This window comes from Magnolia sinica, chromosome 10, assembly GCF_029962835.1.
Source record: "Magnolia sinica isolate HGM2019 chromosome 10, MsV1, whole genome shotgun sequence".
NCBI lineage: Eukaryota > Viridiplantae > Streptophyta > Magnoliopsida > Magnoliales > Magnoliaceae > Magnolia > Magnolia sinica.
In genome coordinates, this window is record NC_080582.1 from 2,104,434 (window position 1) to 2,176,522 (window position 72,089).

General features: G+C 41.3%; 2 protein-coding genes and 1 long non-coding RNA gene across 3 annotated transcripts; 2 read left to right on the forward strand and 1 right to left on the reverse strand.

Moving 5' to 3' along the window:
- The first annotated feature begins 23,257 nt into the window (after positions 1-23,257).
- Positions 23,258-23,914, forward strand: LOC131257738 (putative disease resistance RPP13-like protein 3). The gene has a single exon (XM_058258560.1). The coding sequence runs from the start codon at positions 23,258-23,260 to the stop codon at positions 23,912-23,914; it is 657 nt and encodes a 218-aa protein (XP_058114543.1).
- Positions 23,915-24,930: 1,016 nt separating this feature from the next.
- Positions 24,931-28,645, forward strand: LOC131257739 (uncharacterized). Its single transcript, XR_009177611.1, has 3 exons — positions 24,931-25,271; positions 26,052-26,489; positions 28,297-28,645. It is a non-coding gene; the product is annotated as an uncharacterized LOC131257739 (long non-coding RNA).
- Positions 28,646-34,729: 6,084 nt separating this feature from the next.
- On the reverse strand, positions 34,730-39,446 carry LOC131257604 (putative disease resistance protein At1g50180). The gene is made up of 3 exons (XM_058258386.1): positions 37,850-39,446; positions 36,744-37,194; positions 34,730-34,808 (listed from the first exon to the last, which is right to left on the reverse strand). The coding sequence occupies exons 1-3, from the start codon at positions 39,444-39,446 to the stop codon at positions 34,730-34,732; spliced, it is 2,127 nt and encodes a 708-aa protein (XP_058114369.1).
- Positions 39,447-72,089: the final 32,643 nt, after the last annotated feature.

Below are 72,089 nucleotides of genomic sequence, written 5' to 3' on the forward strand. Positions count from 1 at the left end.
CGGCACTTCCCAAATGCAACCCACTCAAGGCCAAAATTGAAATCTGGCACTTGTAAATAAAACTAAGATTCCAGGCTTTCTAGCCGTTGGATCTCTTCTACATTTACGGTGAAGGTCTAATTTATTTTTCTACGCCTGTCCATAAACTCTGGGACTCGATCGTGGAACGGTGACCATTGATTGCAAATCAGACCCTTACGATCCAACCCCACATCCGATCGTCTCCAAATTTTGCATGACCCTTCATCGGGCCATGGAGCACCTATCCTATAAGTTTCATGGCTAGAGGGCCACCAGAACCACCTTAACAATCAGAATTGGCCTCATAGGGTCATTTAAAGATCGGAGCCGTGTGATAAAACCCCGCATCCGATTGCCTTTAAATTTTATATAGCCCCTCATCGGGCCATGAGACACCGAAACACCAAATTTGGTAGCCAAGGGGGTGATAGGGCCACCACAAAACCAATAGGTAGTCCTAAAGGGCTATTGTGAGCATTTGAGGAAACTTAAGGCCAAAGGACCCAAGTCTAGGAAATAAAGCCCTAACTCTCTCATAACTCCCTTCTTTACTACAACCACCAAAGAAAGAAAAGGGAGAGTAAGAGAGTAAAGAGAGAAGAAAGAGAGAGTGAAGGAGAACATTGGTGGACCATAGATCGAGGTGGGGCCCAAGGGAGTCCGGTTCTCGCAACCTCTCACCCCTTCCTCAACAAATCTTTCACCCACAACCGGGAGGACCCCTCTCCACCGATTGAGTAAGTAAATCCCTCACCCCTTTCTTGAAACCCTTGTGTTGAAGAGGGATTGGCTTGGAGTTCTAACATACAAGTGTTTGCTTTAGGGATTTCGGCTGATCGACCCCAAATTTCAAATTTTTAATCCCATTCCACATTCATTGCAGACATGTCATTCCCAATCTTGAGCTAGGATTTGCATTGTAATCCCATTTAGTACAGCTAAATGTCACTGGCCAAACAGGCCTAGGTCTAAGTTCCTCTTCCCAAACTATCCCCTTAAATTCTTCACCTACCTTCACCTTGTTTTTTAATTTTCCCAGTACATTGATAGGAACGAGTCGGGATTTGAGTGATTAGGTGGTCGAAGCCATTGTCCAAGTCCAAATGACCTAATACTCGGTTGAACATGATAGATCCGAATCCTTTGGGGACAATTAGTTGGGGGTGAATGAAAATTTGCTGAAAATAGTGAAACAGAAGAAAAATAGGATTTTGACCCCTAACCAGGAAGAATCTCGTGAAAAGAATAAGCCCACTGCGTAGACCGGCTTCTCCTGCCACAAAATCATATATGGCACCTTCCAGGGGGCCGTACCAACGCCCCGGAAACAGCGTTCAAAGTGGACCATGCCTGGGAACACACAGGCCGACAGGGACCCCGCTCGCCGACCTCGCCCGCCCGTGCGCACCCCGCCCGACTGCCAGACCCCACCCAGCCCACTTGCGTACACACGGGACACCACTCGCTCGGTGTGGCCCCCGCCCACCTCTCCAGAGCGCCTGCGAGACCCCGCCTACTTAGTGTGACCCCTGCCTAGATGTCCAGCAGGCCGGCGGGACCCCGTCCGACCGGCGTGGCCCCGCCCAGCCCCAAATGTTAGTCATCCCTTCTCTCTTCTATGTACACACTTGTGGGGCCATTTCTTTTGCTATTATAGGAATGTTTAGAGCTCATTTCCTCTATTCCCACTTCATCACTCTCCCTCTCCCATCCTCAAAACCAACTTCCAAAAACCATCTCCTCTCCCTCCTCTCCAAACCATTTTCCCACAATCCTTTCTTAAGCATTTCTCAACCCCAATCTCAACCCATCTCCTTCTCCTTCACATTTTCCATCCCCTCTCATCACCCATATTTCTCTCAAGGCTCATTCACAAAACCCCACTCCATACACTTATTCACCTTCAAAACCCATTTTTCTTTCCCCAAGAACCCATTCCTCAATTCATTTCTTAAACATTTCTCAACACCCCTTCCTCAAATCCATTTTTCCTAAACCCATCCAAACCCTTCTCAAATCTCATATCTTCAACTCATCTTTTAGTCCATCTCACTCAACATCCATTTCCAAAATCCACTCTTATACCCATTCTCAAAACCCTCCTTAGGAGCCTTCCTCCATCTTCTCCATTCCGGCAATTCCTTCCCTTATGGGGAAGAAGAGACCGACTTCTGCCGAGCTGGGACCGAGCCAAGAAAGGCGAAGCAAGCCAAAGGCCGATCCAAAGGAAAAGGCAGTCTCGGAAGTCCGATCCAAGCACAAAAACGATGCTCAAAGGGCTCTCGCGATTCAAGCGTCCCAACCATCTGTCGAGGATGTAGGAAATTTTTACGTATGCAATGTCGCCTTTGAAGCCTCCGTGGAGGAGCATCTACTCGAGATTTTCGCTCTACTCAATCGGCTCATGGAAAAGGAATGGGGTCCCATATTCTATGGTGGTTCCCAGGCAGATGAAGGACAAGCCAAGGCTTTCTATACCCGATCAGAAACCCTCAATTCAAGCCCTTAGGCTTTAATCTTGTAGTGGGAAGCAAGAGGTTCCCGTTCAGGATGGCGGACATTTCAGACGTGCTCGGGGTGCTGCTAGGGGAGGTGTAGATTGAGGAGGAAAACTTGGATACGAGTCGAGCTCGCAACGAGTCTTGTGTGGATAGGTTGCCCAGTGGAGGCGAGAAGTCGGCCTGAACTCATCTAACTTGACCCAGGAGTACCGATTACTTCATCGCATTTGCACCCATAATGTGTACCCGAGGCTGAAGAACCTCACCGAGTGCTCCCACTATATTGTGAAGTTTTTATATTAAGTAGGACAGGGAGCAGATGTGTGCCTCCCCAGCATGGTACTCTACCAGATTGTGAGGGCCGCAAGGGCAACATGAAAGAATGTATGCCTCCCATTTGGACGCCTGGTCTGTTGGTTGGCCCAGCAATACGGTGTGGACAGATCGGATGGAAATTTTATACCGACACAGATATTGGGCGATGATATGTTGAATAATATGGAAATATGCCACAAGCAGTGATAGGCCCACATCGACCAGTACGGGGATGCCAACGCAGAGGAAGAGGAAGACGATGGAAGTGACAAAGACGAGGATGAGAATGAGGATGAAGCTGAAGGAGCGGAAGCAGCTGAGGAAATTGAATAGGTTGGCAGGGAGCCCCTTACCATCCCAAACATACGTGAGCGCTTGGATGCGCTCAAGGCTGTGGTAGCAGAGATCAAGGAGAACCAAGCCAGTCACCAAGCTACTTCGGCCTCTTCACTGTTCTGAAGCTGAGAGTGTCGAGCTCCTCTCATACCTCTTTGAGAAAGAGGCGGACCTATGGTGGGAGAGTGTGCTTAGGTCCGTTCCCAAGAACCACGTATGGACGTGGGAAGTGTTTGAGGGCCACTTCAATCAGAAGTACCTCCCTCAAACGTACCAGCACGAGAGGAAAAATGAATTCCTCTACCTCCAACAAGGAGAAATGACCGTAGCGCAATACGAGAACCGCTTCATCGAGTTGTCTCGCTACGCTTCCCAGACAGTCACCAATGAGGCTATTCACTGAGGGGTTGAAGAGCGGCATCCGCTCGAAGATATGTTGTGCAAGCATCAGAACCTACGCCGAGCTCGTTGAGATGTCGATACGGGCAGAACAAGATGAGGAACGAGTCTCACGGATCCGTTCACAGCTGGGGCCACGAAACATGATGGAGGACCGTCCTCTTCTTTTACCGAGAAAAGGCCGCGCCCAAATTTCCCGCCTAGGCTAGCTGTCAAACCGGCCTCTTCTGCATGACCTACTCAGATATGTAACTACTGTAGGAGGACGGGTCACACGGAGTCATATTATTTTACGAGGATGAGGGACCTCGGCTTCACGCCGCCTCAGCGCAACAACCGACCCCCACAGTAGGCATTACAGATTCCGCCTCTATGGATGATGGGGCCTAGTCAGTAGTTCCGTCGTCCTCAGCTACCTCAAGTTAGGCCACCACAACAGCCTATGCAGTGACCAAACCTCACGCAACAAGCTCGGGTCCATGCTTTAGCGGCAGAGGGCCAAGATGCAGTCACCCCCACTCCTGTGACCTTCGAGGTGACGGCCCACGTACAAGGTACCCCCATATTTCTGTTGGTGGATACTGGATCCACTGCTTCTCTCATATCATATGTAACTGTTAAGCGCTTAGGGCTACGCCTCACTCATATTGTAGGAGTGAAAATCATTGCCACCGCCGGAACTTTTTCTTAAGCAACAAGGATGTATATGGCTGCCCCATAGACTTGGGGGGCAAGGTGGTACTCGTCAATCTAATCGCAACTAAGATTTTCCATTACGACGTCATCCTGAGCATGGACTAGTTGACCTCGATGAAAGCAGAAATCGACTGTGACACTTTATCAGTGAAGATATACGAGGACGACGACGCTCCCTTCATATTTTCAGTCCAGGTCAGTCACGATCGTAGAATTTTGTGTTATGCGTCATTGAAAGAGGGTTATGATGGACCTTCGATAACGTGCACCCTCGTGATTCAGGATTTTTGGGACGTGTTTAAAGCCATACCTGGACTTCCTCCTCGACGAGAGATAGACTTCATGATCGATCTGAATCCAGGTGCCAAGCCCATCTCCTTGCCTACTTACCGCATGCTCCCATGTGAGATGGAAGAACTAAGGTCTCAAATTGACAAATTACTAGAGTCAGGCTTCATCCGATCCAGCGTCTCGCCTTGGGGAGCACCGGTCTTATTTGTGAAGAAGAAGAACGGCTTGTTACGATTGTGTGTAGATTACTGAAGATTGAACCAAGTGACGGTTCGGAACAAGTATCCGTTGCCTAGAATTGATGACTTGTTCGACCAGCTGAGGGGTGCTCAATACTTCTCAAAGATAGATCTACAATCAGGGTACCATCAACTGCGAGTGAGGGACGAGGATATACAGAAAACGGCCTTCAGAACCTACTTTGGCCATTATGAGTTCCTAGTTATGTCATTCGGGCTCAACAATGCTCCAGTAGTATTCATGGATCTCATGAACAGAGTCTTCAGGTCGTTCTTATACAGATTCGTCATCGTATTCATCGACGACATTTTAATATATTCAAAGAGTCGTGAAGAACATAAAGAGCATCTAAATGCGGTCCTTGAAACCCTTAAGAAAAATCAGTTGTTTGCACAATTTAGGAAATGTGACTTCTGGAAGGAGGATGTCAAATTTCTGGGACATATAGTGTCCAAGGAAGGAATATCTGTGGATCTCGCTAAGGTGGCGGCTGTGCAAGATTGGAAGCAGCCGAACTCAATTACAGAAGTGAGAAGCTTTCTCGATCTCGTCGGCTATTATCAAAGATTCATTAGAGACCTTTCAAAAATAGCTCAGCCGCTATCCCAGCTTACACGGAAGCACCTCGAATTCGCCTGGAACGAGAAGGCGGAGGCGGCCTTCCAAGAGTTGAAAGCTAAACTGACGTCGGCACTTGTGCTTATGCTACCTGAGCAGGGGGTCAAGTACACCGTGTATACTGACGCCTCTCATGTGGGCTTGGGTTGTGTACTCATGCAAAAGGATAGGGCAATTGCTTATGCATCTTGACAGCTAAGGAAGCATGAGGAGAACTATCCCACTCATGACCTCAAACTAGCGATGGTGGTATTTGCGTTAAAAATATGGAGACACTATCTCTATGGTGAAGAATTTGAGCTCTTCTGTGACCATAAGAGCCTCAAATACATCTTCACTCAAAAGAACCTGAACATGAGACAACGTCACTGGATGGAGATGTTGAAGGACTTCAAGTTCGATGTCTCGTATCACCCTGGCAAGGCCAATTTGGTGGCAGACTCCTTGAGCCACAAAAGGGCGCTCGAATTCGTAGCCCCATTGATGATGAGAGAATGGGACATGGTGAAATTTGTTCGGGACTTCGACATGAAACTAACCGTAGAGGAGTCATACAAGGTCGTAGCCCACATTCAGGCCCACCCAATGATTAACAGTAAAATCATTAAAGCCTAGGAGGGCGATGAGTTATTGAAAAAGATGAGAGAAAGAGCGAAGGATGAGGTGGAGTCCGAGTGAAGGATTAGTACTGATGGGGGATTATGGTACCGAGGCCGCCTGTGTGTCCCAAATCTTTAAGGACTACGAAAGGAAGTCCTAAATGCTGCTCATAACTCCAAGTTGGCGATGCATCCTGGTAGTACTAAGATGTACCGGGATCTGAAGCGAAACTGTTGGTGGGACAACATGATGAAGAAAACAGCGAAGTATGTGTCCCGATGTCTCAAGTGTCAACAGGTCAAGGCAGAGCACCATCGACCGCCGGGCCTTTTGCAACCCATGCCCATAGAAGAATGGAAGTGAGACTTCATATCAATGGATTTTATTTTCAGTTTGCTTAAGACTAGGAAGGGACATGACGCAATATGGGTGATTGTGGACCGGTTAACCAAATCAGCCCACTTTTTGCCGATAAGGACTTTTAGCTCCGCTGATGATCTAGCCAAACTATATATCAAAGAGATTGTATGGCTTCATGGCGTCCCGTTGGAGATTGTGTCGCACCGGGACACACAATTCACATTGATCTTCTGGACCCGCATCTAAGAAGCTATGAGAGTGGAGCTGGAGTTTAGCACCACCTTCCACCCGCAGATAGATGGGCAAACCAAATGGGTAAATCAGATATTAGAAGACATGTTGCAGGCTTGTGTTCTGAACTTTTAAGAGAGTTGGGACGATTGTCTCCCATATGCTGAGTTTGCTTACAATAATAGCTTCCAAGCTAGCATCGGTATGACGCCTTACGAGGCTTTGTATGGGCGTCTGTGTCGAGCCCCACATCGTTGGGAGAAAATTTGCGAGAAAAGTTTGCTAGGGCCGAACTTGGTCCAAATTATGACCGAGAAAATTGGGATTATCCGGTGCCACCCATGACGACTCAAAGCAGACAGAAGAGCTATGCCGACACTAGACGGAGGGATTTGGAATTTGAAGCTGGGGACCATGTATTTCTCAAAATTTCCCCAATGAAGGGTGTTGTACGCTTTGGTAAGAAGTGAAAGCTCACACCATGATTCATTGGGCCCTTCCAGATTTTGGACCGCGTAGGTACAGTTGCTTTTCGCTTGGCCCTACCTATTCCGCTCGCCGGAGTGCACAACGTCTTTCATGTATCCATGTTGAAGAAGTACATCCCTGACCCTTCACATATCATCAAGTGGGAACATGTGGAGCTCAAGAAAAATGTCACATACATTCTCCGACCTACTAAAATACTGGATAGGAAGGAGCAGGTCCTACGCAACAAGGTCATCCCATTGGTTAAGGTACTATGGACCTATCACGATGAAGAAGAGGCCACTTGGGAGACGGAAGCAGAAGTCCGCAAGCATTACCCCAGCCTGCTTCAGCAATATGAATATGTACAAATTTTGAGGATGAAATTTATTTATAAGGGGGGTAGATTGTAACGTCCTGTCCAACTAGAACAGTGTCCTGAGGCGTCCACGTGGGATTTGCCGCAGGACTGTTCACTTAAACCGCTTATGTGTGGGGTATCACCAATTAATTAACATAGGATTAGCCCATTAGAGTAGACCATTCTGGTTACGATCGGACCAAGTACCGGCCGTCAAGCCAGATGGCCCGTTTACACTTAACAATAGCCCGTGCGGGCCATACAGCGACCAAGGAAGGTCAAAAAAATCTAAAAATTTAGGGAACCGTAGATCTCAGTGGGCTTGTGGTCCATCATGGACCACAGACTCAGTGGACACCCAAAAATTAATTATCCACGCCGTTCCAGTGACACTTGCCAAATGCAACTCACCCAAGACCAGAATTAAAATCTGACACTTGTAAAAAAACTGAGATTCTAGGCTTTCTAGCCGTTGAATCTCTTCTAGATTTACGGTGAAGGTCTAATATATTTTTCTACGCCCGTCCATAAACTATGAGACCCGATCGTGGAACGGTGATCATTGATCGTAACTCGGACCTGTACGATCGAACCCCACATCTGATCGTTTTCAAATTTTACATGGCCCTTCATCGGGCCATGGAGCACCTATCCTATAAGTTTCATGGCTAGAAGGCTACCAGAACCACCCCAACAATCAGAATGGGCCTCGTAGGGCCATTTAAAGATCGGAGCCGTGTGATAAAACCTCGTATCCGATTACCTTCAAATTTTGCATGGCCCCTCATCGGGCTATGAGACACCTACACACCAAATTTGGTGGCTAAGGGCCACCCCAACAAATCTTTCATAAAGCCCAAGGACCCAAGTCTAGGAAATAAAGCCCTAGCTCTCTCATAACTCCCTTCTTTACTACAACCACCAAAGAAAGAAAAGGGAGAGCAAGAGAGTAAGGAGAGAAGAAAGAGAGAGTGAAGGATAACAAGGGTGGACCATAGATCGAGGTGGGGCCCAAGGGAGTCTGGTTCTCGCAACCTCTCACCCATTCCTTAACAAATCTTTCACCCACAACCGGGAGGACCCCTCTCTACCGATTGAGTAAGTAAATCCCTCACCCCTTTCTTGAAACCTTTGTGTTGAAGAGGGATTGGCTTGGAGTTCTAACATACAAGTGCTTGCTTTAGGGATTCCGACCGATTGACCCTAAAATTCATGCTCCTAGGTCGTTTTCCAAGTCTTCGACGATCTATAGGTGCGAACTATTATCCTTAGGTGGCCTGACACTAATTTTAGTATGAGTTTAATGATTTTGATTGCTTGGATGATGTGTTTGGAGGATCTAGAGAGAACCTAGGAAAGACCTCACCTTGATTTTTCAAATCGACATAGAATGGTTATGGAATGTTGTTGTCTCTCACATGAATGGTATAAATTTGATGTTGCATGTGCATATCTTGTTGATTGTGTATGATGTTACCTTGTAACATGTATGATTTATTAACCCATGTGCATCTGTTCCTATGATATATATATACATGTAAAATGCTTGATTTGTGTACGATGTTACCTTGAAGCATGTATGATTTATTAACCCATGTGCATGTGTTCCTATGATATGTGTGTGTGTGTGTGTCTGTGTGTGTGAAATGCTTAGTTTCCTCACTAATCCACACAACACCCATGCACTTTGATTTCACAACAATGTTAGCTTTACTTGGTAGAAAATTTGAGTTCTATGTTGAGAAATATGAATGCGTAATATTGCATATGCTAGATGATAACTCCGAATGTTGGCATGTTACGGATTACCATCAGGACCCTTGGGTTGGTCAGGAATATGAGGCGAGTAAAGGTGGTCCTGTTAGTAGGACTATCCTGAGGCTAAACCTATGAATTTAGGCGGGTGCGTGTGGGCGACAGTAGTTAGATTACATGGGTTGCTCATACCCGGTGTCATGCTTGCCTGAACTCGTGCGGTCTAGTCTACTCACTGATCAACCTTGTCTATTAACCATGTTTTCTCACATATGCAGGGAACCTGGAACACCCTTCAATCATTGTAGCCCATTGCTAACCATTTGAAACTGGTCCATTGACTCGTGAGCCAGGCATGGTGGAATGAGACACAGTGTCCGAGCTGTCAGCCTACGTTGGGGCGACGAGCCTCCCTGTAGTGACTGCGAGCGATTCCTTTCCTTAGCACTCCCCATATGCTTGAAGTCGAGGATGGGGAACCCGATGGAATCAACGATCGCGGTGCCCTAGCCTCGCATGTTGAGGAGCCTTGGCATCGCAACTAGTTGAGGGCATTGATACGTGGGGTGTATCAGTTTCCTCAACTTGCTGGATGAATTGGACTTAATTAAGAACTTGACTAACATTATCATCGCATCGCATCGCATTAGCTAGGTTGGCGACTTGATAGTAGAGGTCGCAATGAGGGAGTGTTGTTCATACACGATCGTTAGACGGAGTGCTCAAGGGGGTGTCGTTGCGAGGGCGTGCATCATATCATTTATCATGCACCTGCATTAATAAGATTAGTTAGGTGTTTATGTATGCTTGCTTTTCATTAAGTTCATAATATAATTGATGCCTGTTACAACTTAAGACTAATAGCACCCACTGAGTTGATCACTCACTCCCACTCTGGGATGGTGTTTTAAAACACCAACCAAACTCTCTCGTAAATGCAGGTGATGTAGAGTATGAGGAGCCTGGTGGCGCGAGCCTTGAGGAGGAGGACGTGCTGTCCTATTTCCAGTTGATGGACGGTTCCCCATCAGCCTAGTAGACTGGATTTTGGATTGCTGAGTAGTGGGCTCAGCGCACCATTCTTTTGGACATATGATTCTTTTGTGATTTTGTTAGGCAATGCCTTGGGCGACCCACTATGTATTCTTTTGGACTTGTATCTGTATTTAATCTCTTTCATTTCAACAGACTAGTTGTGATTGTGCTTCATGTTCCAAGTAATTCCATGCTGCACATTTAAACCGAACTAATCATAAAACGATAAAATCAATTATAAGTAACACCCGAGAACTCGGGAGTCGAGTGTATGCACGACCCCCAATTTTCAAGGTGTTACAATTATGGTGGACCTTAAGAAGTTTTTAATGGTGGGCGATCAATGAGCACTTTTTATGTGGTGTGATTCACATGAGATTTATATCTTCTTCATTTTTGGGACCATGCCCTAAAATAAGCTGGAAAGATGGATGAACGGCATGGATATACAATTCATACATTGAGGTGGGCCTACGGTCAATGTCCCACCTAGGGGTGTACACGAAACGAGTTAGCTCGGTTAGCTCGCTCGACTTGACTTGAAAAAGCTCGATTTGACTCGGTTTGAAGTTGAGTTCGAGTCTAGTCGAGTTGATTTTTTGAGCTTGAAAATGAGTTCGAGTTGGCCCCAACTCGAATTTAACTCGGATCGAACCAGTTCGATGACTCGGTTACTTTGATATTGATGTTGCTCACCAAGTGTTTAATGAAATGACTCAATGAAGTGTGGCTGGTGGCAAGGAAGGTATGTATATGAAACAAAAAACCCTTTTTTTTCTGGATTTTTATATTGCTTGGAAGGTATTTGATAAAATACCTGAAAAACCTTTGCTGTTGTTTTACAGACAGTGGAATTTTGAAGGTGCGGTCCAGGTGTTTGTGGAAATGCTGCAGAGACAAACTCAGCTCGATCTTGGCTCGAACTTGGCCCGAACTGACTCGAGTTGCTGACCGAACCAAGCCAAGCTGGCCAGTCAGGCTCAACGACCGAGCCGAGCCGAGTTCTAGCTGAGGTCAACTAGTGGCCGAGCCAAGTCGAGTTGAGGCCAACTCGACTCAATTCTGCTCGATGTCCACCCCTAGTCCCACTCCCACCCACATTGTTGCTCACAGGTAAGTAGAGTCCCAACAGCTCATATTGCATCTTCCATCTCCACCTCATGCATCTTCTCCTTCAACACCTCCTACACGTCGCATGATGCATGTGTCTTCATCATCACGTCATGCTCTCTCACGACCACCAGGAGGAGATGATGGGGTTTCGATTACAAGGAAGTTGTGAACAAACACACCACACAAGCGCCAAGAAGAAGAAGGAGAGAGAGAGAGAGAGAGAGAGAGAGAGAGAGAGAGAGAGGAAGCTGTCATGGCTGTAGTGAGGAAAGTCGTTCATGGCAGTGAACCCAAGGTCCGTTCATGGCTGTTGCTGTGAACAGAGGAAGAAAAAACACAATATGCACGAATAACGAAGCTTAATATAATAAGATTGTAAATGATGTAGAGCGGGTCACGGACAATTTCATGGCCAAGATGGATCAGAAAAGGCCCGGTCGACAACAGAATTGATCTGGACCGTCAGACCTTAAATCAGGCGTATCTCACAATCTGGAATGAGTTGTTGGACATAAAATATATGATTTTGGGTAGGATGAGCTACTTTAGCCACCCAACCCTGCTATGTCGGGTTGCGCAAGCCGGATTTACGAAATAATCGATGATCATTTCCCTATTTTAATTCCATTTTTACTATAAACAGTAAGTTTTAGTTTGATTATAACTCTCCATCGGTGGGCTTTAGGAGTTGCGTCCAACCTGAAAAGTGCTTAGAATAATTAGGAGAGCAGCGTGGTGGGTGTGTGTGTCAGTGCGTGTGTAATTTATTTATTTTTAAATAAAAATTAGGAAAGCAGCGTAGTGAAGCCAAATAGGACACTTACTATTTTTGGCCGAAAACCTTGCAAGACATCATGACCGTTTATAAATGGTAATTTATTAATTCTAAGAGTTTTAGTTGTAGTTTGATTCTGAAATTTCTCGTAGATTTGAGTAGTCACTGAGAAACTTCATGGATTCGGAGTAGTTATCCTTGAGAAAGACAGTGATAGACCTTATTATGTTTATCCCAGCGTCAATAAATAGCCCAGGACTCCAAGCTAGTGATGAATCAAATGATTACGGAAGTTGGAATTGTTGCCCTACTGCCGGCCGATACGAGGCGGATACGACAATTGCGGAAAGATTTTCATGACATTGAAATTAAACACAATGTCCTGGTACAAAAATGTAAAGGCGGATGCACTTATCAGTTTGGCTGCGGAACTCCCTTGCCTAGCCAGGAGGCCTCTTCAGATAATAATAATAAAAAAACATAGATTATTGCCACTAAGTAAGACTATAAAAGCGTAGCAGTACATCTTGCTTAAAAGTCATGATCGATGAATGGCGGCAACCGTTTGTAAACCAACAGATATTACTATATTTTTTGGGATATTGTTTAGATTTTGAGTGTTATTTATCACCCTAGTGAAAAGACGGCATTTACCAAGTATGGTTACCTCCGGGTGATCAGTTCTCTTCCTTTAGTCCGGAAGTGCTATTCCAGCCTACGATGGGCGTTTTGGACGTTGCAGGCACTTGTTCTAGGCCGCTTGTGGATGGTACCATGCCTAGATTCCTTAGGCTAAAATTCAGGGCCGCATACATGTAATAAAAGAAATGAACGGTCCAAAAGAAATTGGCATCTGTCCACACTCATAGCACAAGTGTGGCTTACCAGGTCTGACGACTATGTTGATTTTTTGTTTTTAACAAGAATGTATATCGGTGGCCCAAGCCTCACAGATGGACGGTGTGGATGTTGTATACGTGTTCCATGTTGGCATGTGTGAGAGAGAACTGCAAAAGAATGCACTGCTCGAATCCGCTTGCAAAAATGAAGTAATTGTCAAACTTGCGGTTCAAGCCCATTACCGTTGGGCTTGAAAATCTGACTCAGCTGGATTCGGTGGATCCGCAGGAGGTGGGTGGATCCCTGACTACCTTACATCCATGCTGTCCATCTGTTTTTAAAACTCATTTTAAGGCATGATCTCAAAATGATCTCAAAAGTAGATTTGACTTTTATGTGGACCACATTATAGGAAACCATAGTGATTAAATGCCTACCATTAAAAACTTCTTGGAGGCCACCGTAGTGTTTATTTTTCATCCAACCTATTGATAAGGTCACGAGGACCTGGATTAAGGGACCACACAAATATAAGCTTCATCCAAAACTTTTGTGGCCCAAGAAGTTTTATTACTCAGTTGCCACTATTTCCTGTAGCTTGGATTAGATGAGAATTGGATCATCTTCGTTTTGGTATTATGTATTAAAATCTTAAATTAGCAGAATATGATGAATTAATCATTTTATCTCATAACTCGGGATCCATATCATATGGGTTTGGACGTAAGTCAAATCCTCTTCATGGGCCCCACTTCACATGGGCCCGCCTCCCATGAGCCACCCTCCTCACAAAGGTTGCCTGCCCTAAGTGTGTCCCCATATCTTATAGGTTACCCGACTTGAGCCCGGTGTGAAAATGTCCTTGTATTACTGATGCTATAGGATTGTCGTCCATGAAGTAGCCATAACCAGGCAATAGCCAGTTGTGCTGGTGGCAATGAAATTGAATCAAGCTTGACATAGCTCAACTCGGCCAATAGCTAACCCCAGTTTGAACTTAGCTATGGTTTGATCAGCGGTTCGGGCTACTTCAAGCTGAGTTAGAGCCTATGCAACATTTTCTCAAACATAGAACTTATTTTTAATTTTTCACATAATGCAAAACAATAATAATAAATATATGTATTTAATCAAATACTCGACGGGCAACATCAAAATCATGATTTCATCAAACACTTGATGCGCAACATAAATATCAAAATAACTGAGTCACCAAGCTAATTCGGTCCGACTCGATTGAAGTTGAGGTACGATTTGAGTTGTGTCGAGCTTGGGCAAACTCGAACTTGGCTTGAAATTTTTTCGACCTCAAATAATCAATTCAACTCGGCTCGAACTCGGTTTCAAACCTAGTTGAATCGAGCTTTTTTAAGTCAAGCCAAGTGAATTAATCAAGCTAACTCGGTTCATATATAGCTCTAATCATTATGATGTACGGTTTGGATCGGGCACACACATGAAAGGTGTTAAGTTATCCGCTGGCAGGATCATAACTTACAGTCCAACTGGTTGGACTAAGACCTTGAAAAATTGCAAGTCCAGGTCGATAGCCTCTCTACCTGGGCCCACTAAAGAATTTGTCATTGCGAAGCTCAGGACCACCTTACACGTACATTGGGTGGGCCACACTAACCTATGGTCGTTTTAATTGCCGAGTGTGACCGTTGTTGGTGAAGGGAAAGTTGAGGTTCTTTTGTAATTCGATGGAATGATGGGGGCATTTTTGCAATCGCCTTAAAAATATCCATTCCAGCGTGCTCAATATAAAAACAATGCTTGCCCAGTGAGAAACGATAAGCATCACAACCTCCCTTTTGCGGCCCATTAATTTAAGGGTTTCAATGTAGTGCAGCTGCATGCATTGTAGCTAGGATACAGGTTAAGTTACTGCTGAACACGTGGCATCTAACTCAAATCCGAACCATTCAATTAGTGGGATGCACTTTAGATTAGTCATATAGTGAAGATCATATTGATTGAACAATCCTGGCCTTTGATCATATTTGGAAGGCTTATTAAATTTTAATTTTACAGTCCGTTGGATGTCCATTCATAAACCATTTAGAATCGTACTCCAGTGTAATCTTTGGGTCGTAATCCATCTACAGTGGGTCCCACTAATCGGGTGGTATGGATTTCATGTACATGCCATGTTTAAGGTAGGGGGCCTCACCTGTATCCTACCTCCCGCGGGACGCGGTTTGGCTAGTGACGCTTACAGACGGATTGGCTACTCCCCCTGACACCAGCCCCGTTGCTGGTGGTCGGTGCTCTGTGGGGCCCACCATGATGTATGTATTTCATCCATTCCGTTCATCCATTTTTACAGAACATTTTAGGGATTGATGAAAAAAATTATAGGGATATAAATCTTAATTGCATCACACCACTGGAAAACATAATGATTTGATATCCACCATTAAAATCCTCCTAAGGCCCAATGTACTGTTTATTTGACATCCAATCTGTTGGTTGGGTCATAAAGACCAAGATGAAGGGAAAAAATAAATATCAGCTTGATCCAAAACTTTTATGGCCCCCAAAACGTTTTTAATAGTCAACGTTCATCCAACACTGTTTCCTGTAATGTGGTCCACTTGGGATTGCGATATAGCTCATTTGTTTTTTTCAAACCATAAAATGATCTATAAAAATAGATGGATGGCATGGATGAAACACACACATCATGGTGGGGCCCATAGAGCACCGACCAACAGCCATTGGCTGGTGGCAGGGGGCGCAGCCAATCCGTTTCCCGCTTACACTAGCCAGGTGGCTGGTGCTGGGTGCTCTATGGCCCCACCGTGACATATGTATTTGATCCACACCGTCTATTCACTTTTACACATCAATTTAATGGTTTTTTTTAAGAAACGAGGCATATCAAAATCTCAGGTAGACCACACCATGCGAAAGTAGTAGTTATTGAATGACTACCGTTAAAAACCTCCTGGCCCCACTGTAATGTTTACTTGACATCCAACCTATAAAAACAAATATCAGCTTGATCCAAAACTTTTGTAGCCCCGAGAATTTTTTAATGGTGAAAGTTCAATCAACACTATGTGGCCCACTTCAGATTTTGATCTACCTCAGTGTTGGGTTCATACCATGGAAAAATGGATGGACGGCATGGATGAGACACATACATCTTGTTTGGACCCACGGAGCACCGACCAGTAGCCATTTGCTACCAATCCGTTTCGGACTTTCAAGAGATCGGATTGTCATACTGAGTAAAATCTGTTAGGCCCACTATGAATGTATGTTATCTATCCATGCCGTCCATCCGTTTTTCCATATTATTTTAGCCGTTGCGTCCAAAATTTAATAATATCCAAAGATCAAGTGCACCGTACCATAGGAAACAGTTGGAATAGTGATTTCCACCGTTGAAACCTTTTTAGGGCCCACAATGATGTTTATTTCTCATCAAACCTGTTCATAGGATCACATGGACATGGATCAAAGAAAAAAAACAAATACAAGCTTGATCCAACATTTCTGTGGCCCCAAGAAATTTTCAACGGTAGATTTCAATTTACACTCTTTCCTGTGGTGTGGTCCACTTGAGGTTTATATATACTTCATTTTTATTTTCAGCACTAAAATTATCTGGTAAAATGGATGGATGGAGTGGATAAAATACATAAATCACGGTGGGCCCCACAGAATTTACTCAGTACGCAGTCCCCTTCCGACTTTCAAGACTTGGTTATCTTAATTAAAGAAAGAAAATAGCTTCTTGAGGTCTGTGTACTAGAGACCACCACCTGGCAGAGAATTCGGAAGCGGATTGGTTGGTGTACTAGAGACCACCACCTGGCTCGTGTGTTGACGTCACCAAGTTCTGTGGGTCCCAAAATGAGGTCTGTGTTATATCCAAACCGTCCGTTCATTTGAAGAGCTAGTTTTAGAGCTTGAATCTAAACATAAGATGCATCCAAAGATGAAGTGGACCACACTGCAAAAAGCAGTGGGGAATTGAACATCTACCATTGAAAGCCTTTTGGGGGTCAAATAAGCTTTGGATCAACATGATATTTGTTTTTCCTCTTCATTCAGGTCTGTGTAACCTTTTGAACGGATTGGATGGAAAATAAATGTTTTAACGATGAGAATCATTCTCCCAACTGCTATTTTTGTGTGATCGACTTTAGATCTGGATACGATTTATTTTTTGTTTTATAGTTTAAAATGATCTCGCCAAATGGATGGCCCATATAACTTTGTTCTCCTTTGGACCGTTCCTACAGCTCGAGACTTGAGGAGCGTCGGTGCTCGTCTTTGCACGACACGTACACACCAGCGAGGTCGGTGGTGTGTGGTACACCAGCCAATCCGCTTCCTTGAAAGTCTACCTTCCTACCACATGGATTTTGGATGCATATATCCGCCAATCAGATCGTCCAAAATGTGGGGTCTGTTGTCGATGGAACACAGTCCAAAAATCACGGCCATCGAAATATCCAACCATCCGATCAGTGACAACCAATGGATTGTTATTCAGTGGACAAATAGGACAGTTAAAACTGTCCAAGCGTCTTGGTTTCCTGTCTACGATCCAACGACGATTTGATTCGATGCTCCAAAACGAGTATACCACATATATGCTCCGGGCACACCTGCTTCACGCTTGCAAACAAGGCACGTGTGCAAGATCTGAGCCGATCATCATGTGTTCCCCACCGTTTAAATGCTATATCTAACAAATCAGCATGATCTAAATATCATAGGGCCCACGTGTGCATAGATGTTGGAGTTTTGACCGTAGTAAATCTCACCTGCTTCTCTGAATGCCTCTAAACTTTCCAAGAGTACGAAAATACCTTTACTCTATGAATTACATACCTTTCACTCCCTTATAACCCAAAGCATACAAACGCACGTTATTTTCATCGTTATTATTCTTAAATTTTTTATTAAATCTCTAAATATTATTATTTTACATCTACTCTTTGTATCTTGCTTGGGTTTATGTTCATTCCTTCAAATTAGTTATATTTATACACTTTAAATATTTTGGATTATCTCCATAAGAGGTTTTTGTAATCTTTCAAAAGGTTATAAATCTTGTTTTACTCTAAAGCGCCCTCTTCTACTTCTTTAAAATGGCACTCTCTGATGCGATGGCTATAAGAAGTAAAAATGTTTTAAAAAGTTTGTGAGTTAAAGGTAAAGTTTACAGTGAGAAAAATCTCATCAATATATTTTTGTTGTAATAAATGATATTTCATTGACTAGATATATAAATTCATCTAGTAATTCAACAAGAGTATTTGCTTGAAATTGACAAAGAATTCACGAAAATTTATATAGAACTTGCTAAAATACCTATAGTGCTCGGTCAATTTCATGTGAAGATCAGTGAATTTAATGTGACGCTTGGTTAATTTCATGTGATGCTCGGTGAATTTCATGTGAAGCTCGATCAATTTCATGTGAAGCTCAATCAGTTTCATATGAAGCTCAGTGAATTTCATATTAAGCTCGGTTAATTTATGTTAAACTCGATTATTTTCATGTTAGGCTTGGTCAATTTCATATAGTGCTCGATCAATTTCATATGAAGCTTGGTCAATTTCGTGTCATCGAACCTAAATGCAATATGAGACTACTTACCTTCTCTTTGGCATCTTTTACGTTTACGAGTATTATTCAATTGCTTTGGTATGCATTGGATTCTCTCTTTTAAAGTCGCCTTTCTCGCCTCTTTAAAATTTCATAGTTTTGGTATGATATATCGTCCATTGTAATTTTATTCATTTATATCCATCTAAACTCTAGTCGTATATTTGAAAATTTTAACTCCATAATTATTCTTTAATTCCTTTAGCCTTATGTCACCCTCATTGTCCCGAAATCTTTGGCCAAGATTTTGGAAACTAATACTCACGGTGGCATCGTAGATATCACGGTGCCACCATGAGAAATTTTGGCAAAATAATGACAGTTACACGGTGGCACAGTAATATTCCACGGTGCCACTGTAGACAAGACAAACTCCCATGATGAAACCGCAAATATTACGGTGCCACCTTGACAATTTATTTATTTATTTATTTTTCTAAATTGACAGTGCCACCACGGACAATACAAAGTTCCACGGTGGTACCGTGAAAAGTGAGTGTATTTTCATCAACCCACACAGCAGGGGTTTGTCTTGAAAAGTTTGCATAGTTTAAAAAAGCCAGTGAGTTAAAGGTGCCGCTTGCAGTGGAAAATTCTATCAATGTGGTAAATTTCTCTGGACTACTCATTTTTGTACACAAGCGACTAACCCATGTATCATATTGACAAGATTTCCCGGACATCATCAACATCGTAGAGACCGCCAGATGAGCGTCTCTGGTTTTCCACACATGTGCCTTGATTTCATGTACATGTGATGCATTTAGGATCACTGACTCGGCTCATTGCACATTACAATCAGGTTTTCATTTATGACAAATGCGGCCCCTAGTCCGGTAATCCAGACCATTGGTTCGCTGTACCTAGGCATGGATGGACAATACGCTAAATAACTCTAAAAACAAAGGTACAAAGCCTTGGAATTATGGCCTGCAGTCAGACGGTTAAGATGAGATATAAATCACTGATCTGAAATTGGTGGTTACTATAGTTCTATGTAGAGTTTATTTTCCATGGGCCATCCATGGAAGAATACAACAGAGCAATGGTCCAGATTATCTAATCACAAACCCCACATGCAGAAGTGAAACCCGAGGATTGAGGATCGTGTAATTCTTCTCCAATTTCGGCACTACTGCCAGCTGGCAGATTAGTCAACCCTAGCAAGGCAATGACATCTGGAAAGTGTAACTTCTCGCCTACAGCGGCCTACCAGATAGACTGACGACTCGATGGACTCGTTCGAGTGGAATCGGACTCAGTTGAATCCGATCCGTTTCAACACTCATCTGACTCAGGTGAGTCGCGACCCGACTCTAGGCAGATGGAGTCGACCAGATGAGTCGAGTTGCTACTCACCAGGTCTTAGATCCATATGTACGCTTGCAATGTAACCATGATAAGAGACGCCATTGCATGGTTAGCAGTGAGCGGCTTATGGCGCATGTCTGAGAGATCTGGGCCATTATGCCATGAACCAGTCATGATCCAATAATAACTTTATGTTGAGTTAGACCGTTGGTTTTCCATTGACCCTAACCCTATGGCCCACCTCACGAGAGGAACAGTCCAATTTTTGTGCTGGTAATTTCAAGGTGCAACATATATTACACTTTTATAGTTTTGTTGATGTCTTAAATATGTCAGCAAAGGGAGCATGTCGATATCATCGATAGATCACTTGATGCCATCGAAAAAATTTGAAAAATTCATCTTGGGGGTTAGGAATGTTTTAGCGTTGCTACATATTCTCAATGGGTGTCGATGCCATTGAAGGTCCCATCAAAAATGTTTACAAAATTGTTTAAGAGCATAAGTTGTTTTTTATTTCAGTTGTAACAATATATATATATATATATATATATATCAAGTGTAATCGTGATTTGGAAGAAAAAGAGGTATATTAGGACTTTCTAATTTGTTCCTAAGAGTTCAAGGATATACTTAGAGCTTGTGAAAAGAGATTCAAGGCTTGTTTGAATTTGTAAGCTACTATCTTTTATAATTTTTGCTTTTATAGCGCATTACTTTTTTACTTTGTGACGTAGTTTTTTTCTTACAATAATTTTTCACGTAAAATTTGGATTGTTTTTGTTTGGGATTGATTTTGCAATTGCATATACTTTACTTGATTTGTCTTTAAGTGTTTTCATGATTGCTAACAAATAGTGCCTAGTAGCCGGCCCATCTTTGGAGGCCTAACATGCATGTCCCAATCAATTTTCAGGTTAGGTTTGGGTTAGCCCAATCCGGCCTGGACAAGCCCAACCCAAGTTGACTTCACATATATGTATGCTGGTTTTGTTCCTCTAAATGTTAATCTCTTTGCGCATGTGTGGCCCACTAGCTAAATGGATGGATTAATAAGGTTCAAGTTGGAAGGAGGGATTTTATCCATTTTCAAGCTGGGACAGGTCGAAACATTTGTGTGTGTGTGTGTGTGTGTGTGTGTGTGTGTGTTGGGCTTGGGCCTCATTAAGTAGGCCGTGCGGGGCTCGGGCTGTTGATTTCGATGGTGCGCCCCGACATGATGAATGAAACTGCCTAGTTGGCAGGAATTATGGGCTGTATGTTGAGTTAGCATGCATGATCAGCTGTCACTTTTCTTTCTACATATCAAATGATGGGCTCGGGTCTGGATGGACAGCCATGGGTAGGTTGTAGCCCGATTTCAAAGTACGATTAATGTATGAACCTACGTCATGGGCCAAGCCCAGGGTTGCAACATGGCTGGGTCTAGGGTCGCACCTAATCCACCTATTGCAACTCGGTTCCAAGCCCGGCTCCACCAAGTAAATCCTGGACCCGAGCCCCGCCCCGGGTCCATGAAGGATTGTACAATGCTCAGGTGAAAAGTCTATCAAGTAGAATAACATGAGGGTTTCATCTTACAAAAGTAGGGTCTATGATTCTGTGAATCATGATATTGTAGGCCCACAGACGCAAAAATCCTAGCCTTTCATCTGGCAGCATTAGTGCCCTACTTCAACATCAAGAAATTCATGCTCTGGTATCTCCAACCATTGAAGAAATTGAGGGAATCAAGTAATGCATTTTATACTCCAAAATTTCATACGCGGGCTCATAGCACACGAAATCCTTTCCCCACCAGTAATACCACGGTGGGCCCCACACATGTAAATATTTTTGAACATGCTCTTATCATTTCTGGTAAATTCTTTAGGAGTAGTTTGCCACTATGGATTGGGGTTTGTTTGCGGAGATTTGATATCCCCTAGTAGGTGAAAGCTTGAATTACATCAAAAATCCTTTCAAGAGTAACATGTGTGTTATGGGCTATTAATCTATCGGACATATAGTCCAACTGCTGATATTCCAAAACAATCAGATTATCAACAACATCACTATAATTACTTTAATACAATGATCTGCATCGTCCACACATTGTCCATGTAAATCAACTATTAATAATCTTGTTGGTTAGTCGCTGGGATGTGATCTTATGCTTGTAGCTCATTCGAGAGTTAGAATTTCATCATTTTCAGGCAAAGTATATATTTCAACAGGCTTATTACAACCATTATGTCAAACATTACGTACTTACACTAATTAAAGATATTAAAGTTGATTTTGTAATTAAATTCAACCCTATAAATACACTACATAGCTACTTTTGGATTACAGGGGGTTTTGAATCCAGAATGCAAACACAATAAGAGGATTTCAAATCCAGGGGTACCAAAGCCACACTCCCAAACAGGCCCTTGTGAATGTAAGAACAGTAATGAATTCTTAATAGCATAGTTTCTTTGGAGGAAAAAGAAAAAGAAAAAGAAAAAAGAAAAAGAAAGAAAAGATAAAGTAAAAAGCAGTTTAAGATGCCTTTGGAAGCCTAAAAATACAAACACATTCAACCTTGTTTGTAGAAGATATCTCTAATCTGATTCTTCTTGTGAGATAAACAAGAGAAGAAAGATGGAAATTGTTGCTGAGCCTGTTGTTTCATTCATTGTTGAGAAACTCGGAGATAAACTCATTCAAGAAACTATTTCTTTGATTGGATTGCATGAGCAAGTCGAATGGATCGAAACAGAACTGGACTGGATGCAGGCCTTCTTAAAAGATGTGGATGCCGAACAACAAGGAGGTGAAAGAATCAAGAACTGGGTGCGAGACGTGCGTGGCATTGCATATGATACAGAGGATGCAATCGACACCTTTCTCTTGAAGATACAACCCTTGAGGCAGCGAGGAGGATTCATCAGCTCCATCAAGAGGTGTGTTTTCATCATTGGTGAATTGATAGCTCGACATAAGATTGCTTCAAAGATCAAACACATAAAGCTTAAAATCGATGAAATCCCCAGAAGAAGAGCAACTTATGGTGTTGGAAACATAGGCAGGGGGGAACGGATGAGCTCTGCCGGTCGAAGCCTCCATGAAGTGAGGCTCACTTCTCCTAATGTTCAAGAACCAGATTTTGTTGGTTTTGAGGAGGATTCAGAAGCATTGCTCGCGCGGTTGATTGAGGGAGAGTGGCGGCGTTCTGTTGTTTCTGTAGTCGGAATGGGTGGTCTTGGTAAGACCACTCTTACTAAGAAACTTTAGAACACTGATGTTATTAATAAGCATTTTGATTCTCATGCATGGATTTCTGTATCGCAAGAGTATGCTGCAAGAGATCTTTTGCAGACCGTCGCAAAACGATGAATGGTGCTGTCTAAAGAAGAGCGGGAATTGGTGGAGAAAATGGATGTTGATGAGCTGAGGAACAAGATCTCTGAGTATCTGAAACAGAAGAGATACCTGATAGTACTAGATGATGTATGGACAAAAGAAGCATGGGATGCTTTGAAGGATGCATTTCCGGATATGAACAATGGCAGTAGGGTCATGCTCACGACTCGAAACAAAGATGTAGCTTTATATGCAGATGCACAAAGCCAGCCCTATGAACTTCGATTTCTAAACAATGAAGAAAGCTGGGAATTGTTTTGCAAGAAAACATTCTCAGGACAAGATGGTGTTTGCCCTCAGGATTTGGAGGAGCTGGGAAGACAGATTGTAGACAAATGCCATTGTCTACCTCTTGCTATCGTAGTCGTCAGAGGGCTCTTATCAAGAAAAGAAGCAAGAGAGTGGGAGAAAGTACGCAAGAGCATCAGCTGGCAGTTTGTCGAGGGAGAATACAAAATCTCGGGCATATTATCTTTGAGCTATAAAGATCTGCCCTATAACTTGAAACCATGTTTTCTTTTTCTGGGCAATTTTCCAGAGGACTATGAATTCCACACCAAGGAATTGATTCGGATGTGGGCTGCTGAAGGGCTCCTTCAACAGAGGGGAAGAAACACTGGAGGAGGTTAGAGAAGATTGTTTAGAGGAGTTGATTCAGAGAAGTATGGTTCAAGTCGCAAGTAGTTCAAGTGGGGGTATTAAAAGTTGTCGCATCCATGATCTTTTGCGGGATCTTTCCATATTGGAAGCTAAAGAAGGTAAATTTCTCGAAGTTTATGGAGGAAATGCAAATGCTCCTGCATCCAGAGCCCGCCGACTTGCAATTCACCATAATGCCACTAGTGAGTACATTTTCTTCAACTGTTCCACTACAAACCTTCGTTCTGTGTTGATCTACACCCAAAGCCATGCACAGCTTCAAAGCAAACAAGAGAAGTTTCTCTATAGAGGCTTCAAGTTGCTTAGGGTGCTACATCTACATGGTGTAAAAATAAAGAAGTTACCAAGAGAAATAGGTGAACTAATCCATTTGAGATACCTCGGGTTCACCAACGCTCATTTTAAAAGTCTCCCATCATCCATAGGCAATCTTCTCAATCTGCAAACTCTATTTATACAATCTCTTTTTCATGATATCAAAGTACCAAACACAATCAGGAAGATGCAGCAGTTAAGACATCTTCAAGTGAAGGGCATAGATGAGTTGAATTATACCGGATCGATCGCACGTTGGGGGAGAGATAGAAGGCAATCCATGGCTGGACATGATAAGTAACCTGCAGACTCTATCACATGTAGTGGCTGGTGAATGGGTGCAGGGTTGCTTGGGAAACCTCACCAATCTTGTAAAATTAGGAATTGGTTTAGTTACAAGAGCAGATGCTGAAGTATTATATAAATCAATTTCAAATCGGGACTGCCTCCCGTCTCTACAGTCTCTGTCGGTAGCAGCACTAGGCAATGAATTCATGATCCAAAGGTTGTTGGTACCTCCTCTTTCACATCGTCTCAAGTTAAGTAAGATGCGTTTGGAAGGAAAGTTGAGAAGTTACCTGAGCCTAGTGAATTCCCAAGAAACCTCACCAAGCTCACCCTGACGTTCTCCTATCTTACGCAAGATCCACTGGTGACATTGGAGAAGCTGAAAAATCTCTGCATTCTCAGATTTCTTTCAAGTTCATATTGTGGAAAGGAAATGGCTTGTGCTGCACAAGGGTTTCCTTGACTCGAATCCTTACATCTTGAAGTGTTAGAGAAATTAGAGGAGTGGAGAGTGGAGGAAGGAGCTATGCCAAGGCTTTTACAATTAGAGATCAAGTCGTGCAATAATTTGAAGAAGCTTCCTGAAGGCCTGCAACATGTGAGCACCCTCAAGAAATTGGAGTTATGGTACATGCCCGATCAATTCATAGAAAGGCTTCGAAAAGACGAAGGAGAGGATTGGCCTAAGATTCGTCACATACCCTCCATTGACATACACAAATTGGTGAGACATCTTTCCCCTTATCATTTTCATTTCGCTGTTAATAGGTACATGAAGTTAGTATAATCATATGAAATTTTTGTAACTTATCAAGAAAAAAAGTATTTTGCTAAAGCATTTCATTGTTTCTGTATGGAAATCTGCGTGCTAATTGTTCTAGGAAATGCCTCCACCGATAACATTTTTGTATTCAAACATGCTGAGTTCTTGCGTTTCAACACTCCATAAATGAGGTGCAAGTCGCTGGATGGTTGGATGAACCCATTGTATCATCCATTTAAATGACCCTTCTTTAGTGGAACATCGTATAAATTCACATTAATTGGATAATCTTAGGCCTTTTTTTTTTTTCCTGGATTTTCCCCCTTTGATCATTTTTGTTTTCAGCCCACTGTTTGAAGGCATTTGGTTAAATAGCCAGGTAGATAATGTCAGTTAGATTATTGAACTATGATCATCCGCAATGGGACCTACGAGAAGGATGTTTTGGATCATCCAAATATGCAGCTATGCAGGTCGCATCAATGTGTAGGCCAATCAGAGGATTTCAAGGACTCTGCTTGCACAAATGTTCTTTATTTGATACGGCATGAGGATGTAGTAGCCACTGGATTTCTTTTGCTATCACACCTTCCTTTGTTTTCAATTATCTTGTTTCATCAATAAAAATAAAGAAGAATGTTAGTTTGCTAGTTCAAATGTGATTCTAATTAGGTTTGTAATTCATAGTTAATTTTGAGAAATGCAAAATTTTGAGATATTATTTGCATTATTTGGTTGCAGACATGGCAATCATCATGAGCAGCTGGAACATGATTGGATAGTCAAGTTCATCGTTTTAATAACCATCATTGAAGACCAGCTTGGCGTGATCTCAACAACGGAAGTGACTCAATTTCTCCATTTTGTTTGCATTCTTGATCTAGTAACTCTTCACCTAGCTGATCATCAGCTTCTCTGACATGGACAAGGGCATTGCCAACATCATGGCCACAACCACTTCTATGATCACAACAAAGTGTATGCTCCTTTTTCTACCTGTTCTCAAGCAATTTCTTTCAGGAGGTGTATATACAGCACACATGTATCCAGAATTCAATGCCGGGCTTTGAGAAGATTGGCATAAGATTAAGCACATACCTTCCATGAACAAACCAAAATAATAAGATGTGATGACATCAAATTTAGCACTCGCATCTCCTCTCTTTGGAGGCTACATAAGTGAGACTTCTTTCCTCTCATCAATTTCATTTCCCTGTTACATAAAGTTAATATATGCATATGAATTTTAATTCTATTTATATTCATCAAAGAATTTACTCTCTTTCACAATCTTTAGAATCTTGATATGGCAACTGTTGCTAACTTCTTCATTCCTTTTACTGTCAGTATCCATACATTGTCAGGAATTCTATAATTTTGCTGAAGTGGTTTCTGATTATTTTTAAATGGAAATCTCATTCCATATATATATATGGAAATCTTCATGCTGATTCTTTGAGAAAATTCCTTAACCATGCTAGCGGTCCTCAGCTTTGATGCTCCATAAATGGGGCAATGTATGGTTGGACGAAACCATTGTATGATCTATCTGCATCGATTTACATTCAGACACAAAACACACACACACGCACACCTCAATTTCACACATACCCTTCCCCTGCCCACCAACACACTAATACATAAACACACCCTCAACTCACCTCTGAAGCTTCTGCATCTTTTACACAGAAACACACACACACAGACCCTACCACCTGCTCTCAAACACACACATGCACAGGCACCCACGTGTGAGCGTGCACACACTCCTTTTCAACAGCACAAAATATGCATTTGGAAATAAAGAAGAAAGCGTTGAAAAGCATAAAAAACCAGGGCCACAATAACTCATCCCAAAACCCACTCCATTTATACATCATACAGCCTAGTCAGTGATTCTGATCCCCGCTAGCTCTCCCAAAATTTCCAGACTACCATAGATGGCTAAACTAAGAGAATTTCCCTCATCAGCCATAGCTAGAAAGAAAGAGAAGGAACTGACATGTATTATAGACTGAGCAGTGGGCTGCAAACTGAGAAGATCATCTCTCAGCAGGTGAGAAGAAAGAATGCAGGGACAAGTGAGGTCCAGGATCGAAAGCCTACAGACCATGACTGCCAGCGAATCTGTGCTTCATGCATGGATTGGGCTGGAAGTAACAGAAGAAAGACTAGTCATCAGACCTGCAGACACTCCTAGCAGCATCCTGCATATCATAGTTAAATGGAAAAACAACCAAAACAGCAGGCCAAAATGATAGCATCAGAATTGTAACTAACCACCTATCAAAAGAGCTGTGACTAGCCTCTCAAACTCCTCGATCTTTTTTTTGGTTCTCAAGGTTGCTACTCCCGCTTGTCTAGCGTCGAAGCACCCTAAACACTTCACAGGAGTTCATCTTTCTTATAAACATTTTGAAGCCATACTCCCACTCCTGATTCTAATCAGACAATTGGCAACCAAATCTATTAGCACAGAACTTTATTGTTTAGAATGGCATAAGAATGCATTAATAGCAAATGAATTTCTTTTACTGTTCATGGTCATGACGAAGTGTATGCTCTCTTTAAACTGTTTCCAAGCTATTTTGTATTCAAGAGGATGGTGCGCATCACACATGCTATTGTGGCACATGTGAGTGAAATCTGGAATACTTGTCAAGTGAGAACCACCATGAACCTGACCTAGCCCAAAAATCAGACGAGTCAACTCATCAGGTGGCCAAGAACTGTATAAGAGAAATGGAATGTTGAAGAAAAATAATTGTCAAAATTTATTTGTACATGTGGCCCACCTGATGGATGGACCACCTTTATTTATGGGATATGGCATGTTTATAGTAGTCCCCACCTGATGAACAATCCAGATCAGTGCCATGCTGGCATATGTGCTACAGATTGCCTCTTCGCATGAATCATGTCATCATGTTCCTCTGTTTCTGCTTCTTATATCATAAAATTGACACTGGGGGATGCTTTCTTGCAGTAGACATCATCCTGGCAGGTGTATCAAACATTTGAGCAGTGTATAAAGTGTCCCACCTCATGAAGACGACCTTATGCAAAAATCGGGCTGGTTAACAAACCACTCAGGCCAGGCATGTATGTTCAACTAGCACAGCTAGCAAATTTATTTAAAATGTAAATACTTTCTGTAGGAGGTCACCTTATGAGTGGATTAACCTAAATCTTTAATACAATATGTGAAATTGTAATTTTCCTTTTGGTGGAAGTATTGTAATTACTTATGGAAGAGCGGAGATGTTTGGACTTTGTGGATCCAAACTTTCAAGCCATATTGAATGAGAATGTGTAACGCCCCGAACTTTTCGATAGTCGAACATCGAAAATTCTCGAGCGTTACCATAAGATTCAACGTAATATATACGTGTGCACGATACCAATCTAACCATCCTAGCTTTACATCCTCGTCCTGACACAAATCTAAGTGTTGGGAATTACCTCCATTCAATAGATTCAACCATTTGACCATTGATTTCAAGAGAAGACCATTCATCATGTGATTTGATGTAAGTGCTTTTTCAAGAATGACATGACGAATAACTTCCTATTCATAATGATTTAGATATATGTTCTTTTATAAGAATTTCTTTACAACATGACTATAACCATGTGGAACCATAGGATTTCACAAAACACTTAGATCAACAATAATTACGGAAATGCCATTAAACTAAGGCCTTTGAATTTTAGATCACATAGTTTCCACAATCTAGTTGGTGTGAAATCTTATACCACGACTATAAACCCGAAATTAACCGTACATGTTGAAGTTTAGCTCTTACATCATTGTAGAAATGACGCAATGGATAGATCATCCCCTAAACGTTGGTTTTGGATCCCTCGATCTTTGGATATGCTTCCATTTTGGTCTCAACCATTAAATATGATAGAAAAAACAAATGGACGGTGTGGATTCGTTTGAAAACATAACAGTGGGTCACACTTACAATGCATGTACACCACTCACGTGCACTAGTGGTGCACCGAACAAAGAGTCTGGTCAAACTTGACCCGACAAAAATTTGAAAACTGGGAGGATTTCTCTCCCGCGTTCGCAGGAGAAACGGATAGTCGTCGGTTGTTAACGTCGTGGCCATGGAGCACCATCTATATAAACGATCTAAACCATCCAGAGCCTCCAAATGGAAAATCCTACGGGACCCATGTGATCTCCATTGTTAAGTAGAACCCAAAGACCACTACAAGAAGACCAAGATCGGATAGCACCGGACGTGTAAACGAATAGCGTCTGCTAGAAGGCGCGATGGCCCACTTCGACGATCAGATGGATGATCAACTCCATCCATCATGATCAGAGAAGAAAACTGACCAATACCTGGTCCTTTTAAAATCCATCTAACACACAAGGCCAACCGATTCTCTTCCGACTTCCGTCTGCAAGTGAAGGAAAGGAGGCAGCGATGAGATTTCGTTCCGTTGCGTAAGAGAACCCTGGACGGACTTTGTGGAGTAATCTAGACCTTCCAAAACTAAAGGAAACCACGTCCGATCACAGGGAAGATTTCTATAAAAAAAAAGAAATAGGAAACGGAAGGAGATCTTCGCCGCTTCTCCCGCTGGGAACGGATTCACGGAACTCTATTTGCACATCCGATCAGAACGCTACTGGGCCAGGTACTTCGGTGGGTCCAAAGGCGTCCGTCCAGAGACATCTGGGACGTTCATCTAAAAGGCCATGATGCGGAAACCCCAACTGCCGAAATCTCGCGTGAGAAAGAGGAAGAACACCGTGATCGTATCCTCCCTGTTGCGCAGAGGTTGCTACATAAGACGTTAAACCAACTCCTTAGCTAGAGCTGCGAACTATCGCTCAACTTGGCTCGAAAAAGCTTGACTCGACTTGGATCGAAACGCTGTTCGAACCGAGTCGAGCCATATTTTAGACGCTTGGAACATTTTGAGTCGAGTTCGAGCTGGACGTAACTCGACTCGGTATTAAGCTCGACTTGACTTGACTCGGCTTGACTCGACTCGACTTTAAGTTATATATAAAGTTTTTTTAAAAATCTTACCCGTACGCCCAAACCAGCAAGCCCTACCCATTCTCCCTCCCTTTCGCCCGAATCGCCCCAAATCGCCCCATTTCTCCTTCCAAATTGGCCATCCATCTGGCTATATTTCGTTCGTCCAGCGTCTATCCGGCAGCATTTCATTCGTCCAGCGTCTGTCCAGCCGCATTTCTTTCGAAAGTGAGTCCTATCCTCCGACCTCCACTCTCTTAATTTTTTCCAGCTGTCCGAGTAGCGGAACCCATCCGATCAGCGACCACTGGCTGGACGGACCTATTGAATGTATATTAAGTCTAGCCAGTTCCGACCAGCGACCACCTTCTCGAAGACTCGAAACAGGCTCAAAGACTCGAACTTGACTCGAAAACTCGGCTCGAACTCGGCCAAGCTGAGCATGAGCTACTGTTCCAAGCTCGAAGGCCGGGCCGAGCCAAGCACGAGCTGAGACGCGAGCAGTCCGAGTAGAGCACGAGCTGGGCAAAGCTCGGCTTGACTCGACTCGTGTACACCTTTATCTCTAGCTGCGTAAACTGAGTTACGCAGAGGGGATAGGCAGCCTATAAAAGGGCTCACCACCCCACTGTCGTGGGATCATAGTAAAGGGGAGAGAGAGAGAGAGAGAGAGAGAGAGAGAGAGAGAGAGAGAAACTAGCCAAGCGGCAGTAGGGAGAGAAGCTCTACTAGCTAGAATTGCAGCCGTCTAGCAAGGGGAGAAGGAAAGAAAGGAAAACGGAAACGAAAAGAAAGGGAAAAGAAAAGAAAGGGAGAAAGAAAGAAAGAGAGGAAGGAGGCCGACTTGACTCGCTGAGTGCTAGGTTTGAGTCGGGATTAGGTTGATTTGAGTTTAAGGAGAGGGTTTTTCCTTTAAGCTTACGATAATTTAAGATAGTTTAAATGATTCGGTTCCCTTACATGCTTTGAATCATTCCTACAAATAACTAATTTTACCACCATCCATTGTTTGTCCTTTAAAAATAGTGATTTATGAGTAATGATCCCTGACCTTTTAGAATTTATGTGAAGGTTTATTCCTTTAAGCTTACTTTAATTGAGTTGATGCATTTTATCTCGTCTTTTTACGTGTCATTTTTCATGCCTTTTACCTATTCTCAGATTACCATGATTTTCTCTCTGTTTTCGTTTAAATTGTCATTAACAATTATTGGCTCTTTTGGGATTATAATGTGATGTCCATTGCAAGGAGTCTTCCTGAATTCATGTGGGGTCATGTATACAAGCCCTGCTCTTGCTTTTAATCTTATTTGAGCTGGCCTTTGTCATTTATCTCTTATTTGAGTTGAACTTCGTTACTCGCCTCTTATTTGAGCTAGTCATTGTCACTCATCTCTTATTTACCTTAAAAGCTCAGGTAGGTCTCTTGATATTCCTAAACACCCATAGTTCAAGGATTTCTCTCTTGGTGTAAGTACTATATTGAGAATCCCTCTAGTGATGGAATAAATATCGTGGACGTAATGCATTTTCGGTAGTGGCCCTGGGACGACATGTAATTCCATGTTTCATGGGTGATGGTGCACCAGTTGGTATCTGTAAATCGTTATATATACGTGATACATCAATTCTTTTCTTTTGGAGATTGGTTGTCACAATTAGTCGCTCCAAACGAGGTTGCGTAATTCACTTGGTCATGTATTGTGTCTGTCTTGGGATAATCGCATAAATCCATGTTAAACATGAGACACGCTGGCGAATCTTCGTAGTATGGGATGCGAGGCAAGCCGGATAACTCTAATCATATTCCACATTGTGGCGATCGCTAAGTGTGATAAACCGCATATACTTTACTAGGCATGCATCTCATATGGATTGATTGTGCATTGATACCTCCTGTAGTTGTGGAGTACGAGACGTATCAGAAACATTATATTGTTTTATGAATTTCTTGAATTACTGTTAATCTTAAAGGACAACCATCACTATGAGTAGGGCGTTGACCCTCTCTCAACCGTACAGATGTTGTAAGTGATGTACAGGTTGATTTTCCGGAAGACTAAACCTTGACAGAAGAATTTACTGAATAGGCTAGGAAAATTAGTTTACAATTTATTTTCTTTATAATTCCGCTACGCAACTCAGAACTTGTAATAAGCTCCCATTGTGAGAGCATTTGACGATTTACTTGATTTTGGAATAAGAAATATAGTTAATTTTATTCTTGTGAATGTTACATTCTTGAATGTATCTGGATTAGATCTATAACAATTATAAGATGCAATCTCTAAAGCATCCAACTTTAACATCATTAACACCCGGCTTTCTCGGGCATGAGTATAAGCTCTGGCCGCAAAATTTTGAGATGTTACATAATGGTAATTACCTATTTGTGCTGAAAATTGATTCGCCATTAGTGATACTTCTGAATTGTTTCAAATTCTTATTCTACTAGGCCGCAGTCTCTCCTAAGCAGAGACACTTTCTGAAGTGTATCATATAATTATTTCCACACACACATGTACAAGTAACCTAGATGCACATTACTTAAAAATCAGTGGTCAGGCAATCCTGACCATCTGACCGGTGGGCCTTACCTGAAACATTGCGGGGCCAATCACAAGAACTCCTGTTTCTTTTGATTGAGCATTATATATGGTACCTAAACAGAAGTGGTAGCGTAAAACTTGGAACAGAGAATTTCAACGAAGCACAAGGGTTTTTCAGCTTGTGCAAGTTCGTCCTCTATTTACATGATTCAAACTGTTGATTTGATGGGCCATAGTCTAGAAGGTCCATGCAATGCACCAACTATTAAATAGTCTTCCAGATGTGAACTTCCTTGTGCAATTAGTGGCAACCAGATAGGCAGTTATGAAAGAAAATGTGGTAGCAGTCCACATTTAACCAAGGCCAAAGTTACACCTGCTAGGTTATTTCTATATGGGAGAATGGTGCATTTGAAATCAATGGTGGAACTGGGCTCAACTTGTCCAAACTGAAAACCAAAGCGCACTCTAGAAACTCTCTATCACGCACTGTATAATACATAAAGGAAAGAGTGGTCTCTAAAAAAAAATTTGCTTCCATTTCATCTCTCAATAGGAGTATTACATGAAAATATGCATTCTATATTACAAATCAAACATTACACAACCCTCGTGAAAGCTATTGAATGTATCTCCCAAAATGGCACAGGGTAACACATCAAAAGATTGTTAGGAAAACATACATTCATACATCCTCATGCTACAATTTGCAGTGTCATCCAAATCCTCATGCACCAATCACCATCAATTTGATGCCAGCCTCTTGATTGGGCGTCTAGGATTATCTCCATGAGAAATTGGAATGGACTACAAAATCTCACTCCATGTGCCACATAGAGATGCTAGGGAAAGGCCTTTGAAGCTTTATGGTTATTTATCATACTTAATTCTTCCCACGATCACCAGACCAGACCACATCTCGAGCCACCCTTCATTACAGAAGGAAACAAGGAAAGAAACCATCGAAAGGTAAATTCCCATGCCACCATTCTCCTTATTGGTCCAGTTGCTTCACATCTGTATGTCGTCACGGTCTATCATGTGAAAGAAAGAACCTGGAAATCAACCCACAATTAAAAAACTTGATAATTACATACTAGAATTTGCTAGCTTAAATCTGTAAACTCATTTGAAGCCTATACTTAATAAAACAGGAGGGAGTAAGTGTCCACGTGCCACAATCTGTACAAATGGGGCTGCTGTTGGAAGATCCAAACTATTGGTCAGATAGGCCCTCCCTTGGATGGAATATGCTCCAAAATTCCTTTTTTTCTTTGTGTTTTTTTTTTTTTTTTTTGAAAAAGGTGGGAGCACACCATCTGAATTTTATTCATGAGGCCAAAATTTATAACCAGCAGGGGAGGGGAAACAACCCAACCCTTTATAAAAACTCTATACAAGACTAAGGAGCCTCTTTCAAAAAGATATTACTGGATCCTCAATTTGACACTTTGGCAAGCTATCCTTAGAATACAACTACATTATACTTAGCTATAAGGGAGAGAGACTTGCCTCAGGATCAATGCCAAAGGTTGGAATAGATGAGTCAAGGACTCAAGCACACAAATATCTCCTGCAGAAACAAGCTGGGCATACCACCTAACCAAAACACAACAATAGAATAGGGTATCAGACAACCCCTGAGACTCAAAAGCCGTCAATGAGGGAACAACATAAATCAAATGTCATTTTAATTGTGTGTAAATTGAAATACAGTACGTATAATAATCAATAATAGCACATCGTAGCATGTTGAATGATAGGTAGCAAAAGCTATAGATGTTCTCATGCTGCAATTTGAAAACCTTGTCATCAAAGCATCTTACCGCCATTTATGGTAAAAGGAAGTGAAAAAAGAAATCATTTAAGGAAAATAGACTCCTGTGCCACCATTCTCCACATCCATCTCATCACGTCGCAAGTGTGGGTCATCACAGTCTCTCCTGCAAGGGAAAAAAAATTAAGTTACATGCTAGAATTTGTTTGCTTAAAAACTAAAAAATCAGTTAGTATCTACTTTAAAACTAGTTATGGATAAAATAGGAATATAAGTTCCTATCTGTTTGGCTGAAGTGTCCTTCTGCGAGCAATCCGTGTAAGTGGGGCTGTAGTTGGGAGATCTAGACTTGTATTTGATAGGCTCTACCACAGATGGATGATGCTCGAAACATCTTCGAAATTAAAGCTCCTAATCTGTCGATCAATGTCCTACAAAAGATAATTAGGAAAAAAATACAAAAATTATCTATGAAAAAAATGGCATGAGTATTGGACGATAGGGAACTTGCGTTTAAATGTGGTTGAAATATTACTAACATGAACCAAATCTTAAGCTCGGGATATGAAATTAATATTTTCATCCAATATTGGCTTCAAAGGATGGACCAACTTCAAACAAATTTAAATGTATTCGCTCCTTGATAAGTTTTCTATATTGTAAAGCCAATGCCAATACAAGGACCAAAACAAATTATGCCATATGATTGAAGTAGATCTAAGACAGAGGTTTGCTACTCCCACTCACATGTGGAGGCCTGCCCATCCACATGTGCCAAATTGCCAAATTAGAATACGGGTAAGAGATAAGAGCCTTCCATCAAGTGGGCAACACTGTTTAGAACTTTTGGCCTAAAAGTCAAGTTGTTTCATGCCTCAGTTGAACCTGTTTACAAAAAATCAAAAAATGTTTAGCCAAGCTTTCCGCTAGGACGACAATACTGATTAGATCTTCTTGTGTAAAACAGGTTTCTGCTCATCAATGGGGGCACAATCAGGTAATAGATATTTTTCTGGACATCCATTTGGTTTGAAAACAGGTCCACCTGTGGTGTGAAACAGCTTCACTTTGAAGCCAAAAGTTTTAAACAAGCGGGTCCACTTAAATGGAAAAATCTGTTCTCGCATGTTATGCTATATTAGCACATATATGTTAATTTGCATGTTGTGCAAGGCTCCGCCCACATGTGGGCTTAGCAAACCTCACTCAGAACTCATGCCTAGGTCCAAGAATCAGGTTGGTCACAAACCAAGTTCGCCAAACGTATGCTAAAATAATGGACAGGTTACATTTAATCTATATGTATGGCCTATCAGATGATAAGAGTTAGACTGACCTGAATTTTGTGCAGGGGAAGCTAGATTGTGGCCTGCACCTAATAAGCAGCTTTGATCATGCACACATGTCAACTCTGCGATGAGGCATTGTGGGCCTCCTCCCAAGCTTACACTCTAAATAACTCTTCCACTTTGAATAAGCATATTACATCCAAATATAGATGAAGTAATACATCTCAAGCATTACAGAAACCTTATTATATTGAAGTACCGAAGATTAATAGCTAAATCAAACCACATCCAAAAAAAAAAGAAAGAAAAAAAAGAAAGAAAGAAAAACCAACAAAGTGCATGACAATGTCATGCTATAGTTTGAAAACATCATCCAAATATCTCTCACCATTCATTCATGAGGAACCCATCAGAGAAACCATAAAAGGGAAATAAATTGTCATTCAAACCGTTCTCCGAGTGACGTCCAATTGCTTCGCTCGCGCCAAGTACTCCTATAAAAGCAAGAAATTATGTATCAAACAATCTCTAATTATATTGTAGCTTCTCCTATAAAAGCAAGAGTTTATATATCACAAAATCTATCATTAAAACTTCAAAATGATATGCTCCTATTTATGCTAAAACAACTCATGAGCAGAAATGGGCCATAATGCATTGGGGATGAAATCCACGCTCCCAAACAGGCCCTAAGATGTATGGATGCAAGCAATAAAAGGAAAGAAGCTAGCAGTAGATTTTCATAGCAAGACTTTAAAGCATTTAAAGGAACAAATTACTTAAACAATATAACTAGAATGTCACCTTATTACCATTCATTGATGTTGATGGAGGGTATGTGCCGAATCTTATGCCAATCCTCTCCTTTGCCCTTTCGAAGCCTTTTGTTGAATTCGACAGGCATTACCTGCAACTGCAGTTTCTGGAGGGTAGTGACGTGTTGCAGTCCTTCCGGAAGCATCTTCAAAAACTGGCAGTTGAAGATCCTTAAACGTAAAAGACTAGGCAAAGCTCCTTTCGCCACTTTCCACTCCTCTAACTGACCTAATTCTTCAAGATGTAAGAATTCCAGTCGAGGAAACCCTTTTGCAGTACAAGCCATTTCCTTTCCCCAATATGCATTACCAAACAATCTGAGAATGCGAAGGTTTTCCAACTTCTCCAACGTAGCCATTGGATCTTGATCTAAAAAGGATAGTGCCAAGGTGAGCTTGCTGAGATATGTTGAGAATTCACGAGACTCGGGTAACTTCTCTAACGTTCCTTCCAAACGCAACTTCTTTAATTTGCAAAGATGTGTAAAAGGCACCGACATTGGGAATGGGCATCTCGTCACTACCAACAGAGACTGGAGGCAGTCCATTTTGATAATCGATTCATACAATACCTCATCATACGTTCCTTCACCATTTTCTAAGATTGGTGAGCTTTCCCAAGCAACCATGCATCCATTTGCCAGCCAAAACGCATTTTAGCGTCTGGAGGTTACTTATCTGTTTAAGCCTTGTATGCCCTTCTATCACTCCCCACCTTCCCCCCCATCCCAAATAAATCGAGTCACCCACACTTCCCACTTGAAGATGTCTTAACTGTTGCATCTCCAGGAATTTACTGGGTAATGTGATTTCATAATTAAAAGAAGTCAGCGATAGAGTTTGTAAATTGGGAAGTTTTCCTATGGACGATGGTAAGCTTTCTAAAAAATCGCACCTACAGCTGAGGTATCTCAAATGGATTAGTTTACCTATTTGACTCTCTAACTTTTTAATGATTGCACCGTGTAGATGGAGCACCCTAAGCAATTTAAAGCCTCCGTACAGAAACTTCTCTTGTTCCCTTTGAAGCCATGTATAGCTTTGGGTGTAGATCAACACAGAGCGAAGGTGTGAAGTGAAACAGCTGAAGGATGTGTACTCACTTAAGTCGTTATTGTGAATTGCAAGTCGACGAGCACCAGAAGCAGGACGATTATTCACATTCCCACGGTGAACTTCGAGAAATTTACCTTCCCTAGCTTTTGCAATGGAGAGATCCCGCAACAGATCATGGACGCGACAACTTTTAATACGCCCACTTGAACGTCTGCTCGTGACTTGAACCAAACTTCTACGAACCAACTCCTGCAGATAATCTTCTCCAACCTCTTCGAATGTTTCTTCCCCTCTCTCTTCAAGCAACCCTTCTGCAGTCCACAGCCGAATCAAATCCTTGGTTTGGAATTCATAGTCCTCTGGAAAACTGCCTAGGTATAGAAAACACGATTTTAAGTAATAAGGCAGATCTTTATAACTCAAAGATAATATTTCATAGACTGGATGTTTTTCTGTGCTTAGTTGCCAGTGAATGCTCTTGGGAACATTCTCCCATTCCCATGGTTCTTTTCTTGATAAGAGGCCCCCAATGACTATGATCGCAAGAGGTAGACCATAGCAATTTTCCACAATCTCCCTTCCCAAAGTCTCAAATTGCTGAGGGCAACTGCCATCTCCCCCTAGGAATACTTTCTTGCAGAACAGTTTCCAGCTCTCTTCATTGTTTAGAAATCGCAGGTGATGGGGCCGGCTGGCTGCATCTGCATGCAAAGCTGTGTCTTTGTTGCGCGTGGTGAGCATGATCCTACTTCCATTGCTCACATCTGGGAAAGCATCCTTGAGAGCATCCCAAGCTTCGTTTGACCATATATCATCTACCACCATCAGGTATTTCTTCCCTTCCAAATACTCTGAAATTTTATTCCTCAGCTGTGAGACATTCATTTTTTTTACTCTCTTAAGCTCCTCCTTTGAGAGCTCCATATAGCAATTTATGAAGTCCAAAAGAAGATCTCTCAGACCAAACTCTTGCGATACAGAGATCCATGCAAAAGATTGAAAATGTGCTTTAACACGACTGTCGTTATAAACTTTCTTGGTAAGAGTGGTCTTACCGAGACCACCCATTCCAACTACAGAAACAACACGACGGCGCAACTCCCCGTTGGTCAGTCGGTCCACCAATATCTCCAAATCATTCTCAAAACCAACAAAATCTGGTTCTTGAGAAAGAGGAGAAGTGAGCCTCCATTCTTGGAGGCTGGGACCGGCGGAGCTTGTCCCTGCAGCTTCCTGGCTTATATCTTTAATTCTTAAAGCCGACCTACTTTCGGAGATAACACGGAACTTATTGTTTATCCGTTCGATATCCGAGCTCAACTTATAGCGAGCTATCAACTCACAGAAGATGCAAGCGTACCTTGTAATGCAGCCCATAAATCCTGTTCGCTTCAAGCGTGCTACCTTGTAGATAAAGTTGTCGATGACGTCTTCAGCTTCGTATGCAGCATCTCTCACGTTCAGCACCCAGTTCTTCACACCTTCATTTCTTTCTTGTCTGGCGTCTGCGTCTTTCAAGAAGCATTGCATAACCCTAAATTGTATGACGAGCAATTCGACTTTGTCGTCAACATCATATAAGGAAATGAGGGGATCAGCGAGTTTTTTGAGAAGTTGCGAAACAACAGCCTCAACAGCGACCATCTTTCCTCACTTTTTTTTTTCTCGCAAGAAAGAAATTCAGTTCAAAGCTTTGTTTCTCTTTACTTCTATGTTGAATGTCTCTCTATTTATAGAGGCCAACTGGCCTGGTCAGGCAACGAAATAGTCACCGTTCGTCTTGTAGACTTTACTGACGATGATCCTCCACAGTAACGCACATGTGAAATTTTAGAGAGTAAAAGATATTGGCTTAATTCCCCAATGTCATCAATGATCGTAGATGCGAGAGCATGAATTTATTGCTGTTGATTGGAGATTAATACCGACGGATCAAGGGCTAGAATTTGCCTGACTTTCGAGAGCGGATTGCCAACCTACGTACTTTACTTTGGCATTGTGAGTAAATCTCTCGAAGTCCACGCGTGATGTACGTGTATTATCCACGCCATATCCATCCGTTTTATCAACTTATTTTAGATCATGACCCTAAAATTGAAGCATATCCATAGTTCAAGTGGGCATGGAGTGTGTGTACTGACATGGGTGTGTTCCACAGATATATTCTCATGCCATCCCAGGGTCCACAGCTATGTTCTCATGCCATCCATCTACCGTTGAGACCTTCCCAGGGTCCACAGCTATGTTCTCATGCCATCTACCGTTGAGACCTTCACAGGGTCCACAGCTATGTTCTCATGCTTGTTCATTCGGTAACAGAGAAATGGATGAAGGGACAATACAAATATCAGCTGGATTGAAAATTTCTATAGTCCCGACGAAGCTTTCAATGGTATACATTTAATTCCCATGGGGGTGACTAACATGGAGTGTGTGTACTGTTTTTTTTTTCCAATGATATAATCCACCCGATATTTGGATTTGCATAATTTTCGTATAGCCGCGTGAATAGATACATAATATAAAACGAGTTCATCAAGGTGGGCCCCACGGATTGGGTAACACCTAAACGGCTTCCAAAAGTTTTGGACCGAAGTGCTTCCACACCAACTCGGTGAAAAGGCAATGCGTTGCGGATCTGATAACGCGTTTTCTCAACCACGGACGAATAGGCGAGAAGACGGCCCTTGGATGCCTTACCTCTTTGTCAGGTCTTTATTTTATTTTATTTTTTTTACCGCAGTGTAGCGTGAGCACCCAATGTAAGTGGAACTGAATCAGATCTTCGGCCGTACCGTAGTGTATGTATTTTATCCACTCGGTTCATTCATTTTTTCAGGATCATTTTATATAGTGAATCAAAAAATTAGATATATCCAAATCTTAGATGGACCACACAATAAAAAATATTAATGATTGATTGTCCATAATTTAAAATTTATTGGGGACTACAAAAGTTTGGGATCAAGCTGATACATTTATATTCCTTTTGTCCAAATCCGTGTGACTTAATCTAAGGATGGAAAATAAACATTACAGTGTATCCAAAGAAGTTTTTAAGGGTGGTTGTTTAGTGACCATTGTTTCTTATGATATAGCCTTTAGACTTTGATCTGCTTCAGCTCCTTTAATAGGTTTCTCAACCAAATTCCCTCACAGATGGTGGACGATGCTGCCACGTACTCTGCTTCAAATGTGGACAGGGCAACCACACTGCTTCTTCGAATTCCATGTGAAAGCAGTCGTTCCGAGATAGAATACATAGCAAGTGGTGCTCTTTCTTCCATCTTAGTCACCTCCCCAATCACTATCTAAGTATCCATGAAGCATTGCTTCATCATCGTATGGATAGAAAAGATCGAATTCCATTGTTCCTTTGACGTACCTGAGGATTCTTTTTGCGGCTAGCCAATGTGATTCTTTTGGTGCTTCCATGTACCTACTTAGAAGCCCAACACTGTAGACGATATCTAGCCTTGTGATTGTGAGGTACCTTAGGCTTCCAATCAGACTTTTGAACATAGTCGAGTCAACGCTTCTCCCTTCTTCGTCCTTTGTCAGTTTTAAGCCTGTTACTACATGCGTGTTTACGACATTGCAATTGGCCATCTTGAACTTTTCACGTAATTCCTTGACATACTTTTTCTAAGATATATAGATGCCACCATGTTGTTGCTTCACTTCAATGCTCAGAAAAAAGGACATCAGACCTCTGTCGATCATCTCGAACTCCTTAAATATGGCCTTCTTGAATTCATCAAACATCGATCGATTGTTTTCTTTAAACAGCAAATCATCAACATATAGGCACGCTATAAGCATATCGCCATAAGCATTCTTCTTGATGTAAACTGTATGCTCATATGGATATTGGGCGAAACCGTTCTCTTGAAGATAGTTGTTGATGCGTGCATTCCAAGCACGTGGAGCTTGCTTCAACCCATAAAGGGCTTTCTTCAATCAATACACCTCGTGTTCCTCCCCTTGCATAACAAAGCCTTCGGGTTAGTCAACATAGACATTTTCTTCTAGAATTCCATTTATGAATGTAGATTTCACATCCAGTTGGTTGATTATCCAATTGTGATGGGCTGCAAGGGAGATAATCATCCTCAGAGTGTCAAGGCGAGTAACAGAAGCGAAGACTTCTTCATAGTCTACCCCGTACTTCTGTTTGTAGCCCTTTACTACGAGCATTGCCTTGTAGCGATCGATTTTACCATCATCATTTTCGCTTAATCTTGTACACCCATTTGACGCCAATAGTTTTCTGACCATTATGAACCGTAGTCAACTCCCATGTGTTATTTTTCTCAATGGCATGAATTTCTTCTTTCATAGTGATTCTCCAACATTCTTCTTTTATGGCCTCTTGAAATATCAGAGGCTCGTGATCTGCATACAGGCAGAAAATATTGATCTCTTTAGTTAGTTCATAGATGTCGCTTAAGCTTCTCATTTTTATAGGTGTCATGGGTGAGGACGAGTTGATCGAATTTTGACTTGATGAAGTACTTACAAGAGTGATGGAATGTACTCCTGGACTTCTGTGTACTAATGATGCGGCCGAAAAAGGTGTTGCGGGCGTTTTCTCTTGACGGTCATGCCTTTCTTCATGTTCTTCTGTTTCGACTTGAATATCTTTGGTCGATTCTTCATCGTTCCATTTCCAAGCTTCTTCCTCACTAAAGACCACATATCTACTTACCACTACTTTATTAGTTAGTAGGTTGTAGAGCTTGTACGCCTTCGATTCTTCATTGTAGCTGATGAAGATGCACTTCTCGCCACGATCATCAAGCTTTTTCCTTCTCGCTTATAGAACTTGAGCATAGGCGACACACTCAAAGATTTTAAGGTGTGCCACGCTCGGCTTGTATCCACTCCCTGCTTCTTGTGATGTCATGAACCTGACACTCTTAGTCGGACACCTATTAAGCAGATAGGCGGTACATACAACTGCCTCTACCCAGAAATTCTTTGGCAGACTTTTCTCCTTCAGCATAGTCCTCGTCATGTCGAGGATGATGCGGTTTTTTCATTCCACAATTCTACTCTATTGTGGTGTGTAAGCTACAGTGTGTTGTTGCTTAATGCCATGTTCCTTGCAATATTCTCGAAAAACATTTAAGGTGTACTCCCCACCTCTGTCAGATCTAAGGGTTTTGATTTTAAGACCACTTTCTTTTTCAACAAGGGCTTTAAAATTTTTTAAAACAGTAAAAGCAACAGACTTCTCTTTGATTACATACACCCACAAATTTCTACTGAAATCATCAATGAAAGTAATAAAGTATTTATTACCTCCAAGAGAGATTAGCTTCATTGGTCCACGGATGTCAGTGTGAACCAGTTGCAACGATTCTCTTGCTCTTCAGGATACTCCATTCGGAAATGAGTTCTTTTACTGTTTTTCAAATATGCATGCCTCACACACAGGTTCTAGAGCTTCAATAGCAGGCTAGTTATGCACTATGCTTGATGAGGACAGAAGTTTCAGGCTATTGAAATTTAGATGACCAAAGCAAAGATGCCACAACCAAGAATCATTATTTGCTTTTCCATAAAAACATTTCTCAAGCATTATGTTTATATGAAGAGGAAACATACGATTCTTCACCATTTGGACTTTCACAATTAAACGTCCATGCATATCTCTTATGGAAAGAGAAGAGTTTTCCATGTGTACGACATATCCCTTCTCAAGGAGTTGGCCGATACTGAGGATGTTATTTTTCATGTTTGGTACATAATACACATTAGAGATGTAATTTGGCATACCATTCTTTTAATAGAGTTTAACTTTTCCTTTACCTATCACGGGTACCTTTGATGAGTCGCCAAAACTCACGTTGCCACGAACTCCTTCTGTGAGTTCCACGAACAATTCTTTGTTACCACTCATGTGGTTGCTTACACCATATCAAGATACCACACATCTGGTCATTCACATGCATTTTCTTGTGTCTTCTTGTTCATAGTGTGATACTTCGACATAGTTGGATCGCTTGTCTTGATTCACCGGCTTACTCCAACAATTAGATGCATAGTGGTCAAGCTTGTTGCAATTATAGCACTGGATGTTTTTTTTACTTCCCCGTCCACACATCGATTTGCCTCTACCATTTCCTCTTCTACGAAAATTGGTATTTTTCTGCTAGTTTTGTTGATGGCTTAGATTATATCCACGCCCTCTGCCTCTTGCACGATTGCTAGTGCCATAGTCCCCTCGTTGTGTATGGTCATTCTTTTTTTTTTTTTTTCATTTAAAGTCAACGTAGACTCTAAGGCATGTTTAAGCATTGAACTGGCATTCTTTTACATTCATTGCTCATGCACTTGTAACGATCCCATCAACTCTTCAATGGACAATTTTTTCAAGTCCTTTGATTCTTCGATCGCCACAACTACATGTTCAAACTTGGTTGTGAGAGATCGCAGTGCCTTTTCCATGACACGTATGTCTTCAACTTTTTCACCATTTCTTTTTAAATTGTTAATAATAATAATTAAACGTGAGAAGTAGTCAGAGATACTTTCACCTTCCTTCATGTGCGCCGCTTCGAACTCGGTTCTTAGTGTTTGAAGGCGAACCCGTGTCACTCGATCAACACCCTTTAAGATGATGCTAAGGGTACCCCAAGCTTGCTTGTTTGATGTTGCTTCGACAATCTTTTCAAAGATTGATTTATCTAACCCTTGAAGGAGGAGAAACAAAGCCCTGTTTCATTAGGTCCGCACATCAACTCATTGAAGATGGAAGCGTACCTTTTAATGTAGCTGACAAATCCAGTTCGCCTCAAGTGTGCTACCTTGAAGATAAAGGTGTCGAGGACGTCCTCAGCATCATATGAAACATCTCTCACATCCCCCACCCAGCCCTTAACTCTTCCATCTCCTTCTTGTTTGGCATCTGCATCTTCCAAAAACGTTTCATCCGCCCAAATTCGTCCTCTAGCCATTTGACTTCATCACTAACCCCATGTAATAAAATGGCTTCTCTAATGAGTGGGTCAGCAAGTTTTTGGAGAAGGATCTAGACAACAGACTCAACAATGGCCATCTTTCCTCACTCTCTTTTCTCTCACAAGAAAGAAATTCAGATAAAAGCTTGGTTTCTCTTCACTTCAAGTTGCAGGTCCCTTTACTTACAGAGGCCAACTTGACCGGTCATGAGACAAAACAATCATGGTTCGTTGCTACTCAATGGTTGACGTTGTTGTTCAATTGATGAATCTAGACCATCCATCTTGTAGACTTTACTGACGATGATCCTCCACAGTAACGCACATGTGAAATTTTAGAGAGTAAAAGATGCTGGCTTAATTCCCTAATGTCATCAATGATTGTATATGCGAGAGCATGAATTTCTGTTGATTGGAGATTAATACCGCCGGATCAAGGGCTAGAATTTGCCTGACTTTCGAGAGTGGATTGCCAACCTACGTACTTTGGCATAGTGAGTAATCTCTCTAAGTCCACGTGTGATGTATATGTATTATCCACGCTATATCCATCCGCTGTACCAGCTTATTTTAGATCATGACCCTAAAATTGATGCATATCCATGGTTCAAGTGGACCATACAGAGGAAACAGCAAAGATAATAACCATCTGCCGTTGAAACCTTCCCAAGGTCCACAGTTTTGTTTACATGCCACCTAACTTGTTCCATGGGTTACAGAGACATGGATGGAGGAAAAATACAAATATCAGCTAGATTGAAAATTTCTATAGCACAAGGAAGTTTTCAATGGTACACATTTAATTCCCACTGTTTATGCTATTGTGGTGTACTTCTAGCCTCGGATATATATGCTTTGATTTTGAGTTCGTACTCTTAAAGAGTGCGGATCTTCTGTTTCCTGGAGTCAGGAACTTCCTTACACCGGTGTTTTCATTGGTCAACGTCACTGTAAATGCCATATCATCATATTTTTTAAAATATATTAGAAAAGGTACATTTAATAAGAACTATAACAGAGACGTTAAACGGAAGCGGTTTGCGTGCTAAGTAACTCAGTATGGTAAGTGCACTGAGTAAAGCCTGTGGAGCCCAACGTCATTCGTGCATTGTATCAACCCCATCCATCTCTTTTATCATCTAATTTTAGAGTTTTACAATAAAAATTAATCATATCCAGAGATCAAGTGGACCACACCACCTGAAATAGTGTGAATTGAATTCTACCGTTGAAAAGTTTTTGGGGGCCCACAGAAGTTTTATATCAAGATGATATTTGTTTTTTCCATTCATCCATGTCTTTGTGATCTTATGAATAGTTTGGATGAAAAATAAACATCATTGGGGACTTAGAAACATTTCAATGGTGAAAACCAATAGTTCCACTATTTCCTTTGGTATGGTCTACTTGAGCTTTTGATATACTTCTGTTTTGGGCTCAACTCCTGAAATGATTTGAAAAAATGGATGGACAGTGTGGATAAACCACATGAATTCACAGTGGGCCCAATGGAGTTTACTTAGTACGATAAGACTCGGTACGCATTTCGATTTCACGTGTTCAACGCGACGCAAATTTCCTGCCAAAGCCTTTTGCAGTAAGATCCTGCACAAGGATTCTGGATGGGCCCATTGTGATGTTTGTGATAAATCCAACCCGTTCATCCATTTTTAGATATCATTTTAGGACATCATACCAAAACTAAGGTGTATACAAGACTCAAATGGGCCACACGAGAGGAAACAGTGGGGATTTAGTGTCCACCATTGAAATATTTATATGGCCACAAAAGTTTTGCATCGGTCTAATATTTTGGTGTTTTCAATTCATCATAGTAAAAATGACTTTATAAACAGTTTGGATGGCATATAAACATTAAGAGGCCTAGGAAGGTTTCAATAGTAGGAATTTCTTTCTCCACTGTTTCATCTGGTATGGCCCAGTAGAGTTTTTGATCATCCTAATTTTTGGTTACATGTCTTAAAATGAGCTCTAAAAATGGATAAATGGATTGAAATTCTTATAAACATCACGGTGGACCCCACCATACTTCCCAGCACTGGAACTTCATGCCCAGTGAATCCGCGTCCACGGTTTCTATTGGAAATGGATTAGCTACTCCCCTGCTACTCGGTGCTATGTGGGCCCACTATGATGTATGTGTTTCATCCATGCCATCCATCTATTTTTCTAGATCATTTTATGGTCTAAGACCAAAAATGAGGTATAACCCAATCTCAAGTGGACCACATTACATGAAACAGTGTTGAATGAACGTTGATCATTAAAAACTTTTTGGGGGCCATAAATGTTTTGGATCAAGCTGATCTTTGTTTTTTCCCTTCATCTGGGTCTTTATGACCAAACCAACAGATTGGATGTCGAATAAACAGTACGGTGGGCCTTAGGAGGACTTTAATGATGAATATCCAATCACCATTGTTTTCCTGTGGTGTGGTCTATATGAGATTTATATCCCTCTCATTTTTGGGATCAACCCCTAAAATTATATATAAAAATCGATTAACGGAATGGATGAAACACATACATCATGGTGGGGCCCACAGAGCACCGACCACCACCACCGAGCTGGTGGTACGGGGAGTAGCCAATCTGCTTTCGTTTCCATTTGGGATTCAGCACCACATTGAGTAGTGAAACTTGCTATTGAAGTGATGTCACATATTTATATGGGTCCCACTATGATGTATGTTTTGTATCTACACTGTCCATTCATTTGGAGAGATCATTTTAGGGCATGAGCCAAAGAATGAATCAGATCCAAAACTCGAGTGGACCCCACCACAGAAAATAGTGGAGAGAGTCACGCCCACCATTTATTACGACTGAATCCAATCCAAACCTCGTCACTTTGTCTACTGAACCCTGTCACTTTGTATTGTAACCCCGTCACTTTGTCTACTGAACCCCGTCGCTTTGTTTATTAAACCCCGTCACTTTGTCTAGTGAACCCCATCACTTTGTACTGCAACTCCGTCACTTTGTCTACTGAATCCCGTGACTTTGTACTGCAACCTCGTCACTTTGTCTACTGTACCCCGTCACTTTGTAAAGCAACCTCGTCACTTTGTCTATTGAACCATATTACTTTACACTGCAACCTCGTCACTTTATCTATTGTATCCCATCACTTTGTACTGCAACCCCGTCACTTTGTCTACCGAACCCCGTTACTTTGTACTACAACCTCATCACTTTGTCTAGTGAACCCCGTCACTTTGTACTGCACCCTTGTCATTTTATCTAGTGAACCCCGTCACTTTGTACTGCAACCCTATCACTTTGTCTATTGAACCCTATCACTTTGTACTGCAACATCGTCGCTTTGTCTACTGTACCCTGTTACTTTGTGCTGCAATCTCGTCACTTTATCTAGTAAACCCCGTCACTTGGTACTACAACCTTGTCACTTTGTCTACTGAACCCCGTCACTTTGTACTACAACCTCGTCACTTTGTCTACTGTATCCCGTCACTTTGTCTACTGAACCCCGTCACTTTTTACTACAACCTCGTCACTTTGTCTACTATATCTCGTCACTTTGTGCTACAACCTCGTCATTTTGTACTGCAACTCTATCACTTTGTCAAATGAACCCATGACTTTGTCTATTGAAACCCCGTCATTTTATTTGATAAACTGCTATTTTATCTAGTGAAATCCTCTCACTTTGCACAGTAGCATCGTCACTTTATCTAGTGGAACCAAGTCACTTTATTCGAAAACTCATCATTTTATCAAGCAAAACCCTATCAATTTGTCTGGCAACCCCATCACTTTATCTAGTGAAACATCGTCACTTTGTTTAATGGAACCTCGTTACTTTGTCCAATAATCACGTCACTTTGTCTAGTAGAACCTTGTCACTTTGTCTAGCACCTCTTTCACTTTATTTAGTGAAATCCTGTCACTTTTTCTAGCAACTTCATCACTCTCTTTCTAGTAGAACTTTGTCACTTGATATAGTAGACCTTTGTCACTTTATCTTACTACATATTCTCTTTGTCTGGTAAAACCACATCACTTTGTCCAGTAACCCAATCACTTTGTCTAGTGAACCTTATCACTTCGTCTAATAGCCTCGTCACTTTGTCCAACAATCTCACAACTTTGCCTAGTAAAACCCAATCACTTTATCTTCCAACCTCGTCACTTCGTTTAGTGGAATCGGGTCACTTTGTCTGGCAACGTCCATCACTTTTTTCCAGAATCTGTAACTTTATCTAATGGAACCCTATTTTTTTTTGTCTCATTTAACCTTATTACTTTGTTTAGTGGAATTGTGTTGCTTTGTCGGACAACCTCATCACTTTGTTTAATATAACTCTGTCACTTTGTCTAATAACTTCGTCACTTTGTCCAATGAATCCCATCATTTTGTCGGTGGCCCTACATGATTTAAGGCCCACGTTGAATTGTGCCCTATATAATGTAGGTTAGAGGTGGGCATCGAGTCGATTCGAACCGAGTCAAGGCCAATCCGACTCGATTCAGTTTTGAAATATGCCTAACCCAAACTCGACCTGACTCGGTACGGAGTCCAACATGCCTAACCCGATCCAAGTCTGGGTTTGTCCTAGACTAATTCAGACTGAATCTGACCCGATCACAATTTTCGATTTAGGTCAAGAAATAATATGAGAAGACGGATGAATGGAGTAGATATACAACGCATAGATCAAGGTGGGCCCACGGTGAGGATCCTATAGACATCGCTCATCCTGGGCCGCAGCTAATATCCCTTGCTAATCAAGCAGATTTTGTAAATATTTTTTTGATCTTATCAAATTGTCGTGAGATGACATGGCCTAATTAAATTTTAGAAGAAAGAAATTAGAGGTGGATTAGCTACCGACATGTTGAGTAGCTAGACTCACTACTGAAGTGACACCACCAAGTTCTGTGGGGCCCACCATGATGTACATGTTGTATCCACATTGTATATCCATTTGGAGAGATCATTTTAGGGCATGATCAAAAGAATGAGGTAGATCCAAAGTTGGAGTGAACCCCACCATAGAAAATAGTGAGGAGAGTAAGAAGGTCCACCATGATTTTTATTTGAGATATAACCTGTTCATAAGTTAACACAAATATTAAAGAAGCGGAAACACAAATATCAGCTTGATCTTAAACTTTTGTGGCCCTTAGAAGTTTTTAATGGTGAGCATACTCTCTTTATTATTTTTTTTGGTGGAGTCCACTCGAGTTTTAGATCTGATTCATTCTTTGGCTCATGCCTTAAAATGATCTCTCCAAATGAATGGACAGTGTGGATACAAAACATTACATCATGGTTAGATCGACATAACTAAGTGACGTCACTTTAGTAGCGAGTCTCGCTACTCAACCTGTGCGCTGAATCCCTAAATGAAAACTTAAATAAAAATCACAGTGGACCTTAAGTTAACATAGACATTGAAGAAGGGAAAACACAAATAGCAGCTTGATGGAAAACTTTTGTGACCCTTTGAAGTTTTTAATGACGGGCATGACTCTCTCCAGTGTTTCTGTGATGGGGTCCACTCGAGTTTTGAATCCAATTCATTTTATGGCTCATGCCCCAAAATGATCTCTCCAAATGGATGGATGGTGTGGATACAAAACATACATCATGGTGGGTCCCACATAACCATGTGACATCACTTTGTAGTAGTCTCGCTACTTAACCTGTGTGCTGAATCCTCAAATAGAATGTAGTTGATTGCGGGAACGGATTGGCTACTCCCCTTGCCACCGGCTCGGTGGCTGGTGGTCATCCATTTTTACATATAATTTTAGGGTTTTATCCAAGAATTAGTGGTATATAAATCTCAGATGAACCACACCGCAGGAAAACAATAGTGATTGGATATCCACCATTAAAATCCTCCTAAGGCCCACTGTACTGTTTATTTAACATCCAATCTTTTGATTAGGTCATACAGGCCTAGATGAAAGGAAAAAAACAAAGATAAACTTGATTCAAAACTTTTATGGCCCCAAAAAGGTTTTTAATGGTCAACGCTCATTCAACACTGTTCCTGTAATGTGGTCCACTTGAGATTGTAATATACCTCATTCTTTTTCTCAGATCATAAAATGATCTGGAAAAATAGATGAACGGCATGGATGAAACACATACATCATGTTGGGACCCACGGAGCATCGACCACCGGTCATTGGCCGGTGGCAGGGTGAGTAGCCAATCCGTTTCCGTTGATTGCATGGTGAGTACCTTACTATGTCAGCGTACTGAGTAAACTCCATGGACTCCACCATGATTTTATGTATTTTATCCGCTTCGTCTATAAATCTTACTAGATAATTTTAGGGCTTGAGACTAAAAATAAAGCATATACAATGTTAAAGTGGACCACACCATAGGAAACAGTTTAATTGAATGTTTACCATTGAAAATTTCTCGGGGCTACAAAATTTTTGGATCAAGCTTATATTTGTGTTTTCTCTTCATCCATGCCTTTATGATCTTATGAACTGGTTGGATGATAAAGAAACATCACTGTGGGGCCTAGCAAGGTTTCAACAGTGGAAATCATTATCCCCACTGTTTACAGCGGTATGATCCACTTAATATTTGGAGATACTTTAATTTTTGGCTCAACCCTTTAAATTAGATGGAAAAACGGATGGACGACCTGGATAGACAACATACATACAAGGTGGGCCCAACTACGGCGAGAACAAGAGCTTGCCGTAATCAGTATGCAATTCAATTTCCAAGCAAAACCATTTTAATGTATTTAACAGTGTTATATATTTTCTGAAATATAATTTTTTTAATATATTTAAAAAATCTGATGATGTGGCACTTACAGTGATGTTGACCAATGAAAACGTTGGAGTCAGGAACTTCCTGACTCCAGGAAACAGAGGATCCACACTCACTCTCAAAATGTCACGGAAGAATAACAGATGGACCGCGTGATGAGATACATGAATGATGCGCTTACTTTTAGAAAATTAAACCCTGCTGCAAAGTTTTGACAGTGGATTAAGTGGCAGCTGGGATCTGGCTGTGGGGCTCGTGTTGTATATCCATTCTCTCCATCCATTTTTCCAGCTCATTTTAGCTCATGGTCTAGAAATTTAATAAGATCAAAATCTCATGCGGACAACACCGTAAGAAACAGTGATGACTGAATGCTCACCATTAAAAACTTTTCAGGTCTTATCATAAGCAGATCTGTAATGTTTTTTCCATCCAACCCATTGACACCGTTAACCATATCTGGATGAAGGTAAAATACAAACACCAGCTAGATCCAAAACTTTTGTGATATACAGAGAGCTTTATTTTTTCGCACAGACACACACCCACACGCATTCTGAATTTCATCACCTATGGGTGCTTGAACGCTTCACCTGGTGTTGAAAATCTTTTGAGTCGATAGAAAGCTCCAACGGGACGGGGGACGCGGATTTCCGCATTTGGCAGGAAGTTCATGAACAAGGATGGCCCCTATCGATATGTTTTTGTAAAATCCAATCTGTTCATCTGTTTTGAGAACTCATTTTAGTACGTGAGATGAAAAGAATAGAGGTATCTAACACTCAAGTAGGCCACATGAGAGGAAAATGTGGGAATTCAATAAGCACCGTTGAAGCATTCTTATGGCCATAAAAGTTCTGTATCACGCTATATTATTGGTGTTTTCATTTGAAATGGCTTTATAAACAGGTTAAGTAGCAGGTAAACATTAAGGTGGAGCCAAGAAGGTTTCAACAGTGGAAATTTCTTTTCTCAATTTTCGTATGACTCACTTGAGTTTTGTATCCACTTCATTTTTCGTCTCACGTCCTACAGAAAGTACCTTTTTTTTTTTTTTTTTTTTTTTTTTTCCAGTGATACGATGATCCAACCGATATTTGTAAACGCATTCATCAAGGTGGGCCCCATGGTTAGGGTAACACCTAATCAGCTACCAAAGTTCTTGGCGCCGAATGATTTCGCACCGACTCAGGTGCAAAGGCACGCGCGTTTTCTTTACGGCCGAGTGAGAGGTGAGAAGACAGGCGTGATGCCTTTTCTCTTTTTCAGGACTTTTCTCGTCTCTCTCTGTTTTTTTTTTTTTTTTTTCCTTAATGGAGCATGAGCACCCAATGTAGGTTGAACGGATTAAGATCTTTGGCCCCAACATAGTGTATGTATTTTATCCACTCCGTTCACTCATTTTTTTCAAGATATTTTATATAGTGAATCAAAAAATTAGATAGATTCAAATCTTAGATGGACCACACAATAAAAAAGATTAGTGATTGATTGTCCATAATTAAAAAAATTAATTAGGGAATACAAAAGTTTTGGGGAATATATATTGCTTTTGTCCAAATTTGTGTGACTTAATCTAAATGTTGGATGGAAAACAAACATTACAGTGTATCCTAAGAAGTTTTTAATGATGGTTGTTTAGTGACCATTGTTTTTTATGGTATGGTCTTTAGACTTTGATCTACTTCATTTTTAGTATTTTCCTATTAAACGATATGAAAAAATTGATGGACGGCGTGGATATACAAAACATACATCAGTCAAGGAAATATCCCATAGCATGTTACACCAGAGAATACTTAGGCCTGTTTGATTTTCCAGTGCAACGGTATTTACCAGGGAAATGATATATTTACAAGGCACCTGATTTGACAGCTTACTTTTCTAACCGAAACATTACAAAATATACATGGGTCCCTCTGTGATGCATTTCGCTTATCAACACCGTTCATCCCTTATGCCTTTTGAATTTATAGTATGAACAAAAATATGAGTTACATCCAAAACTCATGTAGACCACACTATACGAAAACATGAATCGAATGTTTACCGTTAAAAACTTTGTGAGGCCACGTTTTCTTTTGGAGTGGGCCACATGAGTGTTGCATCATCTTCATTTTTTGGCTCATACTTCAAAATATTGTGATAAAACATATGGACGGAATTGATATATCATATAAGTTACCTTGAGGTTCAAAAGTTTTAAATAGTTATTTGAACCGATTCCCAATGCAAAAGTTTTTCCTGAATTTTCAAACGGATGAAATAGTAATAGTTACCCTGGGTATTTACCCGGAAATCAAACACGCCCTCAATTCACGGATGAGTGACGGGTCCTCCACTCTCATTAACTTTTTTGTTTCGAGGGGCGACGCGTCCTCCACATTCATTAGCTATTTTTTTTTTCTTTTAAAAGGAAAATTTCCCCGTCGCCCCATGTTTGCCACCCCACTAGGGATCGATACCAAGGCCTCAAGATTGAAAGGGGTATCTCCACTCAATCTGCCAGTTGAGCTATGGATCCGAGCGTGCTCACTATTATTTACCTATACCAACGGTATGCTGCATTTTGAAATTGACAAAACTACCCTAGCTTTACCACACTCGCAATCTCCCTTCGTTGCAGTGGATTAACAGTAGGGCTGTAACTCGAGCGGGTTCAACCCGACCAACCCTTGAAAGATTCGACGTCGGGTAAGGCCCGGGCACGATGTATTGGGTTTGGTCTTGAGCTTGGGCTGTACAAACACCAATTTAACAAAATTTGGGTCAAGCTCGAGTTAAGGTATCAAGTTGCTAAACCCAACCTGAACCCGATCAATATATAAGTTATACATTATAATTGAGTATGGATTGTCTATGTTGAAGGCACAAGAAATTTCATTGCCATCGGGTTTTATTGGTTTGCGTCATTTTTGATGGCTCAAGCTAACAAGATACACCGAATTTCTCTCTCTCAAATAAATTGTGTGGTACACAATACGGCTATTAAAGAAGTAATTATCCTATATTTTAGCTTGTTTGTTTAGAAAAAAGGAAGTTCTTTATTAAAAAAAATAAAACTAGATATGTAATTAATAAAATTATAAGTACAAAAAATAAGAGATTATTGAAAATATTATTAAAAAAATAATAATAAGAGATGCATTGAAAATATAATAGACTAATTTAATAACGAAAATATTAGCATGTATCAACCCCACCAACCTGAACAACTGGACCGAGCTCACTTGAGCTAGGCTTGGGTTGAGAATTCTTAAACCGAGGTTGGGTTGGGTTGGGGTATATGAACATTGGGTCGGGCTAGGGTTGTGCATCAACCTGACTGAAACCGCCACACTTTTAACCCTAATTCACATCTGCACCACCCTAACTCCCGATCATACCTGGGGCCTACATCGTTGTTTCTGAGAAATTCGAGCCGTTCAAGTGTTTTTCCAGCTCACTTTAGTTTCAAACTCAAAAAATGAAGTAGATTCAAAACACAAAGTGAGCCCCAAGTGGCCCCAAGAATTTTCAATGGTGGTTCTCATTCCCCACTGTTTCCTGTCAATTGGCTCACTAGACCTTGTTATTAGCCTCATTTTTGTATCCCGTCCATAAAAAGATCTGGAAAAACAGATGGACGGGATGGATTTCACATGAACATCCTATAGCCCTACAATTTTTTTTGTGCCTCACCCTAAATTGAGTTGGAAAAATAGATGGACAGATTAGATTAACAAACATTATTATGGCCCACCAATGATTAGAGCTGAGCATCGGTCCTGATCGGATCAAATTAAGTATAACTCGATCCTATTCGAATTTTCAATGGTTAGGCCCGAACCCGATCCGATCTAAGACCGGATCCGGGTCACCTGATTCGGACAGACCCGATGCCTAGTTGACATTACCTAAACCGAGTCCGCCTCGGTCAAAAAAACTGAGCCGGATCGGATTAGGTACGATTCGAACAATATGAATTAAATCAAATTGTTTCATATGGTGTGGTATAAGTTAACATTTAATATATCTCCTTTTTGTGCTCAATGACTAAAATAATATTTCAAAATGGATAAACGGCTTAGATGAAATATACACATCAAGGTGGGCCCCACATGACTCTGAAAGAACATTCAGTTTCCGTGTATACGTTTATATTTAACTTTTAAAGTTACTTCCTCTTCACGAAACCTTTTACTTGCTTTTCACGCAAGCACGCGTAAATTCGAATATTGTATCCACGTTAACGAGTTCTGTGGATCTGATCATGGGGTAGGTGTTATATCCAAACCGTTCATCCACTTGGCAAGCTCGTCTTGAGGCTTGAGACGAAAAATAAGACAGATCTAACTATCAAGTGTACCACACGAATGGTTTAACAGTGAAACTCATTCTTTGTTGCTATTTGTGGTGTGGTCCAGATGATCTTTGGATATTATTCATTTTTTGAATAGTGCTCTGTAATGATCTATAAAAATATATGAACGGTGTAGATATAATAAATACATCACTGTGGGGCCCATATAACTTTGATCTCCTTTGAACCGTTCATACAACTCGGAGCTCGAGGTGCCAGATGCGTCACGCGTCAATACAGCTGTAGTGTTGTACTGGAAATGGACGGGCTACTCCCTTGCCACCAGTCGTCACTGCTCTATGGACCCCACCATGATGTATGTGTTTCATCCATGCCTTTCATCTATTTTTATAGATCATTTCATGTTATTAGAAAAAAAAAATGAGGTATATCGAAATCTCAAGTGGACCACATTATAGGAAACAGTGTTGAATGAACGTTGACCATTAAAAACGTTTTGGAGGTTATAAAAGTTTTTGATCGAGCTGATATTTATTGTATACCCGACGTCAAAACTGGGTCAGGTCTGTTCGGGTCGGTTCGGACCCATTCGGTCCGGGTATTCGGACCGAATCTGTTCGAATACAGTGCTATCCGAACCTAATTCGAAATACTTTCGGATCTGGACCATCAAAATCGATCAGGCCCGATCAGACTGTCGATTCTATTCGAAATGGTACCGAGTCGGGTTTGGTTAGGTCGGATCCACCGGATCGGGCCTAAGTTGCCCACCTCTACCAATGATCAAGCAACTCTCATCCCATGTACCTAATGTTTGCCAAACATCTGGCTATCGCTGATTGGCATTAACTGCTGTGAAAGCGGACACGATTACGTCCTACCGCTGCCCGTCTCCAGCTGGGAACTGTTTGATGGCAAATAAACATCACAGCGGGCTCTAGAGAAGTTTCAACAATGAGAGTCATTATCACCACTGCTTCCTGTAGTGTGGTCCACTTGAGCCTTGTATCATCTCATTTTTGGGCTTATATCCTAAAATGATACGAAAAAAATGGATGGACGGTATGGATATGACCCATACATCAAGATGGCCATTCAAAGCTGCTACCAGTTCCCAGCTGGACACTGGCGGGGCCCACTTTTATGTTGTTAGAAATCCACCTGGTCCATCTGTTTTCTCAACTCATTTTAGTATGCGGGTATAAAAATAAGGCATATCTAAAGCTAAAAGTGGTGCCACAGTGGACATAAGATGTTTCAAACGGTGGACCTTCCATCTCACTCTTTATTGTCATATAGCAACTAGATCTTGGTATTGATTTTGTTTTTTGGTTCATGTTATAAATTGATTTGGAAAAAATAGATGGACAATTAGATTTGTAAAAAGTATCACGTGGCTCCGCGAATGTTTCAAGGGTGAGCATTTAATTTCCACTTTTTCATGTTCGTTTGGCCCACTTGAGAATTAGATCAGATGAGTTTTTGGGCCCAAGTCATAAAATGAGGTGGTAAAATAGATAGACGGAGTGGATTTGTCACAAACATCATGGTGGGCTCCACCTAAGTTAAGCAACGGTTACACTCCGGACTTAAAATGTCCACCAAAGCCTGTGAGTCTCACATTGATCGACGTTGATTGCAGTGCCAGCCACAATTGATGGTTTTTGGAAATCCACCTGGGTCATCTATTTTTCCAGTTTATTTTAGTGTGATTTTTGAAAATCTAACGAAGTGTATGAACCCAAAAAATGAGAAATATCAGAGGCTGAAAATGAGGCTCACAATGGCCCCAAGATATCTCAACAACAATCATTCAATATCACTTTTTCTATCGTATGGCTTACTTGAGATTCGGGTCTCCGTCATCTATGGGTAGGTTCTCTAAAATGAGCTGCAAAAACAAATGGACGGAGTGGATTTGTAATAAACTTATAGTGGCATATATAAGGAAGCGGATGGGCTGGTGTACGGTGTACCACACACCAGTAACCTAGCTGCCACGAGGAAGTGTCGTGCGAAGTGAGCGTTGAGTTATACGAACGGTTCAAAGGAGATCAAAGTTACATGACCCCACAATGGTGTATTTATCATATCTAAACTGTTCATCCATATGATGAGATCATTTTAGCTGTTGTTCTTAAAAATGCGTAATTTCCAAGGCTCAAGTGAACCACACTGCAAATAGTTGCGGGACAATGATCTTCATGTGTCCTTGTGCAATGACATTCATATAATTGCAGTTCTGTAATTTGAAAAAGTTAATTATTACAGTAAACTCGAGGTAAAACGGACTTTTGGGTAGTTAATATCTGAGTCAAGTATCCACTGTAGAGGCTGCATGATGTATATGAAATAGGTAGCCGGGTTGAGAAATAGTTTAAATGCAGGCGGTTTATCATTGTTATCTTTGCGATAACTAATTAATAACCAAAGCGGTTAACAATAACGTTGTACCCTATTTCTGCCCACTTATGGGATAGTGACAAGTGCCAATTAGATGAGAAATAAGAGTTCTTCAATATACTTATTGTACTTTTTTGTATAATCATAGTTAGTATAAATATAATTTTATTGGTCAATGGGTAGTCACATGATGTACTCCACTTTTTTAAAATCTATTTTTTTTTTAGAGTGGGTTAGGTAGTAGACAGGACCTTAGTGTGGGGCTTATGTGTTGTCTATATTACACCTCATAAATTGGATGCAGAGTGTGCACGCTCAAACCCAAGTTATGGTCCATTACTCATACATTAAGTGTACACAAAGCAATGAGTTACTTCATCTGACTAGAGGCCAAAACAATTTCTATATTCTAGATTTTCATACCATGCATTATTCACATACATCAACCAATAAATAAGTATTCAGTTCATATGTTTGTAACATTTATAAAAATTAATTATTGTACTATAGCCCACCCATTTGAGGCTTTATTGAATTTCTAGTCAACTAATAAATACAAAACATATAAAAGTCTGAATATTCAAACTAAAATATATTCCAAAAAATAAACAAGTGATATAGTATCGGCTCCATTCCAACAAGCTAATGATTTAATGTATTCCGTTCATCTTCATCAAGATAAGGCCATTGCCCTTATGGATCATTTACTAGTTTATCTTCCTGCCCTAAAACTTGAGCAGCTGTTATACTGTCCACTAAATTTGTATAGTTTTTTCATCAATATAACGTCAGTTGGCTAGGCCTAGTGAGTGAACTCATAATAGTTCATGCACGTCATAATTAAAATAAGAATGGATGAATGCCATGAGATGTATGGATGCATGGATGCATGAATGCATTAAGTAGGTTGATCGGTTCACTTGCTTGAATTGGATCCCTTCAACCTTCATTTTTCTCATTTTGGGTAGGCTTTCACCATTTTGGTAGGCTTCCACATATTGTGGGCGTCAAAGGATGATTCCTTAGGTCACCCGATACTGTAAGTACCTACAGGTCATCCAGGGTATGCCCCAAAGTATTCAACACAATTATGTAATGTATGACATGGATGCATGAGAATGATTTATGCATCATGTTAATAATTGTCACATATATAGTACTATATGTCATTTTAATTTTAAGCAAACAAACATTCAATACAAGGAATCACAATCAACAAAAACAATCAGATGACTCATTTAATAACAATGGATATGAAACATGTTGAGATCACTAACTAATATTTTGGTATTGTAGATTTCAAAACGTTATCTTAAAATCAATTACGTGACTATCACCTAAATACATAACACAATCAAATATATTTATGTTTTTAGGGCCTTACCTCTAAAATGACACGACTTAAGGCTCACAATGGGGTGATCCGTTCCGTCCACCTTGTCGGCGTGCTCACCATAGGCCCAAAAAGTTCTGACTTGGGCAGTGTCCACTTCTAATAAGCATCATTGTGAGCCTAAAAAGTTTTAACATTGGGTTTCATTGTCACCATTATTTTCTATTATGTGACCCACACGAGCTCTGACTAAGACTAATATTTGGGCCCTAACTCTAAAATGACATAACAAAAGGATGGGCGGCATGGATTATACACAAACATTAATGTGAACCCCCCATGCGAAAAAAAAGATTTCATACACATTACTTTCTTGGCATTAAATACGACGTAACTTCTTATTCTTTAAAAAACCATACAACTACTGGAACAAAGACAAGGATATTTTAGTTCAAGTAATTTACGGAAACTTGTCCGAAGGCCACTCTTGGGATATTTGAAATGTTGAATCTCATTAGGTAATTTGACTAAACTTTGTGGTAAGTACAGTCAAATTCCCAAATAAAAACCATAAAGTCCGCATCCAAGTGGACGGCCAAACAAGATAACTGCAGATGTGGATAAAAAATGGACAGTTGAATTCGTGTCACAGGGTATTAGAGTCATCCGTTCATCTGACCCATCTTTCTTGGCTGTCTGGCCATTTGATCAATGACTGCATTCATATGGTTTGGATGGTTTGTTAGGTGGGATCTTCCACTACACCATCAACGGATGAGACCCATTAGATGGACGGCTTGGATCCACCACTATTCCTGCTACGTGTCACGTATAAATTGAGTATTGCCTTGTGATGATAGCCAAAGGCAAATTATTGGCAACCCTACGATTTGGAGAATCCAGTCGTTGGATGCTTTTACTGGAGTAATTTACTTCTGGGAATTTTCCGTCCGTAATATTCTTCCATTACTGATGGGGAAAAGATTTCGTTCACTATGCATGCACGTATGGAATTTTGGATTCTAAAATGGTTGGTTGGAGATGCGAGGGCACCAATTTCTTCATATTCAGTGTTGTACGGTTGCTAAATCTCGGACGCAGATTTCTTATCATTTTAGGATATGTTTTAGGACATGGGACTAAAAGCGGGCAGAATCCATGACTCAAGTGAGCCGCATCCGCACTCAAGGAAACGGTGGGCATAGAAATTCCTAAATTCCTATAGTTGAAACTTCCATTAGTCGATAAGGATGTTTATATGTCATACATACCGTTCATAAGATCATTTCTATTAGGATGAATTCAAAACTTATATAGCCCTATGAATATTTCAAATGTGTATGTTCAATCTTCACGTTTTCAGCCCACTTGAGTATTGAATTCAGTTCATTTTAACTAACTATTCTAAAATGAGCTCAAAAAATGAATGGACAAGATGAATTTCTAACAGACATGGTGGGCCCCACTGAGGTCCCAGCGTAGGAACTTCCAATCAAATGATTTGCAAGAAATCCACCTTCCTTGAATCCACGGATTGCATCCTATCCCCAGCGGTCTCCAGCTGGGAACGGGCATGAGCTTTGTGTGGCCACCATGATATATGGATTTTATGCACACCATCTATTTATTTTATTTGTATCATTTTAACAGATACGACTAAAATTTAGATATATCCAAAGATCAAGTGGACCACACCACATGAAGCAATGTTGATAATGATGCTCACCGTTGAAACTTTTCTAGGGCCTACCGTTATGTTTATTTGCCATCCAAACTATTCATAAAATTACATTGACTTGGATGAATAGAAAACAAAAAATATCACATCAAAAACTTCCATGCTAAGAGTTTAATTCCCATTGTATAGTTCACATTTGTCTTGGATGCCTCAATTTTAGGTTTTTATCCTAAAATTATGGAAAAAGGGCTTACATAGTAAAATGATAGGAAAAAATGGATGGACAGTGTAGATAAGACCCATACATCACGGTAGGGACTCGAAGCTCCTGCCCGTTCACAGCCGGAGCCTGGCGAGGGCAGGCGCAGCCCGCGTCCCCCATCTAGATGCCGATTTCCTGCCACAGGCTTTCCCATGAAGTTCCTGCCTTATGGATTGTTAGTGGAGCCCGTGGTGATGTTTGTGGGAAATTCACCCGTATATCATATTTCAAAATCATTTTAAGACATACAACCAAAAATAAAGTGGATCCAAAACTCAATTGAGCTACAAAATAGGAAATCAGTGGGGAGTAAGTAACAACCGTTGAAACATTTTTTTTACCACAAGCGTTACGTATCAAGAAAACAAATTGTGTTTTCACTTCGTCAAAAACTCTTAGGGCCTAATGTTTGTTGATCATCCAACCTGTTGATAAGGTCCAACAGACATGAATGAAAGAAAAAAATAAATAAATATCATCTTGATCCAAAACTTTTGTAGCCCTTAAAATATTTTTAATGATCAATAACTACTGTTTCCTGTGGTGTGGTCCACCTTAAACTTGGTCTGCTATATTTTTTGAATCATGCTCTACAATGAGCTGAAAAACGGATGGGCGGCGTGGATATACAATACATACATCGAGGTGGGCCCAGGCCAGGCCTACACCCACATCGCTGGTTCCGGCCGGGTTCTCAGCAAGTTGCATTCCGTTGATTATAGTAGAACAAATGATCCAGTACTCCCACGGGCATTATAAATTTACGGTGCTCTCCTTCTTTCCCTCCAACATGTCGTATCCGTGTGACATCCGAGCCGCTAATTATTTTTACCAGTTATGGATATTTTATGAATGGAAAATAGGATAGATCCACAAATCAGGTTTGTCAAACTGTAGGATGGATCAAAATCAATGGATGTCCATTGGTTTCGATGGTCTTGCTCAATTAACTTTTGGAACAGCTTAGAATTTCATGCTAGACGAGCTTTTCTAAGGATTAGACTTCCGAAAATGTGACACGTTGGCATTTATTGCCTTGGATGTTTGATGTGATTGACCAAATTGAACAATCAACTGTCTACCGGAGGGATGTGTAGATTCCCTGATTCAGATAGTCTTGTTGCTGTAACCCATCCAAAGTGGATCCTAAATCTTGCTCGGGTGGTAGGCTCTCAGGAGTTCCAACCCCGGTGAAGGGTTCGAGTATCCATAGGTGGTGAAATTCCACCAGCGTGATTGTGTGGGGGTGCGTGTGCGTGTGTAAAAAAAAAGTGAGCCTGCGAGATTGGACGGTTTGGATTATGTGCATCTAAATGCACATGTATAAGGAGTGGTGCATCCGCATGGATGGTTATTCTCTCCCAAAATATTAAAGTTTATTTTTTTTTTCCTTCCACTAGCGTGATTGTGTGGGGGTGTGTGTGCATTGTGTAAAAAAAAAAGAAAAAAAAAAAGAAAGAAGGTGAGCCTGTGAGATTGGACGGTTTGGATTATGTGCATCTAAATGCACATGTATAAGGAGTGGTGCATCCGCATGGATGGTCATACTCTCCCAAAATATTAAAGTTTTTTTTTTGTTTTTTTTGCTTTTTGCCAGAACCACAGTTTGCAGAAAAGAGTTTGCAGAAAAGTGTTTAGGCAGAGAGGTGCGAAGTGCACGCTTGCCCACGTCCAACGTCCAAAACCCCTGTAATCTTGTTTATTTTTGCACAGGTTTATTTTTAAAATTTTGATATAATTTTTATTTTATCTTTTATCTTTAATCTTTTTTAAGTGGGCCCACCTTATCAACAACTTATATTGAAGGTCGGTGCCACAGCATCATTAAGACAAGCACATAAATGTACTGTCATATAGAGGTGTGCCCCATATGATGGATGGCCCACACCACAGTGTGGCTCCACATAATAATCAGTCCACATTAAGCAGGCCCCATATGATGGACAGTCTACATCAACTCTACATCAGAGGAGAGACCCATATGATGGATGCTGGACATTAAAGGCAAGACTACACCATGAAAGGTTGCCATGAAAGGTAGGCCCACATGATGCACGGTCTTTATTGTCTGTTTTTATACGACGCGTACGTCTTCTACCTTTTGTCTTCCAGTGGTGTTATGCTTCGTATAAAAACAACCTTCAAACCCCCTCAAAATCATGTTGCCAAATGACCGCTTATTTTTGGTATCAAAGCAGGCTACGTTGATACGGTGCAACATTTCTGTCCTCGTTAATTTGAAAAAACCAGACGGACGGCATGGATATTCAATTCATACATTGGTGTGAACCCTACTATCGGAGTCAAGTCACGGTCGGATCTCACGCCCTCAATAATGCACCGTGGTGGACCCACACCGATCTTTTTCCTGGAATCCATATCCTTTAATAATGTGATATGGTAGATCCCATGTCTTTCAATAATTGCACTGCCGTGTGCTGCACGTTGTTGACTTACCTAGTGCTACATATGGAGGCGGATTGGCAGCTGCAACACACACTAGCTATATAGCTTGTGTAGGCACGTGTCGTGCGAAGACCAGAAGCGGATTTGGCTGCTGTACCACGTACCAGCTATATAGCTGCTGTAGATACGTGTGGTGTGAAGACGAGTGCAGACACTCCTTGATATCGAGTTGTACGAATGGTTCAAATGAGATCAAAGTTATATGAGCCCCACAATAATGTATTTATTATATCCACACCGTTCATCAATTTTTCCAGGTCATTTTAGAGCATTAGAAAATAAAATGAATCATATCCAAAGTTCAAATTAACCGCACTAAAAATAGCAACAGGAATAATGATTTTTCACCATTAAAAAATTCGTAGGGCCTACCATAATGTTTATTATCCATCCAATATGTTCACAAGGTTACAAATAGGAAAATCAAATTTCATGTTGATCCAAAACTTCTATGACCCTAAAAGGGTATCAATGGTAGAAGTTTAATCTCCCGCTCCTTTTTTCAATGTGGTCCACTTTATATTTAGATCTGTCTTATTTTTCGTTTCAAGTCTTAAGACGAGCTCACAAAATGGATGGACAGTTTGGATATAACACATAGCTCATGATGAGACCGCCAAAATTTATCGACGTCAATGCAGCAGCTATATAGCTGGTGTGTGGTACACCAGCCAATTGGCTTCCACAAAGACAAGCACCGCTCCTCGAGCTCCGAGTTGTACGAACGGTTCAAAGGCGATCAAAGTTACATATAAGCATTTGATCCCTACTGTTTCCTTGGTGTGGCCCATTGGAGATTTGGATCTACCTCAGTTTTAGGCTTATGGCTTAAAATGAATTGAAAAAATAAATAGATAGTGTGGATTAAACGCATACATCATGGTAGGGTTGATACGGCCTTGACACAAGCTAGCTGGCTGGTGCTGGGGAAACCAGCTAAACTGCGTTGGCCAGTGACTGATCTTTTTCCCGGAACCATATCCTCCAATAATGTGCTACGGTGGATTCCATGTCTTTCAAATAATTGCGCTATGGTGTGCTGCACGATGTTGACTGACCCAGTGCTATACATGGAGGCGGATTGGCAGTTGTAACGCACATCAGCTATATTGCTTGTGTAAACACGTGTTGTGCAAAGACCGGAAGCGGATTTGGCTGCTGTACCACACACCAGCGATATAGCTGCTGCAGATACGTGCGAAGACGAGCGCAGACGCTCCTCTATCTCACAGTTGTACGACCGTTCAGATGAGATTAAAATTACATGAGCCCACAATGATGTATTTAATATATCCACACCGTTCATCAATTTTTCCAGGTCATTTTAGAGCATTAGAAAATAAAATGAATCATATCCAAGTTCAAATTGACCACACCAAAAATAGCAGCAGGAATAATGATTTTTCACCGTTAAAAAATTCATAGGGCCTACCATAGTGTTTATTTTCCATCCAATCTGTTCATAAGGTTACAAATACCTGTATAAATAGGAAAAACAAATTTCATGTTGTTCCAAAACTTTTGTGACCCCAAAAGGTATCAATGGTAGAAGTTCAATCTCCTACTACTTTTTCCTATGGTCTACTTTATTTTTAGATTTGTCTTATTTTTAGTCTCAGGCCTTAATACAAGCTCACAAAATTGATAGACGGTTTAGATATAACACATACCCCATGATGGGACCCACAAAACTTGCTAATGTCAATACAGCAGCTACATGGGTGGTGTATGTTACACCAACCAATCCACTTCAGCGAAGATGAGCACCGACTCTCCGAGTTTGTACGAACGGTTCAAAGGAAATCAAAGTTACATGTAAGCATTTGATCCCTACTGATTCCTTGGTGTGGTTCATTGGAGCTTTAGATCTACCTCAATGCAGCTTTAGATCTACCTCAATTTTATGCTCATGGCTTAAAATGAATTGAAAAACTGAACAGGCAGTGTGGATAAAACACATAAACCATGGTAGGGTTGATACAGCCTTGACACAAGCTAGCTGGCTGGTGCTAGGGTAGCTAAACTGCGTTGGCCAGGTCTTTGGCCCTGGTGGATGGTTTCCACCATAATATATGAGCACAGCAGTCCTGTAAACCACCTCAACAAAGCTGTTCAAGTGGACCCGCATTCATGGATAGTATTACCGGTCAGGACACATGATCAGGTGTAACTCAAGGGCGCGTTTGGATCATCAGGGATGCTAGTACTGGATGGTGAAAGTCAAGGGTACATATGGATATATAGTCAGGGATCATAATAGGATGGATTGGTGCATCACATTAACCCAAGAATCTCACCCATTTGACAACTTAACCATGCAATGTGAGAGTGGGTGCCATTAAATGTGGACCATTGGTTGTCGTTGCCCATTTTCATTAAACAACTAGGATCATTTGATAGGGGAGATATCAAGGTATGACCTTTCCCATGTGTGGCCACTAAATCATTGAATGGTTTTTATCCGAAGATTTGCATGTCCTGATGTGTACCGAAACTAATATAGTTGTCTGACAAAAGAGAAAACGCTCTACGTAATGAACAACCATCATTCTTAGTCAATATTCTTTTTTCAATAATTTTGGGATGGCCCAGGAACTATATTACTATTTTCATTTCTAAGAATCTGAATGTTTATAAAATTAAATTTACATTTCACACTGTTTCCTGTGGTGTGGCCCATTTGAGATTTTTATGTATTTGATTTTTAATATCATATACTAAAATTAAATTATAAAATGGATGAACGGAGTGGATAAAATAAATACATCATGGTGGGTCCCACATAGTTTACTCAGTACGCTAGGGTACTGAGTTACTCAGTACGCCATCCGCTTCCTCTAAAGTGAGCCTGCGAGATTGGACGGTTTGGATTATATGCATCTAAATGCACATGTATAAGGAGTGGTGCATCCGCATGGATGGTCATGCTCCCCCAAAATATTAAAGTTTTTTTTTTTTCTTTTTGAGAAATTTACGACTGTACGACCCATTTATGGACCATTTACCCTGGACCATTTACCCGCCCAAGCCCACTCGGTTTTACCTTACCCGTATAAGCCCCGGCTGTACGGAGTCTACGGATAACTTGTCAAAGGTCGAAAATGCCCCTGCTTTTTTCCTTCAAGCGGATCGGCTGTTGCTCGAAGACGAGCACTGACGCTCCTGGAACTCCAAGCTGTACGAACGGTTCAAAAGAGATCAACGTTACATGGCCCCATAGTCATGTATTTATTATATCCACAACGTTCATCCATATTTTTAGATCATTTCCAAGCATTATCCAAAAAAAAAGAAAATCATATCCAAAGATCAACTGGACCACACCACAAAGGGCATCACCGTTGAAAATTTTGTAGGGCCCACCATAACATTTATTTTCCATCCAATCTATTCATAAGGTCACAAAGACCTGGATGAAGAGGAAAAACAAATTTCATAATGATCCAAAACTTCTGTAACCCCTAAAAGGATTTCAATGGTAGATGTTCAATTCCCCACTGCCTTTTGCAATGTGGTCCACTTGACAGTTAGATCTGTCTTATTTTTCGTCTCAAGCCTTAATATGAGCTCGCCAAATAGATTGACGGTTTGGATATAACACAGACCTCATGATAGGACCCACAAAAACAATGAAGATTCCACTTAAAAAAAAAAAAAAAAAAAAAAAAAAAACAAGAAGAAGAAGAGGAAGAAGAAGAAGAAGCACAGGCTGCCCTCGCTAGTCTGGCAGTTTTTTTTTTTTTTCTTAATTTTATTTAAGGAGAACTTTTTTCTCCCTTTCATTTTTCTTTAATACATAATTATGTAAATATGTACATGTAAGTATATAAAAATATTTTTCTATCTTTTAGTTCATTTCTTTGTCTATTTATTTAACAATCGTATCTCCTACACTAGAATGAGTTACTTAACGTACCACATATGATTTTGGGGTAGGAGAAGCTAATTTAGCCAACTAACGTATTTATTTTCCAAGATTCCATCAGGTCGATGGTCGAAAATTCATTTCATTCACTTCGCGGTCAATTTCATTTAGTTCGCAGTCAATTTTATTTACTTCGCGGTCAATTTCATTCACTTCATGGTCAATTTCAATCAGTTCGCGGTAAATTTCATTAACTTCGCAATCAATTCCATGCATTTCACAGTGAATTCTAGCGAATTCCCTTCACTTCACGGTGAATTCCATGCATTTCGAGGTCAATTCCCTTCACTTCACGGTCAATTCCATGCATTTCACGGTCAATCCTGGCGATTCCCCATCACTTCATGGTCAATTCCATGCATTTCACGATCAATTCCCTTCACTTCACGGTCAATTCCCTTCATTTCACGGTCAATTCCATGCATTTCGCAGTGAATTTCGGCAAATTCCCTTCACTTCATGATGAATTCCATACATTTCGAGGTCAATTCCCTTCACTTCACGGTCAATTCCATGCATTTCACGGTCAATCCTGGCGATTGCCCATCACTTCATGGTCAATTCTGTAAAACCCGTATCCTAGTCCGTACTTTTCCGTTGACTCCAACGATCCTTCCCGTCGGATTTCAGCAATCAGTGACCTATAATCAATGTTTATGCGTGACCCTAAGTCGTATCCTGTAGATTTGAGTCAGTTTAATCTGAGACTTGTACCATTGCGACCGCACCGTCGCTGTGGTTTCAACGCTACGTCTTACACACCAATCCGATACCCTGGCAGGGAGATGTGGGCCGGTATTTATTTCGAAAAAAAATACCGCGCTTTTGCAATCCTAAGAGAATCTCTACATCATGTCCCATCAATCAATCACTCAAATCAATCAATCAATCATCTCATGTCAAGTACAAGAGCAACCCATGGTTTCTTTCTCCACAAGTCAAGCAAACCTCAAAAGTCAACAAGTCTCTCACCTCACCCATCACTCACCTCACATCCATCACTAACCTCACCCATTACTCACCTCATATCCATCACTCCTTACAACCCTCTCTCTCTCTCTCTCTCTCTCTCTCTCTCTCTCTCTCTCTCATTTCTCAACTCAATTCCAAGCAAAGAGAGGAGCGGACGTCCAACATATTCAAGGAGAGAAAGTGTGATGTGTGTGGCCCACTTCCCACCCCAAAATCCTTCATCCTAGCCATTCAAACCTCATCACCTTCCATCAAAGTGAATCACAAGGAGACCGGCATTCCATTGGACCAAGAAGATTGAACGGTGGGTGCTTTATAGGTTAGATTTTTCATGTTTTGATGATGGGCCAAGTGAGGCTTACCGATTGATGGTATAGATCTCACTTTGGACCCCAGATGTGGCCGATGGCCCACCTTGATCCTCATGATCATTCCATGATGGGGTCATTCTCCATGAACCCCATCATGATGTTTATTTTTCCTTGTAGAAAAGAGGTCATCTAGACCGTCCATTTTGGGTGGAGAAGGAATCTCTACCATTGATCTTTGATTTGGTGGGTCCACATGTATTGGGACCCACTTGATGTATGATTGAATGCAATGGAGGGCTCATAGTGGCGGGGCCTTCCATCACACGTGTCCCTCATCTTTCTCTCTCTCTCTCTCCCTCTCTCTTTCATTTTTTTCCTATGTGTGTGATGATGTGGCCGTGTGGCCCACCCGGGTGGACCCCACCATGAGGCATGTATTTTATCCAAGCCATTTATAGGTGGAGCCCACTTTATGTATGTGTTGTATCCACACCATCCATCATTTGGTGGCCCACCTGAGCAGGGCCCACCTTATAACCCAAACTGTCCACCGTCCCTGGACGCTGGACGTTACTTGAAAACACAAATATTAGCTTTGGTTCCAAGATATTTGGGGTGGATCACTTGTGTAGGCCCCACAATGATGTATGAATTCAATCCACGCATCCATCCTATTTCCCAACTCATTCTAGGCGTTGAGCCGAAAAATGAATCTGATCTGACTTTCTGGCGGGCCATAGTATAGAAAACAATGGTTTTCATCGTTAAAATACATTATGATGTTTCTGTACCCCAAAATATATCGAATATTGGGTTTGTTTGACTTATCTTGAGCCATGGGAGCCAATGGACGGGGTGGATTCACTTGATGCGGGCCCCACATACGACAAACTGTAAAAATTCATTTTTTTTCAAAAAAAAAAATATAAACAGCAGCAACGCAAGGACGGCGCGACGTCCTCTGCGTGTGGCGGGTGGGGGCCAGGGACCACGGTCCCAGCCGTGGGCCCCACCGTGATGTGTTTTTAATATCCACGCCGTCCATTTTGTAGGCCCTTAGGGCAGTGAGTCGCCCTCTAAATTTCAGCCTTATACGTAACTCAGGTGGCCCACATCATAGGAAACAATGGTGATTGAATGGCTACCATTGAAACCCATTTGGGTCTTCTCAGAAGTTTTGGGTCAACATGAAATTTGTTTTTCCTTCTATCCAGGTCAACGTGACCTTATCGACAGGTTGGACGGCATATAACATTGTGGTGGGACCCCAAGATGTATGTGTGGAACCCACTATGATGTATGTGTTTTAGTCACACCGTCCACAACAGTGGATGGTGGAAACCACCATGATTTATGTGTTTTATCCACACCGTCCACACCTGGACGGTGGGACCCACCATGATGCATGTGTTGCATCTAAACCGTCCAACCATTTAGCCAGCTTGTCTTACAAGCTTGAGACTAAAAATAAGATAGATCTAGGGTCAGGTGGGCCACATTATAGAAAACAATGGGTTTGAACATCCACCACTAAACCCTTGGGCTACCAAAATTGGGACAATATGATATTTATTTTTCCTCTTAATCCAGGTCTTTAAGACCTTATGATCAGATTGGATGGGGCATAAATGATACGGTGGGCCTTGAGGATTTTAATGGTGAAAATCATTGTCACCACTATTATTTGGAGTGTAGTCCAGTTGATCTTTTGAGATGATTCATATATTTATATTGTATATATTGATGTACTTGTGGCCATTCGTTGAGGCCCATTTGAGAAGGCTCATATTGATGTAGTTATGGCCCATCCATTGAGGCCACCTTGATGTACATGAGGCCCATGTTGTGAGGCCCATTTGATGTATTGGAGGCCCATGGGTCGAGGCCCAATGGGATATATATAAAGCCCATTGAATGTGATTCCACCGTATTTTATGTGTTGACTTTTATGGCGGGTTATGCCTTGGGAGCAATGATGGTTTGACACCCACATTGTAAGTGCAATGTTGGTTAAATGTTCGCATTGTAACTCTCCTTAGGGCCCATCGATAGACCCATACTTATTAATAGTCCATCACTATATAACATGCTTAGTATAATTCAATGATTCATGCCCACACGCACCATATGTATGCTTAATATGAGGAATGTTTGATTATAGCATAAGCTAATTGGACTGAGACATTTACGGGACTCCTTATGAGACGGAGTGCCCCCACATGAGCGCGCAGTACGCGCGAGATTGCCGTATGATTGTACGGTGTGACTTATGCATCTCACATATGTGTGACTTGATCATTATACGCCCTAGCGACATCAGGGTCGTGGCTCCACAGGTACATCATGGATAGCCGTATCGGATACCGAAAATACTTGGTTCTAGCACTGTGGGCACTTAGAATGTCCTTGGATGAAAATTTCATAACCTTTTTGGTACCAGGAGCTGCTCCAACGTCTAGACCGAGTGGATACACGAGCGCCCGACTACCGAATACCAGTAAGCCACGTCTCCCACTGTGTCGTGGTCGGTTGGAAGGGGGTGTGGCCTTATCCGCCTGAGTGAGGGGGCTATAAGCTAGGCTGAGTTTGACCTACTTGCAAATGAGTCCGCTATCGACGAGCTGGGTAGGTATTGACAGACTACTGGACAGGCAAATAGTGAGGTCTATTCCGCTCGTTGGGCTATGCTGCTAGGGAGGCGGCAGTCAATGTGGAGTGTACTAGACCCCGGTGATATCCCAGAAAGGAACTGTACTGATATGTGTACTTGATGAGTACTGGCATGCTTGCTTTGCATTTCGTAAATGACATTTGGCTACATAGGCCTTGCATCGCATGGTCTTGGTATGGTCGATAGCATTCATGTCTTGCATTAC

Excerpts from the sequence above, each read along its gene's own strand:
- LOC131257604 (XM_058258386.1), bottom strand. The coding sequence starts at position 39,446 with ATGGTCGCTGTTGAGGCTGTTGTTTCGCAACTTCTCAAAAAACTCGCT. Across the intron at positions 37,195-37,849 it reads AATTCACAATAACGACTTAA|GAACGTTAGAGAAGTTACCC; the intron begins GTGAGTACACAT and ends TGCGTTTGGAAG. Across the intron at positions 34,809-36,743 it reads TCCATCAACATCAATGAATG|GAGAGACTGTGATGACCCAC; the intron begins GTAATAAGGTGA and ends TTTCCCTTGCAG.
- LOC131257738 (XM_058258560.1), top strand. The coding sequence starts at position 23,258 with ATGGTGCTGTCTAAAGAAGAGCGGGAATTGGTGGAGAAAATGGATGTT.